This window comes from Convolutriloba macropyga, chromosome 1, assembly GCF_964194025.1.
Source record: "Convolutriloba macropyga chromosome 1, txConMacr16.3, whole genome shotgun sequence".
In the NCBI taxonomy this organism is placed as follows: Eukaryota; Metazoa; Xenacoelomorpha; order Acoela; family Convolutidae; genus Convolutriloba; species Convolutriloba macropyga.
This window is the reverse complement of record NC_134468.1, coordinates 10,279,569-10,348,653: the sequence shown is the minus strand read 5'-3', so window position 1 is coordinate 10,348,653 and position 69,085 is coordinate 10,279,569. Positions and strand designations below refer to the sequence as shown.

At 33.3% G+C, this 69,085-nt stretch overlaps 1 protein-coding gene across 1 annotated transcript; it reads right to left on the bottom strand.

Annotated features, from left to right (window-relative positions):
- Nucleotides 1–22,346: 22,346 nt before the first annotated feature.
- On the bottom strand, nucleotides 22,347–34,082 carry LOC142335298 (uncharacterized). The gene is made up of 5 exons (XM_075384109.1): nucleotides 34,075–34,082; nucleotides 30,496–30,694; nucleotides 26,467–26,638; nucleotides 25,998–26,167; nucleotides 22,347–22,568 (listed from the first exon to the last, which is right to left on the bottom strand). Exons 1-5 carry the CDS (start codon nucleotides 34,080–34,082, stop codon nucleotides 22,347–22,349), a joined length of 771 nt encoding a protein of 256 aa, XP_075240224.1.
- Nucleotides 34,083–69,085: the final 35,003 nt, after the last annotated feature.

Below are 69,085 nucleotides of genomic sequence, written 5' to 3'. Positions count from 1 at the left end.
GATAACCCCTCACTTCAAATAATTTCGACCCAGACGAAAGAATTTTTGATACCACTTTGAAACTTTCTATGATTAAATAATTCTACGCCTTAATCAAATTGTAATATACCAATAAGGGCCTACGGCACTTTAAGATTTATAATTTTAGATTTATTTTATCACACACTTTCATCGGGAGGGCTGAAATCAAATATCACACTAATTTCAAAAAAGTATAATTTTGAAACCAGGAATTTTTAATTGCGAGTTGTCAAACTAAGCAGAATTCCCATTTTATGGATTTAATATCGACAGTTTTATTAGGGTATCCTATAGGGTACAGGATACGAGACAAAAAGTCAACTCAATTAGGTTATTTTAGTTTGTCTGAATTTATGTCGCGCCGTTTCCCACAATAAGTCCAAATATCTCATTATATTTTAAAATTTTCAACCTGTGACGAGAAAATAGCCGAAAAAACCAGCTAACAACGGTTCTGTGCTATTTTCCCTCAATTTTGGTAGTTTTGAAAACTAAACCGAACAGAAGGCTTATATTCGACTATTAAATTTGAGCTTTATTTACAAATGATCAGTCCAGCTTGATTTGATTTTTAAAATGATTTTTTATTGAGAAAAAAATGCACATTTTTCACTAAAAAATATGAATTAGTTATACTTTTAATAGTGCAATAAAAATTGTAAGTACTCTGAATACTGTAGAAAAACCACAACGTTTAAGGTTAATTTCGTGTTCTTTTTCAATGTCTGTCATTTCCAAAAACAGCAACACACTGTTTTAAATTAGATTTTTAGCACTCATCATCGAAAACTATTGAGTGTTAAGAAATCCAAATTATAAATCTGGCTTTAATTGAGTAATAAAGCAAAAAAAATTAGAATTTGAAAAGGTGCATATGAAAGAATAAACAAACTTTTTTGAAAGAATAAATTTGTTTATTCAATCAAGTTCAAAATTTCATCCGTAACCAACAGTTTCCGTGGGAAAATGTTTGCATCGACGCCAACGAAAACTGAAAATGTTCTCTTGACTGGTTAATTGTCAGTAATTTTTTTGTGAGTTTTATGAGTTTTATTTATGACATGATTAAATCTTTATGTCATTTTGTTTTCATGATCAGTGGCAGTGTTCACTAACGGCATCAACTAACGGCAATTTTAACATTACTGTTGTTTTTTGTTTTCTTTTAATTGGTGGCTGTGTTCAATTGTTTTTTGCCTTCTTGAAAATCTTCCAGTCAAAGTTGCATATTGTGATTAATTCAGATTAAGTTGTTGCATTTTTAGTTAAACGGTGTTACTTTCAAATACTCGGACAAAATTTTAAAACGTGTTTTTTGTTTTTCTTAATATGCAAACTCGGGAAGGAGTTAGTTCACTTAACATGAGTTTTCGAAATGAATTGTTTTCTTTGCACGGTAAATATTTTCATTTCAGAGGTTTCCTTTTACTTTCAATTCCCGGGTTTCGTTTTAGTTTCACTTCTCTGCCTAAAGCATCATAGTAAAAATCAGACTATGAGCACTCAAAACCCTGTGTGCCTGAAGCGCGCTCGAAGCTGTCTCCGAACAGACCTTTCCAGACAGAAACGACTTTTGATGAGACTAAAATCAGAGCATTGTCCAGATTTATGTGCGACCCTTGTCAAGACGTTTGTGTTTGTGCGCTTGAAATGACCTCTGATCAGACCCATAACGCCATTAATAAGATCGTTTTCCAAACATGTTTATACTCGAAACTCAGATTTTTCCCAAGCAATTGGCCAGATATTTGTGTGCTCCAATTTTCCTCTGATCAAACCATCCTTAGATCATTTTATTTCTAAGTGATGGTGATTGGAGGGGAACGACATGGTTGCAAGGAGATTTATTTGTGAGCAATATTAAAATCCAAGACTACATGGAATCTAAACCAGACTACTAGACTTGATACTGTGAAGCATCAAGAATGGTACTCCTTGTTTTCATATATTGGTATTTCACTTGAAAAATTTTAGTTGTCGCTCTCTCGCCTATTTTAATTTTAAAAATACAAACATTGTAGTGTCAAGTAGTTGTCCAAAGTGAAACGAATTCTTATCCCGGAATACCAGTAGGATGTAGACTGTAAAACAAAGAGATTGGCCAGCCTAATGTTCTTTAAAAAGAAGGTATGTCACTAGGAAATATCCGCTTTTTTGTTCACTTTATATTCTGAAATACAGTATTTTTGCAAGGCTTTACACTTCTGAGCGCTCAAATTTGTAGCTGCTGTTATAAATGTCGAGATTGTGGAAACTGTGTAAACTGAAGAAAAAAGTTAGCAACCAGAATTTTCAGTTTGCGAACCATAGAACGCCTAGAGGTATAAAGATTTTTTGAGCAAACAAGCAAACAATATTTTAAAAACACACATTGAGTTGCAAAGGCTTGAGCTGCAAAAAATTGATTAAAAAAGAAAATCATTTTCACGGTGCAATGGATTCATCTTTAGTGGCCCAGAAGAATTATTTACGTTTTTTTACGTTTTTTAAAAAACTGTAAAGTCTTTATAAGTTTAGGAGGGATAACTGTTTGAATCAGTTTCATAAATACAGCTCAAGTAATATGTAAAAAATTCTCATCCTCTCATATACTAAGGCATCGAGCTTATATCGAACATATGTTTTTAAAATTGGTATCTGCTCAAAGAAGTTTTTTTAAAAATGCCATTACTTTGCACGGAAAAGAATAAAGCGTAAGTTTACATTTTCTTTACAGCTCATCAACATTCAAATTTTGGAACTTTTGCAATTTAATATACGATTTTTTCATCGAAGTCTTCCATTTAGCTCAAATTCTAACCATCTCATATTTACCAAAAAATTTTCCCAAAAACTTTTCTAACCATTTGATATTTATCAAAAAACTTTCAAAAAGTTTCCTTCTACATAGAAGTTCATTTTTTGAAAAATGTTTTAAGAGTTTAATATTCTGTTATCAATTAATTTAATTGAAAGTTTCTGTTTTCTTTTAATTGGTGGCAGTGTTCAATGGTAATTTGCTTTCTTCAAAAAGTTTCAGTCAAAAATGCCAAGCTATTTAGTTCAAAGTAATTAGATGCTTTTTTAGTTAAACGGTGTTACTTTCAATAACTCGGACAAAATTTTAAAGAGTTTTTTTTGTTTTTCTTAAAAAGCAAACTCGGGAAGGAGTTAGTTCACTTAACATGAGTTTTCGAAATGAATTGTTTTCTTTGCACGGTAAATATTTTCATTTCAGAGGTTTGCTTTTGCTTTCTATTCCCAGGTTTCGTTTTAGTTTCACTTCTCTGCCTAAAGCATCATAGTAAAAATCAGACTTTGAGCACTCATAACCCTGTGTGCCTAAAACACGCTCGGAGTTGTCTCCGAACAGAACTTTCCAGACAGAAACGATCTTTGATGAGACTAAAATCAGAGCATTGTCCAGATTTTTATGCGACCCTTGTCAAGACGTTTGCGTTTGTGCGCGTGAAATGACTTTTGATCAGACCCATAATACCATTAATAAGATCGTTTTCCAAGTGTGCTTGTACTCGAAAATCAGATTTTTCCCAAACGATTGGCCAGACGTTTGTGCGCTCCAATTTCCTTTTGATCAGACCATTCCTGGATCATTTTATTTCTAAGTGATGGTGATTGGAGGGGATCGACACGGTTGCAAGGAGGTTTATATGTGAGCAATACTAAAATCCAAGACTACATGGAATCTAAACCAGACTACTAGACTTGATACTGTGAAGCATCAAGAATGGCACTCCTGGTTTTCATAAATTGTTTTTTCACTTGAAAATTTTTAGTTGTCGCTCTCTCACCTATTTTAATTTCGAAGACAGATATTTTGTCGTGTCAAGTAGTTGTCCAAAGTGAACCAAATTTATATCCCAGAAAACCAGTAGGATGTAGATTGTAAAACAAAGAAATTGACCAGCCTAATGTTCCTTAAAAAGAAGGTATGTCACTAGGAATTATCCGCTTTTTTGTTCACTTTATTTTCTCAAACAAAAAAATTTCAGCATTACACTTCTGAGCGCTCAATTTTGTAGCTGCTGTTATAATTGTCGAGATTGTGGAAACAAAAGAAAATTGTAGCAACCAGTTTTTTCATTTGCGAACCATAAAACGCCTTGAGGTTTTAAAGATTTTTTTGAGCAAACAAGCAAAAAACGTTTTAAAAACACATTTTGAGTTGCAAAGTCTTGAGCTGCAAATAATTGATTAAAAGACAAAATTATTTTCACGTTGCAATGGTTTCATTTTCAGTGGCGCAGAAGAATTGTTTACGTTTTTTAAAAAACTGTAAAGTCTTTATAAGTTTAGGAAGGATAGCTGTTTGAATCAGTTTCATAGAAACGGCTCAAGTAATATGTAAAAAATTCTCATCCTCTCATATACTAAGGCATCGAGCTTATATCGAACATATGTTTTTAAAATTGGTATCTGCTCAAAGAAGTTTTTTTTAAAAATGCCATTACTTTGCACGGAAAAGAATAAAGCGTAAGTTTACATTTTCTTTACAGCTCATCAACTTTCAAATTTTGGAACTTTTGCAATTTAATATACGATTTTTTTATTGAAGTCTTCCATATAGCTCAAATTCTAACTATCTCATATTTACCAAAAATTGTTCCCAAAAACCTTTCTAACCATTTGATTTTTATCAAAAAACTTTCAAAAAGTTTCTGTGTACATAGAAGTTCAATTTTTTTTGAAAAAGTGTTTTAAGAGTTTAATGTTCTGTTATCGATTAAGTTATTTGTAATTTAAATAAAAATTTACAAAAAGAAACAAAAGATTCTATTCTTCAAAATTATCAAAATTATTATCGCCAATAAGTTTAGTCATTGAAATAAAATGAATTCTTGAACTCGAAGCCTTAAAAAGACTAGGGTACGCCATCAGAATTTGGTCTTTTTCCGATAACTTCTGCTGTGTGAGCTATAAATTGTAAAAAGTCAAAAAAAAGATGTGAAGTAAAAAACAAAAAGCGCTCTTTTATTATTTTATGCGCTTCAGAGGGCAATAAGGTGCTATCAATGAATAAATTGAAAGTTTTAACTGTTTTTGCTTGTATTTTTCTCGCTTTAGTTGTTAATGGAATTATGAGCATTGCACTTGGAGGATTATTAAGCTACTACGAGAAAACCAGAAGTCTAATTGAGATTAAAATTTATTATGGTAAAATATAGTGACGCATACAATGTTCACTTAAGTAAAATGGGGTAATTTTTTTCACTGCCTTTTAAAAAACCATCTCACAAATGAGTGAGTCTGAATAAAGCAAATTATGTGACAGGAAATATGATACCGAATTCAACTCAATGGGAATTGAACTGATACTACCATTTGAAAGATTAAGACCGGATTAGGCTAATTGTTCTTACCCCGAGAAGTAATAAAAACTAGATTGAAAACATTCCTTTTCTCAAGCTCTGCTTCGTCATGCTCTTCAATCGCTTCAAAAGCATAAGGTTTGTCTTTCTGTACATATTTCATTCGAAAGGACACCAATGAGACATTCTTTTCTCATTTTTGATTTCCTTTTCTCGTCGCTGCTAAAATGTATTGATCAGGCAAAAAATAAAAAATGAAGGAGAATTTCAAATTTTTTACAATAATGATAGCGTGTCATATTGAATTTTTTTAAAAAAAAGATCGTCTTACTCAATTCATTCAGAGATGAAAAATTTGGAAAGAATTATGATTTTTATTAGCCTACATTAAGGAATCAAATTAGTCATGGAACATTTTGCCCAGAAGGTCTTTCAATGACCAATTTTAAAACAAGAAGAAGAATTATCTATACTCTATTTTTTTTCTCTGAACATCTGAACATACGATTGCAACCCAATACCAGATAAAAAATTGAAAGGGTAACTTCTTAAACAAAAAAAAACACGATTTGTTGTCTATTTAGTAACCATGAGACCGCGTGGGTATTTTTAAAAAAAAATTGAGAGTTAATTTCTGTTCGATGACAATTGATGTTTAATTCATTCGCTTCAGAATTTTGCACTTATTAATAACTGAAAAGAACAAATTCAAAAAATTCGTTTAAAAATTATGCAAATACCGATTATCTGCAAATGGCGGCCTTTCATTTGTTATGTATTTCAATTGATATTAATCTGACAATACTGAATTGACTATCACTTTGTTTGCCGTGCTGAAGTTAAAGTTAAGCTTCGCGATGAAATCAATAATTCTGCACTTGATAAATGTGTGTCAATTTATAAATGAAAAGAGACGAAATTTCAGTTGAATGAAGCACTTTCAATCCAGACAATAATTTTTAAAAATCTCAGGTTCAAACCTTCTTTTAATTATTTTTTTCTAGCTTGCAATGCACTGGTAGTTCTTGGGAAAAAGTCATGGGAAAAAGTCTTTCATCTGGGGAGCTAAAATGCAACAACTACAGGGGTGTGAAATTTGCTATTTATTGAACCTCATCTGATACGATTTTATAAGGAATTTTATATGTCTGTACTGCCAATAAAGTTGGTCAAAGTGGGCTAATGCAGCATATTCGTTGCCATTTTTCAAGAAACACGAATACAAAAGATGAAACTTCAAATGTTCAACAAAAAGTTTAATCAAAAGGTTGGTTCAAACAATCCAGCAGCTGTTTTTTTAAACGTAAAAACATTAATACATTCGCAAACAAGTTTTTCATTATTTTTAGCAAAAATGGTCAAAACGTGAACAAAAGTTACAAAACATGTGAACAAAACATTGGAAATCGAGCTAATACTCACAAATTGTGAAACCTCCATAACTCCTCAGAAAAAGCGAAGTTCAAATAAAACATCTTTTTAAGTTGATATTCTACACTTGGTAAGCTTTCTAATAATACCACTGACAACGCAGTACGATAAATATATCGATTGGCGAAAACTGACCCCCACCCCCTATAGAGGTGGTCGGAACCATAAACATGCTCTAATGTTCGCAGCGGCAGTTTTTTGCACTAGTCAAAAGAACTAAAATTTTTCCAAAAATGACCGTTCTGCAAAAGCTAGCCTCTTAAATGTTTTGTCTATCCATTACATGTTAATCTATCGTTTTTGTTTATCTTACTTTCTTTGTTCATGAAGAAATATTTCTCCACTCTATGAATAGGCGTCAATTTATAATTGCAAATAACTTGTTTTCAGTTGTCACATTTTCAACCCAGACTACAATTTCTTAAACTCATAGGTTCTTAAGAAGTTTCTTTAATTAAATTATTCTCACCTGCAATACACTGATAAAATTGAGAAGAATTTCGAGGTGAAAAAAGCTCAATGAACACTTCTATCTGGGAGGATAAAATTCAACGCCTACAGGACTACAAAAATTTGCACCAAATTTTTTGTCTCGGATAATTTAAGATAATTGATGCTCTTATTGTGGATCTGTAGTTTTACTGATACAGAGAAAGTTAAACTTGATTTTTTTTCACTTTTGAAACAATGTTCTCCGAATATCTAACGGAGATTTTCGGAAGATTACCAGAAAAATGTAGACAAATTATGAATGAAGCGAAGGAACTAGGAGTTTTCACAGTGACCAACAATGCTGAGGTACAAGTAATATGACCAGGAGCGAACGGAAAGTCAATTTTTCGTCCAGTGCATAATTTCAACGAACTCTATAATCTGAAAGACGTTGCAAAAAAAATTCTTCATCAGTCGGAAACAAAAAACCTTTAAAGAGAAGGCCGACAAACTCAACTGGGTTTTCAACAGATTCATAAAATGCATCTATTGATTTGAATGGTCGTGAAAATGAATATAAGGTTGGTGCAAGTTAAAAAATGTTATCTGGCTCTTGGTTGTTTCTAATTTTATAACAATTTTTAAAAATTTTTCTACTTAAATCTTTGAGTGAATTTTCTCCAATTACTATGAAACAATTGGAGATTTTTTGTTTGAATATTCGTTCAATAAACGAAAACTTGTCAAAACTTTTGAACTTTTTTGAATATCTAAAAATTTAACCCGAGGTTATAATTTTAACTGAAACATGGCAAAAACAATCTTCAGTTTTCAAAAAAAATCGAAGGTTAATAGAAATTTTTCACTAAACAAAAAAAATAAAGCAAGTGGGGTGGTAATTTTTGTTGCAAACTCTATGTCTAGTTTAGAAATCAAAATGCCTCTAAACCTCTGTTTTGATAACCTATTGATAGAAATTTTTCTGGGCGTTTTGAAAGTTTAGACTTATTGCTGTGTATAACTCGCCGAACAATCAGTTAAACAAGTTTATCGACGATCTTGATTCACTATTTGATTTTAATAAAAGTTTTCTTTCAGCATGTTATTTTGTAGGGGATTTTAATATAAGTATTTCGGAAAAAATTCAACGACCAATGATTACATGAACATCTCAGCCTTCTTCAAGTATCAAATTCTAAACCCACATAGACCTACAAGAATTTCTAGGAATAAAGAAACTTGCACCGACCACATTATGTGTAATCGGTCAATAGTTTCAAGAAATACTACATTAATTGATTGCGCAGTAACATATCATATAAGTATTTTGCATACAACTGATTTAATGTTTCATATAAATAACACAACAGAAACTTTCCGGTGTGACATTGGAAAATACCGTAATAATGATTATCACTGCAGGGCACTTTTCCGTTTTTTTGTCTGACCTGAAAAAATTTGAAGACGAGGAAACTAAAGGAAAACTTCAGGAGCAATTCCTAAAATTCCATGATTGTCTTGTTGATTGTATTAATAAAATTTGTTTTCAACCTGGAGACAAAAGAAAAAAATTGACACCTGAGTTCAAGTAGAAAAATTCAACAATTAGGACGTTGAAAAAATCAGGACGTCAAAAAATTCAACAATTACCTTGCAGATATGGGAGAAACAATTAATTTAAAATTACCAAACTGTGCCCGGCCATCATCTTGTTTCTGCTCGGACAAATCAAAATTTTTATCTCCAATGGATGGAAACGAAACATATTCACTCATTGCCAACCTAAACTCCTCAAAAGGCTGTGGATTCGACGGAATAACTAACGAACTCCTCCAAATGTTCAGCCCTGTTGTTTCGCCTTTTTTCGCAAAATTACAAAACAAAAGTTTGTACTCCGATATCTTTCCAAACAGTTTGAAGATAGCTAAAATTACTCCACTCTATAAAGAAGGTTGTATGCAAAATACTTCATCATATCGTCCCATTTCATTGCTCTCTTCGCTCTGCAAAATTTTTGAAAAAGTCTTATATAGTCACTTAAGTTCTCTTTTTGAGAAAAAGTTAATTTTGTTTTCTCCCTGCCGATACGGTTTTAGGAGATTTAGGAATACTATAAAGGCTGTCATGAAGCTTACTGAACTTGCCAGAGAAAATCTTAGCAAAAAAGAAAAGATTGCAAGCCTTTTCTTAAATTTTTCAGAAGCATTTGACACTGTAGATCACAACATTTTTCTAGACAAGTTAAATGATAACGAAATCCGTGGCGTTGCAAATGACCTGATAAGTTCTTATCTGAGTAACCGAACTCAAATTGTGAAAATTGATAGAAATCGATCTTCAAAGGAAGTCCAGATTGGTGTACCTCAGGGTTCAATACTGGGACCCCTTTTGTTTTTAATTCATATCAATGACTTGGAACAAGCGGAAGTAAAGAACAATATCGATTTGACCCTGTTTGCTGATGACAGCACTTTCACTGCATATGAAAAATTTGATGCTCTGAACGTACCCAGAAACGAAATACCAGATATAAAGAAATGGTGTGAGACAAATCGGCTTCAATTGAATTCAAACAAATCAAAAACTCATTGAATAATGAGTTTCCTTTTATTTGTTATGAAAGTACAAAAATTTTAGGAGTGATTGTAGATAATAGGTTGAATTTCAAAGACCATGTATCCTATGTTTGTCGAAAACTGTCAAAATGTTTTGGTTTCTTGATATACACTAAAAAACGTCTGAACCATGAGCTTAGAATAATGTTTTATAATTACTCTATTAAACCAATGATTCAGTATGGCCTGATTATTTATGGGTCCACTACAAAAAGTACCTTAGAACCCATATTGAGAACCCATGTTACAGAAAAAAATTTAAGGAATTTTTTTCAATAAATCAAAATCACTTCGAACAAAAACTCATTTCCAAAACAGTGAAATTATGACGGTTTTTGAGCTGTGCGTAAGTGAATTACTAAAGTATGGTTTGTGCAATTTTCAAACATTAAAGAAAAAAATTCGGGGGATTTTGATGGAAGAACTTTGCGGAAAAACAAATGCTTTTACTTCAGGCTAAAGCTTTAAAACAGATATCTACGTGAATCAACCGAAGCACGATGTTTACGACTCCTAAATAAGTTATGCGAACTCGAGATTTCAAATGATAGAAAAACCAGACTTAACGATTACGAAGTTATTAAAATTGTTAAGAACATTTCGACAATCTTTTTCATGGGTAACGATCAAGCATGGGACTATTTCAGGTAAACTTTGCTGAGCTCGTTATAGTTTGTCTCTCCTCTTCTTTTATAAGGTACATTTCATCATTTTTCGCAATTCCGAAACCATGATAATTCCTGATGAATGAAGAATATTAGCAGTTCTTGCTAGGCTGTATGTTGTTGACCATAGATAACTCACTTGGAAAAATTCATTTGTCTGGCAATTTTTGTAAATTAATCTTCAATAAACCTGTTCTTCATCTTCTTCTCTTTCTTGTTCTCAGTTCAGTATAGAGTCACAATTTGGGGTGAAGGTAGTGACATTCTTTCCATTTATGCCTCACCTCAGTATTTTCTGCACAGCTCAGTTATATAGCACGTATCATGCAAAGAAAATCATTATGTAAAAATGTAAATGTGGTCTGTGCTGTGGGGGGGGGACACATGCCACATTGAAAAAAACATTAAGGCCGAATTCGGCCAATTGTTCTAGCACGAGGATAAAAACAAAAAAGCGAAAGAAATAAAGCTTGTCTCAAGAAGCTCTTGGTTAGATTTTTATCTTAAGGCTCCACAATTGTTGATGTTTTAATTTTATATCAAATTACTTATAGGACAAAAGGGGATTTAAAAACCACTACTTTAAATGAATTACTCAAAGTACCAAGAAAGCTTCATATCTATGTTTAGGATTTTATAAAGAGTAACATAATAAAACGAAAACAAGTTTTAAAAAAGTAAAACACAGATACGATATTAATCGAGATAACTGATTTTCAAACTATTCATTTCGTGGATCACGGCGTCAAGAAACTAACTACCACTATAGAGGTCTCAAGGTTTATGATTTTAAGCGAAATTCTTGACAAAATTTAATTGCTTAGCGTTCGGTGCTCAACTGAACTATTGGCAATTCAATTTTCATACATAAAAAATTTTGATGTTCGATATTTTTTAAAAAAAGAGTTTTGGAGTCTATACAAGTTTTGGTATAAAAGTTTTTTTTTAATGTATGAATGGTTTTCTACGATAACATTTCTCTGAATTTCGTCGTTGCTACGAAAAACTAATTGGCTTCAAGTTTTAAATGCAAAATTGATAGAACGGAAACACAGTTTGTAAAGACATTTGTATATCAAATGTATGGATGCGAGGGACCTTTGAAATTAGGCCTTTTTTGTTGTTTGTTCTATAAAATTTAAAAAAAATAATGAAAAGCGATTCTTCAACTAAACTTTTGTCAGAGAAAGAGAGAGAGAAAAAGATTTGAGATACATACATACATATATAGACAGATAGAGAGAGAGAGAGAGAGAGAGAGAGAGAGAGAGAGAGAGCGATTTGAGAGAGAGAGAGAGAAAGAGAGAACAGGAGTGGGTCTAGTTATAATCTCTCCTTCCCTTGTAATGCCATCAAAAGTAAAGGTCAGGCATATGAAGCTCAAACAGGTTGGTCAATCCGTTAAAAAATTGAAGTACAGGACATATAGATTGAGTGCTGCAGTTTTGAAGAGTTTTCGGTGCCAGTTTTAAGATACATAATCCTGTCTTCAAAATTGTCCAACATTATAACATGATGGGTTACTTTATCGAAAGTAAATACCAATTGAAAGAGGCCTTCTTTGAACAAAAATTTGCGTCAAAAATTTTTGGTGTATTTTTCTAAAAAAAACAGACCATTTCACAGAACTCTAATTGATTTTTCTAAAACCTAAAACTTTGTCTGTTTTCACTTTTTTCTGCAATGTTATGCATTTTTGTTTGTTGTTTGCTGCAAAATCAACATTTTTTAGGCATACATAATTTTCGATTGGTTTAGTTATTTTTTGGATCTCCGCTGCTTTTTCGATTCATTTAGCGAACCATTGTTTTTCAAACTACTTTTTGGCTAATATTGTGTATAATTGGGACTTTTGTGGGTATTGTAACTAAGAAGAGTTCCAGTTTTTTTGTTTTTTTTTCTTATTTTCTATGAAAAAATTTATGAATTGTAGTTCAAGGGGTAATAATGGTCACGCTGATGAACGGAATGGTAACAAAGAAATCTCAGATCTGATTTTCGATTTAAACTTCGCATTTCAAATGGTGAAAAAAAACTTAGTTGAAACAAAATTTGCCTATCAGAGAGCAGTTCCTTCCGATCAGCCTGCTTCTGCTTGATCAATAGGACGTCTTCATAATTTTAACAATTTTTTAACTTCTTGTGTGGCTGTTACGATTTTTTTCTTGGATGATTTTTTGACATTTAAACTATCGTGTGGTGAAAAAAATTACCTGTACACGATTGCCAGCTTGCTGCTCTTTAGAGATTATGTCTTGTTATTCAACAATCTGAATATGAGTTTATATTTACAAAAATAAAAATTGGATTGTGGAACGAAGAATATCTCCCTGGCGCGTTTTTGATTAAATTTGTGTCTTAAGTTTTCATTCGCATAATTCCTTTATTGCAGCATCAAAGTTGGCATAGAAATTAGTATCAAGGTATCGTAACAATTTAATCGTTATTAGAAAGCTTGTGAATATAATAATTTGGAGTGATCACGATTGCAATTATAACTAAGCTTGAAATCTCTTTTTTTTTACCTTCTGACACATAACTAAATTGAATTCTTTGTAGCCGTCTCATATGGCCTCGTTGTTATTGTTGGTGGTCTGTTTTTACGAATATAAAAAAATGTTTTGAGTTCAATAATGGAAATTTTTGCATTTATTTTGATCATTTGATTTGGTCGCTGTTAAGCTCAAAATAACTCTGACCTTTTAAATAGTACGATTTTTCTGTCTTGCTGTAAACAAAACTGTTTGCGTCCAATTTTACTATAAAAGCGGTCTAAACAGGCTTCAAAATCTTATTTCAAATTTTGACTCGTCTTAAGATGTATTTCAGCATCATCCGTTCTAAAATGTTTTGAACTTATCTATAAATATTGACAAAAATGTATTTGAGACTTATAATGAAAAATGAAATTAGAAAAAAAACTCAAATCAATTTGCAAAAAACGAAAAGATTACACATCTTTTACAAACGTAAGAACAGGAACTTTGAATAACTGGAAGAACTGTTACAATTATACTGGAGGCAGGGTTTGATCGTTGTTAATTTTCAATATAAACCATCCAAAAGTAGTTTGATTGTTTATGCGATTAATTGAAGTTTTTTTGCAAATTGACAGACATAAAATCTAAAAAAGAATCAGTGAAAAATAGAAAGAATTCCTTCATCACATCGATTATTTCAGGTAAACCTGAAGTCACCTAAAAATCAGTTTCAATAACAATTTATGTAGACTTGACTTTCAATTTCTGACAAAAGCATTTGTTTGAAAAACTGTTTTCATTACTATTCTTATGGAACTAATCTCCGCTTTTTTGTTGATAAAAATTGCTATTGGTCCAACTAAAGCCAATAGATGGCCATTTTCGGTCATGTGTGCAGCGAAAATGATACAGCATGCTAATTTGCATTGGAGATGAAACGCTCCTATAGAAAACTTTACTCCATTTTTGGTCGAACGATCTTTCAATCTTCCAGGGAGGGCATCACCTTATAACAACTAATTGATATTTCAAGTAACAATAAGACCGTCTTCTACGGTGATCCAAGAAACTAGTGGTTTTTGTAAATGACTGATCCCTAAAATCGGATCAAGAGATGAAAAAGTTTCTTTAGAACACAATTTCAAAAGTTGAAAAATGAACAAATTTTTTTATACCAGGACCTTATTTGTTAAATCGTTTTTACTTCAGATTAAAACAATGTATTTCATTTCCATTTTCTCTCCTTATATTTGAGCTTGGACTCAAAATTGATCAGGTTTTTTCTTTTTCGTTGATGAAAACAATATGCTCTGCTTCATTACCAATTATTTTGAGAGAGCCTAATTTAATATTTTGCAGGACTTTGTCAATTAAACATGTTTTAAGGTTGCAAAGTTATGATTATACTCAACAATTACAGTATAATCAGTATATTGTATATATTCCTATTTTTGATACTCTAAATAGTTTAGGTACACTTAAACCAGATATAGACAAGGCACTTAACCTCGCGAAACTTCTTAAAATAATTTAATCCAATCAGATGTTTCAGCATTTATAAATACAATTTGCACTCAGTCTGTGAGAGCACTCGACATAATGTTGACTGATGTGAAAAATAAAACCAAACACTCAAGTCTTTTGAGTAGCAGGTTTCGTTTTTGTTATGTAAAAGCTTTTAATAGATCAAAAAAATACTATTGTAAACTTTGTGTTTGTTTAATGTTTTTTGCTAATACACTCGTTCAGACAGAACTAAAGAGTCGGTTGTCAAATATATATATATTACGAAATCCAAGTTTTTTAAGTTTGTTTAAGAAATTTATTGAAAGTTGGCATTCCAAAATTTGAGGCTGTTTTAATTTATCAAACAATCTGGAGCGAGAGAGCTTGATATGGGCCAACATATGGGTCTTTGACATCGCCTTTCTCTATACAAGACCAAGATTATTAGTATTTTTTGTTCTTTTACAGATAAAACATAAAAAATGTAATTTTTTATGGCTTCAGGTGGCCGAAAATTTTTAATGCCTCGTGCCTATTTAATAAATACAATGAAAAATAATTTTTACAGACATATTGAAATTACTTCGTGTAATAGGTAGCTTATTGAGCCCAATACTAAGTGTGCTACAATTTTAATCGAGAATATTTGCATTTTTGCGTTCGTAATTGACTCTTCCAATTACGTTTTCAAATAATTAATTTCTGTTGACGTCTCACGTTAGTTTCTGACTTTTTTTATTAGGTTCCACTTCAACCAGTATCTGGCTCTTGTCACAAAGATTTTGTTTTAAATAGAAAAAATGAAGAAATTCGCGCCAATTATCAAGCTAGATATTTAACTGATTGAGAGCTGTAGCGTTTACCGACAATTTCAAAGTGAACCTTTTTGTGAAATCATCCGTGTCGATGTGTCAACGATAAGAATTTGCAGAGCATTTTGCAAAAACAGATTTGAGAAAAGTGGCGAATGCTCCCGAAAAACTTGCTCCAGAAAATTAATTGATAACGTTGACAGAAACTAGTAGAACTACTTTTGTAATTGGCTCTTCTAATTGACGTAATTGACTCTTCTAATTAAGTTTTCATTTATTTAGTTTCCGTTGACATTTCACGCTAATTTCTGATCTTATTTATCGGGTTCAACTTCAACGAGCAACTTGCTGTTTTGTTTATCAAAGTTTGTTCAAAAAGCCGAAAGAAATGAAGAAATTGTTGCCATTTTTCATGCTAGATATTTAACTGATACAAACTAAACATTTGTTTCTCCTAGAAATCAGTTCTCGTGTAGAAACGAGTTCAAACTTCTGTGCCGCTGAGTAACGTGGTTTCTCGTTTCTAACGAGATTTTTTCCCAAAAGCAGATATTTCGATAAAAATGTGTTGTTTTTATTTAATGTAATCATCTTTGTTACTGAAATTTTATGCCTCAAAAAAGATTGTTGAGCTAAATTTTTGCTTTCAATCAAGAATCAAATTTAAATGTGGCTTTCATTTTTTTGTGTAGATTGGTCATTAGAAGGTCAATCGGTTTGGGTGCTGTAACGTAGGTGGGGAGTTAATTAGGATTTTAGTCTCCATCAAAACGAGGCTTGGCTGTGACAGCCCGTCAAATCTGAACGCCGATTTTGCAAGAAATTAATATATTTAATGTTTCAAGGTACAATAGGCAATGGTTACTCCGATGTGACTATAGACTTAAACAAAGAGGCTCGGTAATGTGCGTTTGCACATAAGGTTGCGACCCCGCCCATCCACACTTTTGGCATAAATGTCTACCAAATTAGGAACAGATAGAAAACCCCAAAAATTCAAGTATTTTTCAAAAAAAAGATGTGTAGGAAAGAAGATAGCCTCCAACGCAAATAACTCAGTCGATTAAAAACATGTCGCAGTAGATTGATGAGGTCATTCATTATTAGAAAAGCAAGTCAAGACGAACAATAAAATCAAACAACAATAACAACAAAAATTAATTACATCCAAAATTTTATGTCCATTATAGAAAAAATTTACTTAAAAGCTCAAACAAGCTGACAAGCTCAAACAAGCTTAAATAATTGATATTTCACTAGAAAAGATATGAGACCACTCTAAAGAAAAACTCGGTAAAAATTAGACAAAAATGAACAAAATAACAGCAAAGATAAAAAATTTGCCTTATATTTTTAATAACAATCAATTTCAAAGTAAGGAAAACCATTAGATAGCAATATGTTTATCCTATAAGATTATGATCACATGCACCTCCAACAGATGGCATTAAGACCTGTCATTTGTCATTTTTTATGCTGTTTCAAAAAATCAACAAATAGAGACAACAAAAAAATTCAATTGAAACTTGCGAGAAAACGCCGTCGAAGCCGTAAAACCATATTTGGCCCCTCAAAATATTTTCAATTGCATTTTCGTTAAACACCGATAATGTGGTATAGGCTTTCTCATTAATGAGAATAGGTAACAAGCATACCAAAAAAGAAAAAGGCAAATTTATTTAAAACTTTCTTTTTTCGAAAACAATTATTTTCGATGTCATGAAAACCATTAGCTACAAAATGGAAAAAATAGATAGGTTTGTCTTTTTGTCCAAAAGAAGCGCTTGAGGTCTGTAAATACTCGCAATATGTCTTACGTCTACAAGAAGGGAAATAAAAAGACAAATTAAAAAATTAGTTTACTTTTTGTGCCAAAAACCCTTATATAGTTCATAACGGTTTCTTTGAATGAACATTAAATTTGGTACACTTGCACCTTCCCTCAACACAAGTTAAAATGTGACTTTTAATTAACGAGAATAGGTAACAAATAGACAAAAAAGACCAAAAATGAGATGTTAAACAACGTTAAAAAGTTTCTTTTTTAAAAACAATTGATTTCAAAGTCACGAAAGCCATCAGCAACCTTATCAAATCAAAACAAAGGCTCAATTAATTCCTCATGAACTGCCTCTGAGACCTGTCATTATCCAGGTAATCTCATACGACTAAAAAGACAAAATAAAATCAACAGTTAAAGACAATTGTAAAAAAAAATCAAATTCTTCGAGAAAGGGATGTCGAAGCCGTTAAGACCATAATCTTGGCCTACAGGAATTTATATGATCAATTGTGTCTGACATTGAACACCAATATAGTAGCAATTGAACTGTCAATAAAGTGATAATGTGACAAAACGAGAAAAAAAAACGTTAAAAAGGGGCCAGCAAAAAAAAATTTAAAAAAATTGTGACCTCAAGTAGTATCAAAGCCTGAAATCCATAACTTGACGCCTAAAAGCGCAAAAAAATTAAATTTTTTTTTCGATTGAAAAACAAGGAAGAAGATACATTCTTTCTTTGCTGAGACTAAGCTACAATTGACCATATTAAGAGAAAAATAGTGCCAAAGTTCAATAAGCCATTGTTTATTTAAAAAGCAAAGATTTTTAAAACTCAAAGCGACCAAAATCCTTCGAGTAGAGAAAATGAATACAATAATTTGGAACTTTTTAGTAAGCTATTTGGACATATCAACACTGAGCTCTGATGTGAATTGTTCTGTTCTTTAGTTAACATAAAAAAGCTCGAATTTTTACAATGCCCATTTTTTTAATGTAACAGTCAAAAATTGGACCAAAATCATCTCCGCTTTCGCTGATCATCCATTTAGAACTCTCAGTTGTTTCAATTGCTTTATATCTGGATAATTTGAGAGTTAAAAGATCAAAATGTGTGCTGCTATTTTAATAATCGAAGAGTAAAATTAGACAAAAACAGCAAAGTTTAGATTCTAAACTACTCTCAATGGAAGTCAAAGTAAAACTGGCTCCCTTTGTAGTTTACAAAGAGTGTTTTTGTTCTTTGCGGGATGTTTACTGTCAGCAAATTTAATCAAGGAGGACAAAAAAGCTAATTTCTAGCCCTTTTTGATGAAAAAAAATCGATTTTTGATTTATTTAGCCAAAATTTTAGCCAGAAAAAATAAATCAAAATAGATCAAAAAACTTTTTTCGTTTCGAAAAATAAATTTAAAAGTACTAATGATAACAATTTCTTAATTTTTTAGCAAAATTGACGCAAATTTAGGCGAAATTCCGGAAAATGTGAATAAAAACAACGGAAATCCGTCTATTTTTCACTAAAGTTCGAACCTCGATAACTCCCTGTAAAATACGAAATTCGAAAAAATCTTTTTAATTCCATATTCTACGCTGGAGTGGTTTTTTATTGATACCATCCACAACTCTGTACGACGAATATATCTATCGGTCAAAATTGTCGGAACAAAAAAAACCTGTTTGAGTGTATAGTTCCTACCCCCTCAAGAAGGGTCGGAACAGATCTTTTTACTCCAAACTCCATTTTTATTTGACTAAAGGTACACTTTTTTGGCTGTTCTTCCAATTTTTCAACGCACTTTAATTTCTCTATGGAACTGATCTTTCCTAGATTTTCATCCGAACAAGTGAAAAATCTTTTTATATGGGAAAATCAATCGAAAAAAATATTGTTTTGTGTAGTCAACAATTGATTCTGTATTAATTTTTTTCATCGGGTCTCCCGAGTCGAGGTGTCACCGCTAAAAATCGCTAAAAGATGTAAGATTCGCGGTGAATTTGAGTAAAAGTGTAAGATTTGCGTTCAATGCGATGAATGCGGTGAAAAAAAACTTTTAAGCGGTAAAATTTTTTTTCAGCGCTTAAGCGGTGAAATAAAATTTTTCTCCGCTACCAGCAGAATGAGGTGAAAAAAAATTCACCGCTAAAATCGCAAATCGTACAAATATTCACCGCGCTAATTTCAACGCTTATCTTATATTCACAGGAAATATCATTGGCGTACGTGACAGATGGCGCAGTGGATTACGAAGTTGGTGAGACGCATGAGGAAGAGGTTCGAACCCTTGAACGTCAGTTTAGTTTTTGTAAAAATTCCGGTGAATGCGGTGAAAAAAAATTTCGCCGCAAAATTCAACGCAATTCTTACAAAAATTCACCGCTTTCAGCGCATTCAACGCTAAAAGATGCGGGCGCTTTGCTGTGAAAAAAGTTACCGCTAATCTTACATTATTTTTTGTCAAAACCTCGACCCAGGCTAATTATCAGTTCTGTTCTAAACATGTTTATGATTGCCGCACTTCTTTCTACTTGTCAAGTCTTTTTCCTGAGGAGAACAATTAATTGCTTCCATACCAGTTGTCACCATCCTGAAGGAAGGCAAACTGTAGCGTATTTTCCAAAGTTGGTTCAATTTATAACCTAACATAAGGTAACTAACCTAAAGCTGGCCCGATAAATAATTGTATTTTTAAAAGGTTTCCTCGCTTAGTAGTTAAAAAAGATACGCTTAATCCTTTGTTGTTCGTCCGATCTTCAGAAAGCACTTTAAATACTCTATGGATTTGATCTTTTCTAAAATTTTAGTCTGCAGTTGCGACATCAACAATTGATTTTGTCTTTTCTATTTTGATCGGGTCCATCAGCCCTGTTTTAGAAGTATTTAATTGCCGGTACGTGAAGCGCTTCTTCCAAAATTTTTCAACTCTTTTTTTGGAATCAGTATTTTGCGCGGCTTTAACATTCGTTTGAAAATATTGGTGTCTGTTGTTTTTCTGTCAATTCTGTCAATATTTCAGCAGAAAAGTTCAAATGAAGACGCTGCAATCGTTTCGAACTCCTTAATTGCCATCGAATACTGAATAACATTCAGATAAACAATGTCACCTTTGATAACTATAATTGAAAAAGAAAGAACGAAGGAGTGTCGTACTAGTTATCAATAGAAAGCAATTTAGATATTATGGCACATATTATGTGCACCCCCCCCCCCCTCATTTTTACATATGATTTACAATGTAATTGCACGTGCTCTATAACTGGGGGTGCATGAAATACTGGGGGGGGGGGGGGTCACAAGCGGAAAAGATCACAAAAATGTTCCCTCAATTAGCACCCTCTTACAGATTTTCAGATAATTGCTTCACCCCGACGCCCGTGTTATATTTTCGCATAATGATTTATAATGCGGGGGAGGGGGTTGCATAACGAACTTGGGGGGGGGGGGGGGGGCACAAACCGAAAAGAGCCCTAGACAAATGCCTACGTGCGAAATCATTGCTAAGTGAAGCCAAATAATCTAGATATTTTAAACACGCGGCTTTGAAAAAGCTAAGCAATGAATGCGATCGATATTTCCCACGATAGATGAATGATGATTACCTCACACTTGAAAAAAAACTGCAAATAAACCAGTAGATGTTTAGATAACTTGACTGTATGTGACGTCATTAAGAACCTGCAGCGTTTACAGACAATTTCAAAGTGAATTCCAATGTTGAATCAGTGTAACAAATTAATGTCCGGCTATTTTTGTAGAAATTTTTGGGAGGATAAGCACAGCAGAGGGTTGGCCTTTTAAAACCAGCGCTGGTTGGCATTTTCACTCATTTTGTCACAAACTAGCGCCAAAAAAGTTTGCGCCCAAAAATTTGTTCAAAACCTCACGTGAATTTAAAGCTCTACAATCAATTGGCTCAGTTTTCAATGTGTGGTTTTAAAAAGGCAAAAAAATATTGGATTTTATTCCTGTGTCACCCATAATACTTCATTCTTTCGGGTTCATACTAGGTCAAATATGATAATTAGTCATGATACAAGGCCGTATACCTTGTGTGATTTCTTAGTAGTCTTACATATATTTCTTACATATATGATTTCCTGGTAATCATACGTGAATACATAAAAAATTGAGAGTGGAATAAGGGTAAAAGTAAAAAAATAATTCTTGAAAGCCATACAAAGGCATATATGACATATAAAACGTTGACTGAGGCCCAAAATTCTAATTTTTTTATATGCATCCCTAAACCAAATTGCACATTATATATAAAAAAGTTTTGACTGCCCCTTTTTAATTAGACAACAATATTTAGGCATAAGAAATTCAGAGTTTTTCGGCGGATCTTAAAGTTATGACGTTGTACCACAGGAGTGATGTTTAGTAGATAGATAATTAAAAACCGAAATGGAAGGAAAAATGATGTCTGAATTTTGGTAATTATACAAGGAGCATATATGATGTCTTGGTATTTTTATAGGCATTATACATGATTTCTTTGGTTTTATACTAGGAGCGTACCAAAAAATCAAAGAGTAGCAGTACGAAATCATATAATATTGTTGCATGAAATAAAAAAAAATGAACCCGAGTTCTCATTAGGGACCATTGTAATATATGAATAGGCACAATTAATATTCGAAAAAAAGTTATTTGAATTAATAAAACAAAATGCGCTTTATATCAGGTTACAAAGTTTCAAAATATATTTGCCATGCGCTTTGACTGTAGCAGCTTTTGACTATTTATTACCATATAAGCCATACAAGGGGTGCTTTAATAATGGGTTTCCGAGAGGTAGAAGAAATAATGCAATTAAAAGGTTATGAAAAAACAATTTCTTGAAACCCTTTCGATACCCTTGAATGTGGCGATTCCTGCATAGCAACAGACCTGAATGTGCTAATATTACAACTATTCCTATAATTCTCACTTTTTGTTTTTTTTGTCAGAAATACAAAAGATACAAGCAAGAAACTTTTCAGCCCAAGATAGGAATACAATCCGTACATGTCTGGTGTAGACTCACACACAAAGACTCACACACCAGACACTAACTTTGAATAGGAAATTAATAAATGGCCCTTTATTGGTGTTATAATAAAGTCGAGATCTTTGTTAGAGAACTTTCTTACAAAAATTAACGTTTTTCCAGACAATGAGCTATTGTTTTAACTATGTACGTGTACGTGTAGTTTAATATTTTTTTTCTGTATATTTTTGGTAGGTTGAGAGAGTATATATGGGAGAGATTGGGCAATTCGAAACCTCAGGTGAAAATAAAATTCTGATTGCTATTATTTTGGTGCTTCCTTCCGCAACATAGATCTTTTGAATTGTTGAAAGGTTGCGATTATTGGATCTTGAAACGGTTTGATCATCACAATCAGCAAAACTGAGTTGACAAAGCCAAAACTTAATTTCAGACACCTCAGTGGGGCTTCAATTCGCCAGAGGATTGCATTTCTCCTATATAGTCTCAGGACATCAGTCACAAAGTATTCGCGGGCCCGAGGGTTCTGAAACAACAATGCTGCAGACACTTCATTGATAGAAATTTTGATTGCAAAGACACTTCATCGATTGCAAAGACCTCAACTATGCCAGGGTGTGAGTCTGTGTGTGTGTGTGTGTGTGTGTGTGTGTGTGTGTGTGTGTTTGTGTGTGTGTGTGTGTGTGTGTGTGTGTGATTGTGTGTCTGTTGTGTGTGTGTTTGTGTGCACGCGCGTGTGTGTGTTTGTGTGTGTGTGTGTTTGTGCTTGTGCGAGTGTGTGTGTCTGTGTGAGTGTGTGTATGTTTGTGTGTGAGTGTGTGTGTGTGTTTGTGTGTGTGTGTGTTTGTGTGTGTGTGTGTGTGTGATTGTGTGTGTGTGTGTGTGTGTGTGTGTGTGTGTGTTTGTGTGCACGTGTGTGTGTGTTTGTGTGTGTGTGCTTGTGTGAGTGTGTGTGCTTGTTTGGGCTTGTGTGTGTATGTTTGTGTGTGATTGTGTTTGTGTGTGTGTTTGTGTTTGTGTGTGTGTTTGTGTTTGTGTTTGTTTGTGTGTGCTTGTGTGAGTGTGTGTGATTGTGTGTGTTGTGTGTGTGTGTGTGTGAGTTTGTTTGTTTGTGTGCACGTGTGTGTGTGTGTGTTTGTGCTTGTGTGTGTGTGTTTGTGGATGTGTGAGTGTGTGTGTTTCTGTTTCTGTGTGTGTGTGTTTTTGTGTAAGTGTGTATGTGAGTGTGTGTGTGTGTGTGTGTGTTTGTGTTTGTGTTTGAGTGTGTGTGTGTGTGTGTATGTGTGTGTGTGTGTGTTTGTGTTTGTGTGTGTGTGAATAAGTTTTACAGTGGTTATTCACAACACATACTTGAATGGGGTCTCTACTAACATTTCTTTATCAAAGCTACGGTCTTTTTAACGCTCACTCTTTAAAATAAAAAAAAAATTTTCTAATGTTAACTAATATTTCTGATTTGGTTTTCTTTGATGTGAATTATGACTGGGATGATAAGAAGGCAGTTGAAAATTCTTTATTATGTTGGAAAACTCAATTAGAAGATAATTTCACCAAAAGCTCTTTTTTTGTCTTTTTTTAAATCCATTTATCTTTTATCTTGTGCGGAGTAGGATTAGAAATGTAGACAAAAAGTCCCAATTTGTTTAAAAAGAACCAATTTTTTGTCTCATATTTTGTAGCTTTTTTGAATTGGTTCAGAAAAAATCCAATTCAGACCAATAGAGAAACAGCGTGTTTTTTCAAAACTATTTGCTGATTTTGGTTGGGTTACTCTTGAGCAAAACATGACTTTGACAGTCAACTTTCAGCTGAGTGATTTTTTTTCACATCCAAAAATTTTTGTAGATAAGACTTATTTCAATTTAGCATGCTGATTTTTTTGGTAACCTTAGAATTAAACTTGACTTTATTGTGAAATCCCTCGCTTTTCAAGCTCGTTAAAAATATGATTTTTTAAACATTTTTTCTGAGCAGAGCCGTTTTCAGTAATTTTTATAACAACTGATACTGGTTTGCAAGCTACAGATAACGTGGCTAAAATTACAATCAGTATAATTTTCGCTAAATCTTGGCATTTAAAAGCTAGAATTGTGCGCAAACTATGTAAAAAGATTTCTTTAATTTTGATTATTGTGCAAAGAAACTCAAAAATGTACATTAAAAAGTAAACTGTTGAAACTGTGCAGAAAAGTGTAAGTTTATGTAGAAAATATTCAAAAAATATGTCTTAAAGTCAGAAAGATAAGTGAAAAGGAGCTGAAAAAAGCATGCAAGCAGTTAGCGTACTCCTACAAATCTATTCGCTATATATTTCCATAAAACGTCAATTTCATAAAAATTGCGCTGGCAGCCGCTAGAATGCGCGCTGTAAAAATAATTAAACGTATTTGAATAATTATTTGGGATTTTTTGCTGGATTTTTCAATGCTTGTAAGTCGAACTAGTTTCTAACATAGCTTTTGGCAAAAATTCTCTAGCTCTGACGCAAAATTTGACTTTCCAACTCACTGGTTTGCGTAATATTAGGGCAGATGAAGCTGTATTAACCACTCATTTTATGTCTGTAAATATCAATCTTAACTCCTAATATTGATCTTAAATTTCACATATTGCTGAAATTGCTCTTATTTCTCACCAAACATACTCATTACCAAAAAATTCTTTGTACACTTCTCGTCATTATTCTAAAAAAAGAACACATCAGTCAACAGGTCAGCTATATATATATATATATATATATATATATATATATCCTCCATTGAATAGATTGAATAAAAAAGTTGACTCAGAAATTAATTGGTAGTTCTGGAGTAAAGTAAGCAATAAAGTAAGCAAATTCAAATTTAGCTTAAAAGTACCCTTAAAACAAGTTTCCATAGGTCCTTCGAACATGTTGTTAACATTGATCTTAGATCCTAATCCTCAAGACGGAATTCTCCCTAAGTGTTGAGTTTTAATGTAACCTAAGCAATCTTTATTTTTTGTTGAGTGGATACTTTCCAATCTTGTCATAAATATGTTTGTGTTTAATTATCTGATTTAATGACAAATAAAATTGCAGAAAAAAATATTGTTCATTTAATAAGAAGTTCTGTTTCCACATTTTTATGTCACTTTGAGCAATATAAATTTGTCTGTATATATATTCGCACGCGTCGTATATATATATATATATATATATATATATATATATATATATATATAATATATAATATATATATATATATATATATATATATATATATATATATATATCCTCCATTGAATAGATTGAATAAAAAAGTTGACTCAGAAATTAATTGGTAGTTCTGGAGTAAAGTAAGCAATAAAGTAAGCAAATTCAAATTTAGCTTAAAAGTACCCTTAAAACAAGTTTCCATAGGTCCTTCGAACATGTTGTTAACATTGATCTTAGATCCTAATCCTCAAGACGGAATTCTCCTTAAGTGTTGAATTTTAATGTAACCTAAGCAATCTTTATTTTTTGTTGAATGGATACTTTCCAATCTTGTCATAAATATGTTTGTGTTTAATTATCTGATTTAATGACAAATAAAATTGCAGAAAAAAAAATATTGTTCATTTAATAAGAAGTTCTGTTTCCACATTTTTATGTCACTTTGAGCAATATAAATTTGTCTGTATATATATTCGCACGCGTCGTATATTTTCATATATATATATATATATATATATATATATATATATATATATAATATATAATATATATATATATATATATATATATATATATATATATACTACACGCGTCATATGTGTTTGCCAAAACATGATTAAATAATTCCAGTATTAAAATTTGCTTAGATGACCAAGAAACGAGCTGAGACCAAGAAAGATCGTTGATGAATAAAATGAAATCGCATGACGAAGCTCAAAAACACCATCAAAGGGGGTGAGGCACAAACAGAAAACATTCATCTTTTTTACAACTCACTGTACTATTTTTGATTTGCCGTTCGACGTACATCGTCTCGTAATGTGCATGCATGAATGTCCCGATAGAAAACAATCTGCCTTTCAGGAAGTAGTCTTGGAATACTGCATGTGGAGTCACCATAACAAACCACGAAATCAACAGAATGCAGAAAGCACGCGTAAGTAGATCTGAAAGGAACACGTAAAAAAATCAACGCTTGACCGAGTTTGCAATTTTTCCGTAACTGAAAAAATCTTTCTAATCACTTCCCGGTTTGTGAAGTCAGCAATAAAAAGAGCAAAAGAAACATAAAAGAATTAGAGCATTGCATATATACCTTGCGTATTGAATACAATGAATGATAATAATAAAAGAAGGCGAACTTAAGTAAATTTTTGTCAGTATTACTCCCTTCTCATTTCGATCCATTCAAGTTAAAGTGAACTTTGACAATGTTTGCTGTATATTAAGAAATAAAATAACTGACTTTTGCGAGTTATTTGCTTGGAGTTCTTGAGATGAGCGATGCATCGGTAGTAGGCGAGAGTCGATGTTAACACAGCAGGAAAGTGAACAAAAGGAATCCGCCCAAAATTCTCAATAGGGAGAGATTCCTGTCGAAAACAGTCCCAGCAGTCTATCCGCCATTCTCGTGTACCCTGTAAGCGAAATAAAACAGATATACACTTATTCTCGAATTTTAAGTCTAAAATCGTAACCCTAACTCTGAACCCTTCACAGGTTTTATAATAATCAGAGTTTAATTTAGTAGCCCGAACCTTATTATTCACACAAGTCAACTGTAAAGGGATTATTGGAAAGATCTTTGTTTGACTTCTGTGAAAATTTCCTCTTAAAACCTCTAGTATCCTGAGAGCTGATCATCTCATTACGCCGCATAAGTACACCCCAAATTTTCTCCTAAGAAGAAATCGCTCTGAAATTACATACATAAAATCCGCAAAATTAGGAGTCAGGTCTGGTGGGTTTTTTTTGCAAAATTGGTTGCACCAATTTTTGCGGAATTCAGATGCTTTATGTTGCAAATTAGGTGACAAATTCTGTATTACTTTATCGCTCAATTTAGGTAACAGATTTCGCACTGAATCTATCTATAATCAGCAATTGTGCCTAATATAATGCAGGCTTTTCAGCGTATAAATCTGCTTAAAGCTTTTTTAGTCGAGCATATAAAAGTGGTTTCAAAATTTTTAAAATGAGCAGGTAGAGTGGTTCGAAGCTTTATTAAAGCAAGTTCAAGTGGTTTGAAGTTTGATTAAAGAACATACATACCATACAGAATTGAGCTGATTATTTTGTGACTACCCGTCAAACCAACCAGTAAGAGAGAGAGAGAGAGCGAGAGAGAGATAGATAGAGAGAGAGAGAGAGAGAGAGAGAGAGAGAGAGAGAGAGATAAAACCAAGAAAACTCAGGAGTAAAAAAAAGCATAAAAACTCGTGTAAAAATTAAAAAAAAACATAGCTTATTATTTACTTTGTACCCATTCTTGCATTTTTTTCTCAAAAAATTCGACAGTTAGTTGTACAGAAATAGTTATTCCTTACAATATGCCTATCATTCATATCACCAAAAACAAAATTTAATCTTTTTGAATTCAATGTTTTTGAAGAGCTGCGAACTCTTTTCTGGTCCAAAAATTCTTCTCAGAAGAATTTTTCATTATAAAGTCAACAGACACCAGTTCGAAAAAAACTCAAATTCGTAAATTTTCCAAACATTCTGCCAAAGAATCATCACCTTAGACATGGTAAAAATTCTTACTTTAAGGTATTCCGAGGAGTGCAAAGGTGTCAATAATCGGTTAGGATGAATAAAGCTGTTTTTCATTAAGAAATCTATAAAGAGCAGTAAGTGTACGCCTTAAATAGACGATTGTAAGGGTACCCAGGAAAAAAATATTCAATCAACTCAATTGAAAATTATCTTTTGCTGAATTCAATTGGAAATCACTCATTAGTTAAAATAAGACGAAAAAGCAGAAATCATTTCATATACTATTTTTTACCAAAAAGTTGCTCTATTTTATCTTAGTGTTCATCTGTCAAAGAATTCGGTTGGAAACCACTCATTAATCGAAATTTGCAAGAAAAAATAGTAATCAGTTCATATGTGATTTTTCGCCGAACAATTCCTTATTCATACCTAATGATTTTGGACGAACAAAAGGAGTTACAAAATTGCTACAGAAACAACCTTCATTTTATGGATGGAAAATTTTAACTAAATGTTAGTATTAATGACGAGACCCACACATGAAATTAATTACTTTCAGTTTTTAAAGAATTAAATCATTTTTGCATGCTCAATTGCGCGCATTTAATTAGGCACAGTTGCGGATTATTGATACGTTTATTGTGGATCAGAGATACATTCAGTCAGGAATACAATTACGCTCAGTGCAGAAATGAGATAAGATACCTAAATTGAGCAGGAAAGTTTTACAAGGCGCATGAAAATTAGGATACAAACATTGGATCTCAATTCCGCCTTAAAAAACCGACACTTTGCGAACACGGGTTGCGCAGTTCACTTCAATTTCGGTCGTTTTTGCTAAATTATCTATATTTTGAAATATTGTTACAATTTCAATGTGTTAACATAGGAAAAACAAAAAATATGTACACAGGTCGGTCAGATTTGCCCATGACGATTTGGGTATGCCTCAACGGCTTAATGCTAACAGATATGCCTATCGTCTGTAAAATTTGGGTAAGGCGGGTAAACGGTGGTGAGAGCTATCTCGGAGAACAGTGACAAGTTCAATTACACTTAAACTGTAAATTTTGCGGTGTTTTGACAGGGACTCTCTGTTCTTTTTTATTAACATGTCAAGTTGCTTCCCAGGTTGATGTGCCAATTTTAAAAAGCGCAAAAATGTAAGAAATGCAGTAAATGTGTCGAAAAGATGTAAGAATTGCAGTTTCCAGCCTTGAATGCAGTGATTGACGTGAAAAAAATTGCCGGTACAATTCGCAACTTTTGCAAAAAATTCATGGCTAAATTTAACAATTACCATTGATTTCACCACAGAAAATGGAACAAAACGTATAACAGAAAAGCCATGAAAGCGTTGGGAGCGCTAAAAAAAAAGCCACTTAAAACCGCAAATTGTATAAGCTTTTACCGCTAAGTTAGCTAACTTAGCACGAACTCCTATCTCATTGAACTTAAGTAAACTTTGAGGTGAATGCTTTGAAAGAAAGAAATCCTTTGACCAATTTAACCGCAAAACTTACAGAAAGAAGTACATAGATGCAGTAGTACTGGCGAAGATGTTATAAAAGAATGATTTTTAGTATACGATTTTGGTTTACTACTCTTAATTGAACAATTTTATCAATTATTGTTGTATAAGCTGGTAAACAATTTGAAACTCTTAGCTCTTGAAAAAAATTGTAAGAAACATTTTTGGTAAGAAATGGTATTTGGTTACAAACTGTGCATCAATTGGGGCAAAAACTCAAATTACAAATTGTTTTTTTTTTAACTTTGCTACCCAGAAATTAATAGCACGTATGCATGAGATTGTTGAATGCTGCACTGAAAGTTATTTAGTTGAGGTCTGAAGCACTGGGAGTTTTTGTTAGTGCCTATCTAGAATTGAAAAACATTTGTCTGTTCTTAATTGTCTATGAGCGTATATTATTTTGTCATAAATTTTTGTGGGGTGTATCGATTGGTTCAAAACAAACCCAGATCGTAATATATGCTTTTTCTCAATCAGGAGGCTGAATTGCCAAGAAAATGCAGTTTAATTTAAGAGTCTTTGCTGACAACTTGTTAATGGTTCGATATAGCTGCAAAGCTGTATGTTGTGCAGAGAAAAATTGCGGAGCTCCAAGTTCTAAATCACTGGAATAGGACTTATGTTGGAGCGTATTTTTTGTCGATAAATTTCTTGCACTTTTTTAAACAAGAAAATCCGCGCGTGAGTACTAGGTTGTTATCAAATGTTGATTTTTTCTTAAACTTTTCTTGGTATTTAAGCGTTTCGATTCGCTGTTCGGCGTTTCTTTGTTTTAATTGAAATTTTGTTTTCTTTTCAATCAAAGTTCGGCGGAATTGAACGTTTAGCTTTTCTTAACTTTCTTTCTGTTGCTATAACATTATGATAGGTGCACTTAATTTTTCATCACTTGTTTCTCTGTAAGATTTCTTTAAATTAATAGCTGGATTTTTTCTGACTGTTTTTTTGTTAATATCAATAAAAAGATGAATAAATACAAAGCGTAATTTTCTTTAAATGAAGTACAGTAATCAGAGACAATTGAGAACGATGCTCTACTTTTTCCCATCCAATTTTTTTCATTAGTTTGTAGACTTCAGTACTTTTAGTTAAAAATTACATTGGCAATGGTAAAGTTCATTTATCAAAAAAAAATTCTATTGGAGAATTACTTCCTAAATTCTTCAGATCATTGAGTTTAATTTAAACAATTATTTGAGCCTAAAGAGAATTGAGTATTGCAAATAATTTAAGAACAGTTTGAACCAGATAGATTTGCTTGTAGATGTGGTGCGTTAGAATTAAAACTGACGGCAGAAAACTGCTGATAACAGTGATAGAATAGAAGATGAGGCGATTCCGTCTAGTCAGCCATAAATCAGCTTTTTTTCCAAGACAGATTAGGACATATCTTTCCAAAGCTAACGCGACAGTTGAAGTGGCTGGTATCAAAAATATTACTGGCCTATTTTGAAATTAAAAAGATCACCGAATACTCCAAACCATGATTTAAATTCCATAGAAAGCTTGGTATTAAACAACCTTAGTCGGTGGTATCAGATATTATCTTGAAATATTCATGCAAAAAATGGTTATGTTACAAGATCTTGAAAGATGATAGTTATCCTGCAAGATCTTGCGAGGCAGATGGTTATCATTCAAGATTCTTGCAAGTTAGTTCCAGTCAAGCTCGGCTGATATTGGCCTGTGGCTATAATATACGCATTATTACTCATTTAGCGCAAAAGTTCCCAAAATACACTTCAGTGATCTCTGAGAGATAATTTGAAAAACAATTCCATCCGATATCTGTATTTTATTAAAATACAACAAAAGTTCAGTCAACTACGACTAAATTCTTAAGGATTCCTTGAACATAAGAAACGCATTTGACCAGCTCCTCAAAAACGTTTCAATTGTTCATTTGGATTATTTTGCAATTAGATATTTCAAATAAAATTAAAAAAACTTGCAAGATATCCCTTCAATGTCGGGTGGGGAAATGAGAAAGAGTTTTATTTCTAAAAAAATCAACTGAAACTTGCTGATGTTTTGTTTGTTACACATAATAGTTCGAGCCCTCTTGATGCCTAAAATTTCACTGAATAGTGTGGAGAGATCGTTGAATTTTCGAAAAATTCGAAATAAAAAGTACAATAAAAAATGCAGCAAAACGCTGAAAATTAGCTAGAAGTTTGTTGAAATTTTGAAAAGTTCAACTAGGAAACCCTAATTTATTCGGCAATAATGAGAATTGAGTGAATATCACGAATTTTAGATTTGTGTTATTGGCACATTTAAATAAATCAATATCTTAATTTTTGAGTTGATTTCCAATTTAGGGCAGTAGTTGCCTAATTCTCCCTATAGTGGGTAGATTTCATTTGAGAGGTCACCCTTAACTTGTTTTATTGCTCAATAAAAATTTTACTGAGTTTTGTGATTGAAAAATTTGTAATAGGCCAGAAAAAAGTTTGAAATCATGTGCCTTGGCACCAATACGGCACAATTTCAGTCAAAACTCGTGAAGTCATCAGAGTCTGTCTGAAGTCTGGCACTCTTCTCCAGTGGTCAATGCCTCCATAATCTTTGTAGTCATTCACACTGCGGAAAAGATGACGTGTTCCTCAATTTTTGTCCTTTAAACTTTTGTCCACTCTAATTTATTTGTTTCAATATATATCTGTAGCTGTGAGTGGGTCGATATGTGTTTGTGCGAGTGTTTGCTTCTGTATGTTTGAGTGTATGGGTGTGTGTGTATGTGCGCGTGTTTATGCGTATGTGTGTGTGTGTCTCTCTGTGTGTGAAGGTATTTGTTTGTGTGTGTGTGTTTGTGTGTCGCATTTTGTGTTTTTCGCTGTGAGTGCGTGGGTCCATATGTGTATGCGTATATTAGCGTGTTCGTGTGTTTGTGTTTGTGTGCATCTGTGTGTGTATGTGTTTGTTTGTGTGCATAGGTGTGTGTGTCATTTTGCAACTATATGATCTAAAGGCACTTGACCAAATTTTTGATGTTGATGTATTATGGCACCGCTCGTACGTGCAGTTTTTGCTTTATCTAATTGTCTTCTTGCTTCGTATCAACTGGGATTAGAAAAAGTATTAATGCAATTGGGATTAGGATTGCTAGTGTCGAGACAGATTTTTTCAGAAAAATATATCTTTTAAAATTTTCTATTCTATCACAGTCTGACGCCTGGACTACTCAGACTTGGGTCTCAGATCTTTTCAGCGCTGAACTAGCGTATTTCAAGAGTAAAAAAACTTAATTCAGTTCTAAAACAATGCATTTCCGGAATATTTTGAGTTTCTTTATGGGCAGTTTTTCTTCATTATCACTATGTTAACATCATATAGTTAGCCCAGACTAAGTTTGTCCTGTATAATCTGAAAAATACTCGCACTCCAAAATTAAGTCTGAGTAGAAAAATGGCAAACTCTTGTAGCTTAAAACTGGTATATATTAGACTAGTAGACACACTAATTAAAAATAAGTTAGTTTGTAGGCAATTACCACAAAACCCATTTAGTTTAGTGATCACGACTTGCTACTTAAATTAAATGTTGAAATTACGCTTGCGAAAGTTCGAATCGCATATGAAGCAAACCATGTTGGAGGGAGTTAAGCTGAACATATTGTTTTTCATGAAGTAAATTTTACTCAAAAATCAAGACTGGCCAGTGTAAGTTGTGACATGAACAGGGTGCTGTTCATCCTAAAAAATAGAATGACTTTAGGATGATCTAGCGGTGATTTGCTCTGCCGCCAACACCAGGGTATTGATTGTATTTTACGATGGTGGAACACACTAAAATTCGTCTCAAAAAGAAAGTTTGAAGGAACTAAAGAATTCCTGATAACTTTTTTCACTCTCTAAAGCATAGATTCAAATCATAAGTTGGCAGTCATTCATAATTGTTTCAGTTTTCCTTTTTACTGAATTTTGAGGTCTTGATCAACATTTTTCCTGCTGCATTAGTTGAGAAAACATATTATGCTAAATTCCTCCTGAAAATAAAAACATGCAACAAAGTTTTCATCCAAATCTAAAAATCAAGTTTTATCAATTTAGAGTTGTAAATTTTCAACTTTTGAGGGAAAGAGGTTTAGAATAGTTTATGCAACTAATGCTTTGGCGACAGAGTTTATCGAGACCTCCGACCGAGCCAGGAGGTTCAAATTTGAAAAACATAAAACGATGATGCGCTTTGTCTTATATTCAAACCTCTACTGCGTGATAATTTTTTGGAAAAGTTTTTTGCAAATACCGGCACCAGAAGCATTAGTGTTAAATAAATAGGCAAGGAACCATTAACCTCACAAAACGATCTCCTAAGTATAATGGGCTCATTAAAGTTTTATCAGAAGACAGAATCTTAAAACATGTACGATATGAATTTGGACAAGTTCTCATCATGCAACAAGTTTTGCAATCTTGGCAAACTATTCGTTGAAAATAAATGTTGTTGCCCGGCTCGAGGAAAAGCGGAAAAATATGTAAGATAAGTGGTGAATGTTGTTCTTTTCACCGCAAATATTTTACACAATTTTGCAATGATTAGCGGTGAAAGCGGTGAAAGCAGTGAAATTGTGTAATTTCATCGCTAAAGTAAGCAGTGAAAAAACAAAATTTCACCACAATTCACCGCTAAAATATTTAATTTCACCACCATCAACTGCTTATCTCGCATAAATTTGACATTTTTTTCTCTAAGCGGTGAAATTATGTAATTTCACAACTAAGTTAAGCGGTGAATTTATTTAATTTCACCACTAAGATAGCTGTGAATTTTTGTAATTTCACCGCTAAATTCAGCGGCCAAATTATGTATTATCAGTCTTACCAGGGCATAATTTTTATTCGCCGCATTCACCGCCAGATTTATGTAATTTCACCGCGTTCACCGCTTATCTTACAAAATTTTCCTCATTCACGGCTATTCTTGCATATGTTTTGCGTTGAATGACAGTGACCCTCGGGCCGGGTGAGCATATAGGACACTTAAACAACTTAGACATTTTTGACATCTAAACAATATTTGCTAATATGCTATTGTAATGCCTTTGTAATTTCTAAACAAGTTTCTATTTGTAATGGCTTTGAAATTTGTAATTTCTAGACAATTTTTCAGTGACAAAGAGTGTAATTGAGAAGCAAATTATCCTGAGTATAAAACTGGAGTTGCAAAATTGTTGCCATATCGGATACTCGTCAATGTTATCTCTTTTGGTCGAAATTGAAGTTGCTAAAAAACTTTTAAACAAGAACAATGGACAGTGCTGATTGTTTCGATGATAGCTGGTGAATGGTGTAAAATCGTTTCAAGTACATTAAAAATGACAACCAAGTCTCACATTATACAAGCCGGACTAGTGGAGGATGCGGGTAGATCCGATTGGGCGCAGCACAGAATGCCAAAAAATGAGATTTAGAACCAAATATTTTTCGTGGTCTGGTTGGTTGATCTTTAGCTGATCGTTCAACGAAGGTCTATCCATGATCGCTACCTCTTCCCCCCTCCCCATTCAATACATGACCACGGTCCCAATTCTCGTGTATATAAACTCAAATTTTTCATTTATATTCACGACCTATCTATTAAGATCGGAGTTTTATGTTTAAATAGAAATCATTTACAGTAAGCGAATTTAGGTCCAGTTTGTTTGGGGTAGCGTAGAATTTTATGCACAGTTTTTCGTAACTAAATTCTATGCCATATGTCACACTAAAGGGAACTTATTTTCACATCACCCTATCCCGCGATTACAGTGTTTAATTTGCACAATCTCAACGCCACCAAATTCCAGGATAAATTTGTCATTCGTTCATCCACGTCTTTACGAAATAATTTTCATGAGATTAATTAACTTTACATGGATACTCGAGCTGATAGTTTTTGTTGCCTAACTAGTTTATCTGTCTGGATTATAGACGATTATCAGAGACCTAAACAGAAAACTCCAAACTATCAAAAGAAGTGGGTGACAGGATGCGAATTGAATCCGATTCTGCTTCATTTAGTAATGACTTTGGTTCACTTTTTAAATCGATTTATCGGGTCGAATTGTCACCGCTAAAAATCGCCAAAAGATGTAAGATTTGCGGTGAATTTGAGTAAAAATGTAAGATTTGCGCTCAATGCGATGAATGCGGTGGCAAAAAATATTTAAGCGGTGAAAATTTTTTTCACCGCTTAAACGGTGAAAGAAAATTTTTTATCGCTACCAGCAGAATGCGGTGAAAAAAAATTTTCAGCGCTATCAGCAGAATGCGATGAAAAATAATTTTTGAACGCTACCATTTTTGAAAACATTCGGCAACCATTTTTTTGTCAGAACTCTTTTTAAATCAACTTTTTCTATCTTCCGATCCTATTTGAACGCTCATAAATGATCTTTGAATTTCAGCAGTCCAGGAGAAAAGAATATTAACTGCCAAAAATGGCATAGATGGCGGAAAGTCGGGAAATCTAAAAACTTTACGATATTCTTCAGAGCTTATCAAAGCAACACCTGGGTCTAAACAATTAGGAAACAAATTGAAAAGTAGATGATACCCTAGTAATGCTAATTCGACTTGATTAAAAAAATAGAGATTTTTGCGCGATATCTGGCAAGATACTTGCAATAGTCTTGCTAAATTTGAATTTTGTCCAATAATATGTCGTTTGAAGCCGTGTAAATGGTTTATGAGACTTACGAACAACTTTAAGATTTTGTTAAAAGTTTCAAAACTCCGAGAAATCTCAAAAATAACTTATCAAGGATTATCCAACAAAATTTCTGCACGATTTCGTTTTGTTTTAAGAACAGCTGTTTGTTCCTGAAGCTCGAAGATTCTAGGTTATAGAAAAAACAAGAAAATATTGGAACTTCAATTTTAATACGGTGTATAGTAATCGTTGTACCATTCGTGGAAACCACCATAGAGACAGAAGTTAAAAACAGCATACCAAATTTCGAGAAAGTAGTCCAGCATACCAACAATTCCTGTGAAAATCAAATCAATCGCACTTTGGTAACCGACCAGAAAGTAATCCAGGGAGCGTAGTTCTTTGTTCTTGAAGAGAACACACAGACAATAGATGTTGATCAACAGAACGGACAAAAAAATTGCGAACTAAAACAATCTCATTTTATTAACAGTTAACTGCTTTTAAAAACATTGAAGAGCTTTTAACTCCTGACCCAAGATGAAAGATGGTTGTAAATAATTTCAATAATTAGCATGGAACTGCTCAACATATGAAATTAAAATTCCAAAAAGACCAGTTGACGAAAAATTATCATAAAATTATTAGTGTTGACTTTTCTCTAGATAACAAGAATTATCAGAAAATCCAAATGATAGCTAATATTTGTTCAAATAAATAATCTATTTACTTTACTTTACTTTTCCTTAAGTAAATAGAGGGGCGAAAGTAAATAGATTATTTATTTGAACAATTATCTGCTATCATTTGGATTTCCTGATATTTTTTGTTATCTAGAGAACAATCAACACTAATAATCTTATAATAATTTTTCAAGTATTATGTAAATAACAGTCGTTGAATATGAACGCCATCAAGGTGAGTCACTAAAACATTGAGTATGATTCCTCGCCAGTAATTTTAAACAGCATTTCAGGCTTTTCTGTAATGGTAAACACGTCAGGGATTGGCTGTTTTCAATGCATTTCTGTCATGAAATCTCATGTCAAACAGTTTTTAATTTTCTGATCTGGGAACTATTCTGCCCCCCCCACCTCAACCGTGTTTTCATGCGTCCAGTATAGATCTCTCCCGTTTTGTTAGATCTTTTCCCTTTGCCCCAGTACGTTTCGCACCGCCCAGATACAGGGCACGTGTCGTTACAAAGTAAATCATTATGTAAAAAATATGGCACGTGCGTCTGGGGGTTGCAAATAATATGCATCCACTAAGATGGGGGGGAGCAAACGGAAAAAGATCCGTGTTGTTATATAGCATGTTACTTTGTAAAAATTAGCTCATGCGGCTGGGTGGGGGGGGGGTGTGCAAAAGTGATAAGCCCACTAAACTGGTGGGCCGAATGAGATTAGATCTCTGCTTTCTTGTCAAATATTTTTTTGTTTTTTGGAATTTTCGTCAATATATTTCACAGTTTGCCGTGCAAGTTAACGCTAGACGTAAAATAATTAAATAAATGTATATTAGAAGAGCATAACTCAAAATTTTCCACATACCATTGGAAGTTCAGAAAATATCTTGAATCGCAGAATTCCAATGTAATCATGGGGTTCTGGGTCCCTGAAAATTGGGAACGTCCGAAAGCTTGTTGTGGTACTGAGCGAAGTATTTGAAGTATTTGCTGTGAGTGTCGAAGTTGATGTTGTGCTTGTCTGGGATGTCGAAACTAAATTTAAATAAGATTCTTTTTCTTTAATTTTTGCGAAGAAATCGAAATGACATGTTTTTTCCAGTTAATGTTCAAAAAGTGGCTCTTTCTCCACCCCAAAAAATAAATTATTTGAACACAAAAATTGAGATCACTGCTCCTCGTTAATACAAAAGCGTTAATAAAAGAATTATAAGCAACACAAATTTAAAAACTGTCGTTCACAATCAAATAAATCGGGAAAAAAAGTTGATGAAAGCCATCAAGTTAAAAGGAAAAGGTATATTGAAAATTTGTGAATAAGCACTTAGCACCTCTACCTCATAAATGTTTTCTCTTATATTAAAAGCCAGTTTGTGAAAAAAATTTTCTAGTTAGAACAGAAAATACTGTTTTGAAGGATAGAGAGTTGGTATTGTGAGTACCGAGTAATGTAAAAAAAACATAGCCGGAAGAACTCCGGAAGCGACTCGAAGCGTCAAAACTTCACTAACAACACCGTAATTGCAAGGGAAGGCGCTACCTTTTGTATTAAACCATTAATTCACTACCTCTCCAGGTCTGCTAAAAATTTAAACCACTGTCACCAAGAAACAAAATGCAGCAAAATTTTATATGATTGAAAACGTTTGGTAACGTTAAAAAAACGAAATAATTCAGGCGGTCAAAAAAGTGATAGTCTGAAAAAGCTGACAAGTTTATCAATTGCCCTCAATTAATTCATGATTCTAATCTGAAAAAGATCGCGAAAGCAAACGGCAGATAATAATCTTAGAAACTAAGTTAAATCTTTTCAAAACAGAAAGCTCAAATTTAAGAATCATAAAACACCTATAATTACACTTCTAATCACTGCAATTAAGACAAAGAACAACATACACCTGTTCCTTGTTGTACACAAGCTAGACAACATGATTTCATACTAATTCAAAAATTAAATTGATCATAGAAAAGACATAGGCAGCAGAAGAATATTCAAAGGCAAAAAATCGTTTAAATTAATACCAAGGCCGGAAAAAAGTTGCAGTAAGTAGTCATAGGTAGAAATTTTGGAAAAAAAACTTGCAATCGAACTCTCAGTACTGCCTAATGTTGAATGAAATCAATTGCAAACCAAAGAAATGACGAAAATCTAAGAAAAAGCTGAAATCATTCTATTTAAACAACTAAAAAAATCAATATACCGGAAATAAATGTAGGTGCCAGGACAAAGATAGAATGATACTAACTAGAATGTTAAGAATATGCGCACAATGTAAGGAAAACCGTAATAAAAAGACAATCTTGATTTTTGAAAATTAAAAATCCTTTTAAAAAATTCAAGAAAAACAAATACATTTCATTGTTCAGCATTCAAGACATAGAAAAGATAACTAGTCATCCGATACAAAGATCTATCCTCCTGAAAAGAACAAAAAAATAGGAAAAAACAGAATTCATAAATACGAAACATTGAAACATTTTGCAAAAAAAATGGTCAAAAAAATTTTAAGACAGCATTTATGAAAAAGTTTCAACTGTGTGGTACGGTTGAACCATATTAAGTTCATGTTTAGTAATTTGTACTAAATCATTTTATGTTTGCCCTTGTCAGGCTATAAGTCATAGGTCACCTACAAGTAATTTACCTCAGACTATAAAGTCAATATTTCAGATTGTTCACATCTCCCACTTTTGATTAGTTATTCATTCCCTTGAATCTTGTTTCTGAACTCAGTTGCATTCAATCTAGTCTGTTTTGCCCTAGTCAAAATCCTATTGGATTTGAGGAGGAATTCCACTCTCACTAATTTTGTCTGCAATCGCAACACGATTGTAGCTAAGTCTAAAAGTGGTAATCCAATAATTCAGTAAAAGTTGGATTCGCACCTCGAATCCATTCACCTAACTTCAAGTGGATTTGTGGCACGAATTGTATTTCTGCAGTCAGGAATATCACATGGCGCAGTCAGCAACTAAAGAACGTGCACTTTTGGGAATCGAGCCCTTTTGGGATAAACCAACACTTGAACCTCCATTGCGATGGGATAGATGGCAGATCATGCTAAAATTGGCTATCATGGCTAAAGAAGGAATTTCAATTGACACTCTCCTTGACGACCCTCCGGACAAGGTCACTCTACCCCCAGAACCTATTTACGAGGATGATGTCGAAAATAGCACAGCTCAAAGTGAACGAGATCGACGTACCAGAAACGAACAGCTCAAAAATTCGTGGCTCAACAGATGTCAAAAAATAGAACTTGTTGGCATACTGTGTGGAGAAAAATCTTGGAAGTACTGTGATAGCAAAGCAGTCTCTCTAACATACCTCAGCTTGGGAATGGAAGGGAGACGAATATTTGGTTCGCAAGAACCGGGCATCCAGATCGATAGAGTGACAACAAAAGTTCTTTGGGATTGCCTTGATAGGGTGTTCACTAAGCAAAAAAATATTACATTTGATCGAAACACATTTCTCACTCAAAAACAAATGAAAGGAGAACCTGTGGAAAAGTTCTACGGGTGTCTTCGAGAGTTGTCTCTAAACTGTGATCTGGGAAGTCACGAGGAGTCGATCATTCGGGATGTCTTCATTGCTAATATGCAGGATGGTGAAATCCAAAGGGAGCTACTCAAAGAAACACGGACGGCTAAAAAAGCTCTTGAGGTTGCAATGAACATTGAAATGGGAATACAAAACCAATTGAAAATTTCTGGAACTCCAACTCCCAACACCACAAATGAAATTTCAAGTCAATCGATAAATAGTGTTCAAGGATCGTGGAATAGAACCCGAGCACCGACAAACCAGTTTGTCAAACCTACGATTTGCCCAAATTGTGGCTATGGCTGGACTCTTTCTCATAGACAAAATTGCCCTGCTCGTGGAAAATCTTGTAAAAACTGTGGAATCGCTAATCACTTTGCAAAAGTTTGTCGCAAATCAAAACAATCTAGTAAACCAAAACCTAGAGTAAACTATATAGATGACTCGGTTTCTGAGGCGGCTACAGTAGGTACTTCAACAACGGCAGCGGAACAAGTTAACAATATCAGCAAGCTTCTACAGCAGAAAAGCATTTACGATGCCAACTACGACTCCGATTACGATGGTTATAACGATAACTGTGTAGCTGCAATTTCCATCAAAACCGACACTCGTGAGGTATAACCCGTAAACTTAGTCATTTGTGTTGGAAATACATGCAAAAAAGCATTGGTGGATTCGGGAAGCGTATGCACTATTGTAAACAAAAGCCTGGCGGACACTGTGGTGTCCGAATGCAAAGAAAGTTATTGGGTACAGTCATCCAAAATACATGATCTGAAAACTTTTTCCAATGATATAATCAAGATTTTTGGTGTAATCAATACATCAAGAAAGTGTAATGACTGGATAGCCACGGGCGTTGATGTAATTGTCGTGGAAGACGGTCACCGACCTATCACTGGACGAGATCTCTTTCCGAAGCTAGGCTTTTCTGTAATTCAATTGAAACAAGTTGCAAATATTGATCAAAATCAATGTCCAATCAAGAGGCAGATCTCTTTTGATTTTCCAGATCTCATCACCCCTGTCGGTAAATCGTTAAAACATTCAGTAAAGTCAACATTCCAAAATGAATTTACACCTACACATCAAAAAGTACGACGAGTTCCAATTAACTTACAATCACTAGTTAATATAGAAATTAAAAAACTACTTGACGAAAAACACATCATAAAATTAAACAGTTGTTTAGATAAAAATTTTATTTCACCTATAGTCATTACAGTTAAAAGAGATAAAGCAATTAAATTAGCTTTAGATTCCAAAATCTTAAATAAATCTATTCATAAAAACAAATATCAAATGCCAAATATTGACAATTTGATTGACACAATTCAACAGAATTTGAATACATCCGCATCACAAGAAACAGCATATTATTCAACACTGGATTTGAAGTACGCATACAGTCAACTTAAATTTGATCCGGAAACGGCTCAACACTGTAACTTTAATATTATTAGCGGTGAGAGAACTGGAACATACCGTTTTATTACAGGTTTTTACGGTTTAACTGATATGCCAGCAGCTATATACTCCAAAAAGTGATGGAGTATACTTTAGTCGGACTTCAAAATACCTATTGTTTTCTGGATGACATTATAGTAGTTAGTCGTGGTTCTAAAGAAGACCACTTAAAACTTGTCTACAAATGTTTAAAGAAATTAGACGAGGATAATTTACGGATTAATTTACCTAAATGTCATTTTGCAAAAACTGAAATTGAATGGTTGGGACATAAGTTTAGTCAATCGGGAATAGCTCCACTTGAATCAAAAACAGCCGCAATCGCTTCCCTATCAGCACCTAAAAACTTAAAACAACTTCGATCTTTCTTAGGTTCTGTTCATTATTTAGGAAAATTTATCCCTAATTTGTCTCAATTGTGCCATCTCCTTCGTCCATTATTTAAAAAGAACACAAAGTTCACTTGAAACACTGAACATGACACACACTTTCAAGCAATTAAAAATAAAGTAGCGAACGCCACAGAAAACACACATTACAATCCTCACTTGGAAACGCGGATCAAATGCTATGCTTCAAGAGCGGGTTTAGGAGCAGCATTAGAACAACGTTCGCCTACGGGCTGGCATACAGTTGCATTTGCATCTCGTTTCCTCAATTCTAATGAGGAACGCTATAGCATTAATGAACTAGAATTGTTAGGTGTAGTGTGGTCTGTAGAATATTTTAAATATTATTTATTTGTTAAATCATTCACAATTATCACAGATCATCGAGCATTACTTTCAATTATGAAAGAACACAGGTCGAATAAATCTTATAATAGTAGATTAACACGCTGGATCGATCGTCTTTTACCTTTTGATTTTAATATCGAACATATTCCTGGTGCAAAAATGGGGCTGGTAGACTATATTTCAAGCCAACCAAATCAAAAAGCAAAAGTTACAAACAAATACGATGAGGAATTTGCGGTAGCAACAATTATCCGCATTCGCGACGCTATTGCTGCAATTTATGTAAATACCACACCACAAACCTGTCAATCACAGCACTTTAACAGCGTCACTCACACACATTCCACACGTGCCTCGCATCCTCGCTCAACAAACTATTCCAAATTGCTTTCTGCCATTAATTGTAACACAACTCAGTTGCTTCTTGAAAATTCTGCAATCGCAGCACAAATCCAGTCTCCTTCTACTAGTAGTTCAACACCAATTCAAATCCACTCACATCTCAATCCTCACTCAAACATATCTCATATCCACTCAATTGAAAATCACACAATGAGCAGCTCTGCATCTAACCCGCAAATTCCCCCTACACACAGCCGGGTCACATTCCAGTCTACCCCTAATTCCGGAATGAATACAACCAGATCATCTAATGAAGGCCAAACTTCCCCAAACTTGGATCTATCAAAAGAAGAGGTCTTTGAGAACAACCTCACACAACTCTTCACGAAGGGCTTCTTGGCAGTCCTCACCAGTAAGGATGCAGTCCTGAAGGAAGTACGTGACTGCATTCTTCAAAACGGTGCAAGGAAGTGAATCCTTGTCTGTTCTCCTACTGGAGAGACCTGCATGTCCGCTCAGGCTGTGTCTGCGTGGACGAAAGAGTAGCAATTCCGCACTCCATTCAGGACGCTGTTTTGGAAAGCCTCCACTTGACACATCCGGGAAGTTGGGGCATGATACCGCTTGGGCAATACGCGTTCTCGCCGTATATGCACCGAGAAATATTAAACAAAGCGGCTTAGTGCAAGCCTTGTACTGATATTGGTAAGAACCTTAAGCCTGTTATTCCGGCGTCTAAATGGAAACCTTTACTACCATGTACAGAGCCCAATGACGAAATACAAATTGACTTTGGAATTCCCATCACAAATGAAAAAGATCAAGATACTTATTTCCTTGCATGTGTTGATCGTTTTTCTAAATATCCCTCTGTAGAAGTATTTGACAAAGCTAATGGACCAAATGTTCTTAAATTTTTAGACGAATACATACAAATCCACGGTGTCCCCCGAAATATTAGATTAGATCAAGCACGTTGTCTAATAGGTTATAAAGTTAAAAATTTTTGTAAACAACATAATATTAACATACTCACTGCTCCCGCAAACGATCATAGAGCCATAGGATTAGTGGAGCGTTTGATACAAACTCTTAAACGACGCCTAAGCTGCATGAAATTACACAATAGAAATAAAACATTCACAATTAAAGAAGCAATAAAGTCAATTGTATATCAATTACGTATCTGTAATCAAAAGACAACAATCGTAACACCTTTCCAGGCACATTTTGGAAGAAAACGAAATACACCACTAAGTAATATAAGTACACTACCCAAACCATCCAATTTATCATATGAAAACATTCTTCACCACTATTTAGATGCCGATACCGTCCCTGTCGAAGACTACTTAGATGAAAATGGATGGGTGACGGGGGATCGAAGCGATATTTTGATTGAGGAGGCGATGCAAAAAGCACAGGTAGACGCGGGACGCCGCTATAATGGAGATCACAATAAATCTATCTCCCGTTTCATCATGCATCCCAAATTGAACAACCCTATCCCACGGACAGAGCAATCACTGGACCTCAAATCGGCTAGAAAAGCAACAAAGCGTTCAAAACGGGATCTTCGCGGACTCTGGGAAACCCTGGCCCCAGGCAGTACGGTTGTCCGTACTTCTGATACTACTACGGTTATTAAGGAACCAGGAGTACCCGAAGTCTGTGTCAGAAATTGTGATATTGCCAAATTAGGCATCCGTGCAGAACGAAATACAGACCTCTGGGAATACGCTAAACGAAGACCTCTGCCATATGAGAAAACTACGGAGGAGAAGATTTCTCAACACACTAAGGAATTAAAGAAAAAGTTCCGCGGAGAGATTAAAATCCGCCATCGTCGAACTCAATCGGATGCAGCATCGGGGGTCTCCTCAGCGAACAGCAACATTTCTAAAGCATTGGCGTCTCGAAAACGTCGAAAGCCCCAAGCAGGAGGAAAGCGTTCTCGAAATACGTCTACTACTTTGAACACTTCCAATGCCTCGTCTGTTGCTGCCTCCTCAGTGACATCATCCGTTGCCTCTCCCTCAACCTCTCGCAATAAACGCACTCGCCGCGCTCCCGATTACTTCGGATTTGAGAGTTCGGTGTGCTCCATCAGTGATGATTCAGCTGCTCCTGTTCCTAAGAAACAAAAACCCTCGAATCCCGTTATAGAGACTATCATTCAGAAAGAAGCAGCACAGCCTCCTGTTCTTGATACCCATTACGAGCTTAAAGTAGTGACCCCTTTTGCACCTCCTCCAGTGGGAACATGGTCTCCTGAGAGCTACGAATATGAGGATTATGCACTGGAAATTAGTATGAGCGTCTTTGACGCAGAAAACCAGATTTGAATTAAAACTTTCAGACTATCATCGTTAATTGTTAAATTGTTCAAATTTGATTTATGTAATTGTTCATTTAAATATGGATTAGTATCACTTTTCCATTCGTTTCGTGTTTGTGTTCATTAAAAAACTGTGTTCGTGTTAGATATACTTTAGTTAAAATTGATGTTGCTCATGTAACCATATTTCTGTGTTATTATCTTTGCGGGATTTGCATCGCGATTGTTCCTTAATTTATATTGCATGCATATATTTTACCGTACATGTTGAAAGTTCACCCTAATTTCGTTTCCTCCTGCATTTGAACCACCTTTCCACTTTTCATTCGTCACTCCTCTGTTGCTCCTCACAATTCTTATTATTTATACTAACCAGTACATATGTTCATATTATCATAAATTTCACACTGTTACAGTGTAAAATTTTGCTCAGCCCAGGATATGTGGTACGGTTGTACCATATTAAGTTCATGTTTAGTAATTTGTACTAAATCAGTTTATGTTTGCCCTTGTCAGGCTATAAGTCATAGTTCACCTACAAGTAATTTACCGCAGACTATAAAGTCAATATTTCAGATTGTTCACATCTCCCACTTTTGATTAATTATTCTTTCTCTTGAATCTTGTTTCTGAATTCAGTTGCATTCAATCTAGTCTGTTTTGCACTAGTCAAGATCTTATTGGATTTGAGGAGCAATTCCACTCTCACTAATTTTGTCTGCAATCGCAACACGATTGTAGCTAAGTCTAAAAGTGGTAATCCAATAACTCAGTAAAAGTTGGATTCGCACCTTGAATCCATTCACCTACCTTTAAGTGGATTTGTGGCACGAATTGTATTTCTACAATCAGGAATATCACAAACTGTTTTCAAAAACTTAACGCCAAAAAATGATTGAATTTCTATTGAAACAAATTAAATTCACTCGTGTTGCACAAAAAGACTATTTCTAGCAATTAAAACCAAAATACAAACAAAAGCAGACGAAAATTTGAAAAAACTACCAAAATCGGATCAGCATATGTACAAATTTATAAAACAAAAATTATATCGAGGGAGAAAGAGGCGTTGAGTATACGAATTATCAATGAGAAGTTGCCATATTAACTGATTTTTGACAAAAAGACGGTTTAAAGATCTAAAAATGAAGAAATTGATAGAAAAAAAGCCAAAAATTAACTGAAGAATCAAGAAATATGTGCCAATTTTTAACTTGAATCGTATTTTTAGGCTCCGCAAAACACAGTGGCATCAATTTCCGAGGTCGACATTTCAATATAGTATCGAATAAACTTTATTTCTACAAAAAAACCAAATTAAAAACAAAAAAAATTGGGCCACTTAGACGAAAAAACGGCTAAAAACGGTTATCTATATGTGCCATTCAGTCAAAAACTACTTTCCAAAGTCAAAAAGTCATTCACTAAACGCAGCGCATGATCAAAAAAACTTCTGTTGCTTAGCGAAAATCTGTTCACCAAGGCAACTTTTCTCACTTTCGCTTTTAGGTCAAAATGCCGCGTGAATAAATCTACTTCCTGTAAAAAAAAGACCGAGAGAAAACCAATACTCCTCTTCGAGTCGTAAAAACAACAGATAAGTGAACATTCCCAAATGTCCTTCGTTTCTCTTTTCCTTCTTCTACTGTTTTCGAAAACGTATACAGTTTGAGAGTTGACTTTTTAATTCTATCATAAAACTGAAGATACTAGTCACTAAAAAAATATCAATGAACAACTAGGAACATTAGAATGGCTATATTTCTTGCTCTTTTTGTAAATAATGGAAATGAAATATTGCCAGATAAGTTGCAACAGACTTTTGAAAAAGGCGCTTCTTTTAGATATTGAACTTAAACACTGCCCAGACTGCCACATCATTTTCCCAACTTTTTAAAACAAACAAGGAAGCTCGGTAATGTGCGTACGCACATAATGTTCCGATCCCGTTTATTCACATTCTTGACTTAATTGGCTACCAAATGATGAACAGATAGAAAAATTTCAAAAACCTACATATCGCTCAATAAAGCATTAATGAAATACAATAAGACCACGCTAGGGGGCCGATAAAAATTGTTGTTAATAGGGCTACGGGAAAAGAAAATAATAAAAAATAAACAACAAACATTAATTACAACCAAAACTCGATGTCTATACTTCTAAGAAAATATAACAAAATCAACCTTTCATCAGATAAAACCTAAACAATACAAAATAACCCAAATTTCAATAGAAAAGATATGTGACCTCTTCTCAATGCGACTAGGTAACAGGTCGACAAACAGAGCAAAAAGATACGAAGTTCAGAAATACGTTTCTAATTTTGCAGAACAATTAATTTCAAAACTTACTATTACCATTAGATATTAAGTTAAATCACTATAAGTTTTATTTATACTTCCAGAGGAAGCAATTGAGACCAGTCTTTTTCCAGTGTACGTCTTATGACTACAAAAAACAGAACAAATATCGGCAATAATAAATTTTGCATGAAATGGAAGTGAAAACGTTAAATGCGTTGAAACGATAAACTTTTCGCTAAACGCAACAACAATGCTCAATTGCACAATAATTAAAAGCCAATGGGACCGACCATTAGCGTTATGATTTTAAAAGAAAACAAAAGTCCTTTAAAACATACAAATAGGTAAAAATCTCAAACATGTTATAAAATTTTGTAGTAACAGTTGTAACAAAACCGAGAAACAATTGGTTTGAACTAAAACGGTTATTAATTGAATTATAACTCACTAGAAACGGGTTGTGACCTGCTTTTTCAGATACGAAGCTACAAATCAACATAAAAAAACAATTTAAAAAATTTTTGAAGTTCAGAAACCCAAATGTTTTTCAAATATTTGAAACCTTTAATGTTTTTTCCAAATTTTATAACAGACGACAGATTTACACGAAAAGAGATCAATTAAAATTCAACGCCTCAGAAAGCCAACTGGAACTGCCCTTAATGAGACTAAGTCACGAGACTACAAAAAAAACAAAAACAGGCAGAAGACAAAACTTCACAAAAATTTTACCCCACAGTTTTCAAGGCACTACTTTTATAAGATGCTATGGTCAAGAGCGGTATATCATCAATTGGTTGTCATCCGAATATTGATGGGGTTTTCTCTACCAAAGGACTACATAAAAATGACAACCAAAAGAAACCCGAAAATTGAACAGTAGAGAAACCTCGAAAACTTTTTATGAAAATAAATGGTCCAAGCAATCAGTCAAAACATGTAACCAACCCCGAAAAAAACTTGAGTTGACAAAAGAGATTGAGGCTTCTTATTAGTGACATTGAGTTACATGGTGACAAAAATCAGAGCAGAAAAGAACCAGTTTAAAACATTTAGTTTGAAATTTAAAGTTGGTCTGAAAGTCACTAAAACAAACACCTACACACTGAAAAGTTTAAATAGGTTGTTATACGTTCTGAGGAAGCAAATGAGAACTATGGTTATCAGGTATATTTCCTAAAACAACCAAAAGAAAGACAAGCATACGAAAAAAAATCAGTAAATTTTGCGAGAGAACAGTGTTTCAGACCAAAAGCGCAAAATACTCAATGAAAACATTTAACATATTCAGATACGCCTTTTTTCAAAGCTGTTCTTTTTTTCAACTAAACATATATCTTCAACTGGATCTGTCAAAAATGTGATAACTCGACAACGAAACAAAATGACTTCAAAAAATCTGCAATTATGCTTTAAAAAATTGAACACTCGTAGTCTCAAAATAGAGAATCCATTAGTTATAAATCAAAGTGTTACACGTTTTAGTTTATTAGCTAACATGAATGAGTTATCGTTTGTTTTTACAGTGACTACGCTCGAAGCTGACAGAAATAAGAGAAAATAATGGCAGACTTCAAAAGTTCGATAGCATTTTCCTAAAACAAATGCTTTCAAATTTGTAAAAGACATTAGTTAGCAACTGAAAGCATTGTCTGATTCACCTATAACTCCTAAGAAGCCACTTGGATCATAGATTGCGGTGGTTAATTAATTGAACTACAAAAAGTATAAAAAAGAATGCAAAACAAAAGAAATCCTAACAACTTTATGAAAGCAATTGGTCAGAGCACTAAAAACACGAGCATTACTCTGAGACCCTAAAGTATGGCCTTTGGTTCTCATTTTTTGTCAATATTATCTCTCAATAAAAGAGCCCTTATTTGAAATTCTTATCAGTACTAAGCAAAAAAAAATTTATGCAAAAATATTTTTTTTAAAAATGGACGTGCCCCATTGAAATCTCAAAATTTGTTTACCGTAAGAATCCAAGGAGCCCTGATACTGCTGCACGGCTACAAAATACAGAGTTGTTCAAATTGTTGCAAAATAGATCAATTTTTAAACAAAAAGTTTTCAGTATATTAAAAATAAATTTTGCATTTCGCTTAATTATCTAAGGTAAATTTGAGAAAATCTGGCAAAACTATAATCTCTGGGACTCTTAAAACCAGCGGGAGTGCAATATTTTTCAAGCATTCGACGATTATGGCTGCAGTTTTAAGGTGTCTACTTCCAGCAAATTCAGTGAAAGCGGTTGAAAAAAGCATCTTTTTGTCCTATTTTTTTGACGAAAACATTTGAAAAATTTAGCATAAATTTTAGCCAAGAAGCTTAGATCGAACAATTCAGCCACCCCCTTTATCTTTTAAAATAAGAGCAATAACACTAGTATGAATATTTTTATCATATTTTAGCAAAATTATCGAAAATATGGTCATAAATTGCAAAAAATGTGAACAAAAACAACGGAATTCACTCTACTTTTCTTAAAAGTTTAAACCTCGGTAACTCCCTCTAAGAACCCAAAATAAAAAAAAATATTTTTGATTTCATATTCTCCGCTGGACGGGCTTTCTAATGATACCACGCACAACTCTCTGCGATGATTATATCGATCTGCCAAAATTGTCTGAATAAAAAAAAACCAGTTGAGTATATAGTTCCTCCCCCCACTAAAATTGGGATCAGAACAATGACTCTTCATGAGCTGCGAAAATTAAAACGGATATAGTTTTTAATAAAGTATAATCATGGAAATTAAAAGTTTCGCAAATGTGAAATTTTTGTTATAATAGATTATAACAAAACATAAGAAAAGAAGTGTTCATTATTGGAAACATTATCGAATTTTTGGACTAGTGTGATCCAATCTCTCATAATCTACGCATAGAGAAAACAAATTTTTGCAAATATCTTTAACAAATTGACAGTAGCAATGCCAGAAAAATAGAAAATGAATTTTTTTGAAAAAACGATTTGTTATTTTGATTGCAAACTGTTGGGGTTTTTTAGACATTTTTTATAGACAATTTTGTTTCCCCATAAAAATGAAGATACTCTTTATTCTAGCTTCATCAAAAGAGTGGAAATTTTTGTTGACTTGTTTCAGAACTTCGAACAATCAAAAAAGCGCTGCAGTGGTTTAAAAGAGGCAATATCTTAAGCATGCGCTCCGATTGCTTCCGAAAATGTGGACTTTTAGGAATATTCACATTCTATTTATACTCTATTTTGTTCCATCTATAAATTGCGTGAGTGCTCACTTTCTTTGCCCATTTTAAGGAGATTGGAACACTAAAATGTTTATTTCAAAAATTTTTCTGTACGCCTAATTATGCTACAAGAAAAAATGATTTCTCAGTTTAATTATTCTCAAGCAGGAAAGTAATTGCTTAATCACATCTTTTAAGTTTCTATAATTGAAGGTATTTCTTTGAGTTTGCAAGGCATCCATTCGTTGCTAGCTTGAAAGCTCAAATAACAAAAATTAATTAGAGATAATATAAAGGTAAGATTAAACAATTGGTGACTGGATTGCAATTAATTTGAAGATTAATTGAGAAATCAGAAATCAGTTTCTTTGATTCCACATGTATCAAATAAACACCACAAAATTGTTTAAAAAATACATTAGCCACTGGCATTTTAAATTTGTTGAAAACGCATGGCATGGTGTTCTTCCGGGGCAGCTTAAGCGTAGCACGAAATTGTATTAATAATTTTGCAAATAATTTGTAGCATCAATTAATTTAATTTTGAACAACTACATACAAATGCCCAAAATTTGGTATAGATTTTCTTTTCTTCTCATCAGAACAACTGTAGCATTTGTTTTTCTTCTTGAAAACTAACCGAAAACACTTTTTAAGTTTTTTGAGAAACAAGATTTTTGGCTGCCGTCGAATTTTCTATAGATATTGACGAGCTTCAAAAAATATTTTTAAAAATTGATAATTGCGACAACAATTCAAACTTTTAAGCTATATACATATGTAAGCTATATATGAACGTATGTAATGTTACCTTTCAAGTTAGAAAAAAATATAAAAGTTTGGTTGCATAGGTATGATTTTAACTACAGCATTAACAAATTTCATTATTTTCGCCGTTTGTCTTCGAGAATAAACAATGTTTTCTTCAATTTGACGTCAAATTAAAAATGCAAAAACTTTGGCTTTCACCGAAGCGGTTTTAACTAAGTTTTGTTAAACCCAGAACTTGTAGAACTTGTGGTTGGAGTCTTTTGTCTACGTCATTTCTTTTTTCCTACAACAAGAAACATTGAGACAAAAAAGCGGGCATTGATAGGGTTTTGTAGTTACGAGTCACTCAGCTTCTGCTGTATAAGCAAGATTATAGTGAAGCAAAAAACTCTGGTTGTGATTCTAGTTTGAAGAGTTTTTAGATTTGAAATGTTTGTTTGTTTATCATACGACGGGTCGGAACGTTATGTGTGATTGCACGTTAACAATCATTCCTGTTCCATTTTTTATTCACATCTTTTTTCTTGAATGTCAATGTTTCAAATTGTATATTTAAAAATTTATTACTACCAATTCTTGTTGAGCCTGAGAAAATGGGACGCACTAAAAGTGCAGTATCCCCAGTTTGAGGTCCGCGACCCAATTTAGCTCTTATCGGTCGGACCAACTTGTGTCGCGCACGGGGGGGGGGGCGCTACGTTAGGTCTGTAAAGTCTGATCAGAGCCCGGTTCAGAGTCTGGATTGTCAGATCAGAATATGATCTAAAGTATCGATAGACTGGTTTTACAGTCTGCACAGTCTGAACAGAGCTCTTCCCAGATTCTGTACGGTCTCACTAAAATCACGAATATGGCTCCTTTCCGCAGGCTGAAATACTTTAAAAATGCGATAAAGTAAAAGGTTGTTTTTTTCCCTCGACAAATCTGACTGTCGTTTATTTACAATGCAATAAACCTAAACGAAAATGTTTTATTTTTGGCTTTGGTATATTTTAAAGCAAAGCTCGCGAACTTATGTGTTATCCCAAAGGCATTTTAACGCAAACCTTTTCTACTAAGAGTTCAATAAAATTCTGTCAGAAAGAACAAATATTGGGAACAAATTCCATGGAAAAAACTGCAGTTGCTGACTATTAGTCGGTACGGATATAGTGGGTGAAAAGTGCTTGCACAATTATATTTTTACTCGAAATAGCAACATTCATAACTCACTCACTATTTGTGGGTAAACAAATGTACACATTATTGTGAAATTAAAATTGTGGTAGTTTTTGATTTGAGTCATAAAATTTAATTCAATGTTTAGTTCTGCACATACCCTCTTTTATACACTAATGCCAAACTAAAGCGAAGATTTAATAAATTATTGTATATTACCTTTTTTGCAAATCAATTCATACTAACACTTTTTGTCTTATTTGAGGCAGTGGTTAATTGGCGCGCAGATTCACCAAATCTTGTTTAGCTGCTTCTTTTGCAGCAGACGGAAGATTTGGGGTTCCTTCCTCAGTACCTCCAGTGAACGTACCCCTATCAGCGAAAATTCCTGGTCAGCATTTTGTGAAAACAATGCTAACTTTTGTGACAAAAAAAAACAATCGAGTTAGTTGAAAACAGTGCGATTGGTTCAAAATCAAAAAAGAAAATCTGAGGCCTTAGAAAGTTGAAAGATGTAGTTAAAGCAATTCTGAGTCCGTTGGAAAAACTGTGATCAGTTCAAACTACAAACTGATTCTAAGGCTTAAAAAAGTTTAAAGATCAAAGTTACATTTTTTTTCTTCTGTTTAGGATTAAGGGCAATGGATACTCCATAGAAATTACTTATCACTTTGATTAAAAGTTAGTATAAAATCCTCATTCTAATTAAACTGTTAATCATCACATGTCTAAATTAAAGATTGATATGTTTATCAAAATATATCAATAACTATTAAAAAATTTAAAAGATAGGAATCAATCTGGTTAAATTGTTCAAAATAAAGATTCAAGTGCAAATAAAAAAAACATTACTATGAATAAAATATAATCATCATTTTTACATAAAATATCTTTACAAAAAATTTGAATCTGAATTTTGATGAGTTAGTCGAAAGTACAAACAACACTATGGATAATTAATACTTAAAAATTCAAAAAAAATAATCTGGGTACGTTTCTAATGATCACTATGTTTAAAACTTTCAAACTGATGTCTTTTCAGTGAAACATCTTTTTTGAGAAATATTTACTACTTCTGAATCTAATCTGGGTCCTCTTCGTATACCCAATTTACGAGAGGCCGTATTCCCGATGGTAGGTAAAACCAAGAAATTCAAAAAAATTGGTGGTCGGAATCATTTTAAAAGTGAGGGTTTACAGGATAATAAAAAGTATAAATAACAATCCGAATGTTAATCACCATCATTATTAAGTGAGGATTGCCAAGATAATCAAAACCGATTAGAGTGCAACGTAAGTAACGCTGACACGATAAATATAAAAATGGTCTATTTATAAAATTTTATATATCATCATTTAAAAAATAATCATTAGAATTAGGTTAGTCTTATGAATAAAATAAATATTGAAATATTTAAAAAAATTGGATTGATGTGTTAATTTTATTGATTCTATTTTTTCAAGTTTTTTTCTCAAATTATCTGATTATCCATTCCAGTTAATACTCATTTAGAACGTAGTAAACTACTTTTTACTGAAACTTACTTCCTATCCTTTCGCGATTGGCTCACTCATTTCTATCTGCGAAAAAACCTTGCTCGAGGCAAGCTAGGCATGGTTTGTTCACATTCTTCCGACTCTTCTCAGATAGGTTTAACTATTTGCGTTGATTTAATCATTTGTCCACGAAGCTGAGTCCTCTTGTGACTTTTGCCCAATTACCATTTTAAAACAAACATAATATGAAATTTTTTTGTCAGATAGACAATTTTTAAAATCAGTCTGAACCTTGAAAAAAATTTCATTTAGAATCTATATACGCGTACGTCAATAGTTATCATCGAGGCACCCGCTATGCAGATCAATATTTTGCATCAAAATACTAGTCGAAATTTTCCGCCCACAGAAATGTAAGAGTGGGGCTGCAATAGAGGACTTTTAGTAAAATGCAACTCAAAACTGTTACATTTAAAAGGGGTCAAATGATGTAAGAGTTTGTTGCTAATGCAGAAATTACTCTCAGACTTACATCATCCGACACTCCTTGGCCCAAAAATACAAACATGTAAGAGTGAGGGGTTATTTTATTTTCTACTCCTCACTCATACATCATTTTACACCCCCACCCCCATTGGCAGCCTGTTGCAGACCACAAAGATGTGAGAGTTCTGAGCTGCTTTTTTCCTTTAAAAATCCTGCGCATGCAGCCCAACTCTTATATCATTATTACCACTTGGCACAGCCCTCTTACAAAGTTTTACCCCCTCATAACAATTGCCCCCTCACTCATACACCCAATTCTTAACCCGTTTTCCTTGCTCTACACAAATTACCCCTACACTCTTACATCATTTTAACCCCTTTGAGAGACCGACCCAACCTTGCATCATTTTAATTCTTCACTCACATTGCTACCTCACAATTACATCATTTGCCCCCAACCAAATTACCCCCCCCCCACTTTTATATCAATTTACTCCCATAGAAAAACTACTCCACCCTCCAGAAAAAAATGGGAAGACTTTTGGGAGGACGTTCGACCCTGGAACTGTTGAACAACTTTAATGATCTACAAAACAAGTTGCCTACTTAACAACGCTACATTTATGCTGATTGACGGTGCCGCATTGGGGCTCAGGAAATGAACCAGACTCCTTCGAAGACTAAAGATGCACTAATTTTATTTTACCACTCAGTGGAACTTCATGATTGGGACATCCTGGATTACATTTCAATCTTTTCTGACGACATTTATTTCGTACACAAAAAATTTACAATGCACATCACATGCAAACATTGAATTTACCTTAACGATTGCTAAAAAAAGATGCAACATACAAGGAGGCTCAGTACTGTGCGTTAGCCCATAAGGTTCCTCCCTGCATATCAATAAGTGTGGCTTAAATGTCTACCAAATGAGGAAAAGATAGAAAACTTTCAAAAAATCTCATATATTGATCAAAAATAATTGGTTGATGAATAAAAACTTACCTCTGACACAAAATCAGTTAGACAAATAAAAGATGCCACTATAGCGACCAGTTTTTATCAAAACTATGCAACAAGAAAAACAAAAAAAATCAAATAGCACCAAAAACAACTACGTTCTAAACTCAATGTCTTTTCTTTTTTGAAAAAATTTTCTTTCTCCTTTGAATATCAACAAAGTCACAATAGCCTCAAATACATCCTAAAATAAACAAACTAGTATGTTCTTCACTGGAAAATATTATGGGACCAGTCTTTGATGAGAATCGGCAACACGCAAACAAAAAAGAACAAAGACGACAAAAATTTTTTTAAAAAAAAACACACGTTTATGTTTCCTCGAAAACAAATATTTTTAATGGAAGTCATTAGATATCAATGGAAATCTTTAAACAGGTTTACGTTCATTCAAACCTTAATATGAAGACATTGAGACATGCCAAAATTCAAAATATGTTGTAGTTCTACAAAAATAAACGGCGACAAATTCAGACGAAGAACAACAATATCATTAGATTTTGCCAAAAAACGGAGTCCAAGCCTTTAAAACCATAATCTACTCCGTGAAAATTAAAACATTATCAACTTCGTCGTCCTTGAAAACCGATAATAAGATATGCAAACGCTTGATAATGAGTTTAGTGATCAAACTTTAAAAAAAATACAAAAAAGGGAAATGTTTAAAAAAACATTTGGTTTTTATTATCGAATACAATTTATGTTGAAGACATCAAAACATTAGAAAGCAACTGCAACCACTAATTAAGGTTCTAATTTCTCAGAGGAAAGCCATTGAATTCTGCCTACAATCGAATATGCCATAAGTCTAAAAAAAAAGAATTTTATGAAGATTAAAATCAAACACTAAACATATATTTTGCGAAAAAACAGTTTTCAAAGCTGTAAAAAACATTAAAAATTGCAACCAAAAAAAATAAAACGGACTAGGTATGAAAAAGACAAAAAACCCGCAAAATGCGTGTTTATAAGATCCATCTTTATGTTGTTTTTTAAACATTTGATTCCAAAAATGCCTATTTTCAATTGAAATCAGCAAATTGTTTCGTTTATTCTTACAAAGCATGCCACTAAAAACTGAAAACTATGCAATATTTCTCATTCAACTACAGTAAAAACAACAAACAAAGACATTAATCAAGAAATAAAACCTTTTGCCAAAACCGGGATCGAGGCCGTTAAAACAATAAGCCGTGCACCAAAAACATTCCATATGACAAATGGTGCCTTTCTTGTGACACCAATAATTGAAATGTAATTTAAAAAATACATCTATATACTTCGTTAAAAACTTTTAATTTCTAAGATTGAAAAACTTTAGCTGTCAATCGAAATCAGCACATAGGTTCCCCTGCTCATCCATATGAAGACGTTAAGATATGCTATTATACAGAAATCGTCAATCAATTACAAAAAAAATACATGTAACGATAAAACTTAATCAAATCCATTAAGTTCTTCTACATGACACTGGGAAAAGCTTAAAAACAACCCAAATGAATGAAAAATGTCCAAAAATCAAAATTTTTGTTACAAAAACTTGTAGCATCAAGGCAGAAAAATCTTTATTATAAACGTAAAACCGATAAAAGTAACAATGTCAAATCCAGTGGAAAACCGATAAGACCTGTCTTGGCTGACCTAAGCTAGAACCAAAAAAGAGAAGAAAGTCCCAACACTTAAAAAATCCATAGTTTATCTAAAAAAAAACATTTTAAAATCAAAACTACAATGAGGTTTCGACTAAAAACGAATTAAGTTTCCTTGAAACTCCCCAAAAAGCTTATTGGACAAATCATTGGTGCAGTTTGCTTTTAATTGTTCTTTACTGTAATTAACGTAAAAAAATGTGAAACGCAAAAAATCACATAAAGCATCGACTGTTTACAATTCAATATATCTGGAATTTAGGAAACAACGATTTGACCAAAATTAGCTTTGTTATTGTCGTTAATCTTTTAAATACACTTTTGTTTTGTCGCTAATATTATGGATATGGTTTAAATGACGAAAAAGTCAATATATTGAGCATAAATGACACGTTTTGCATAATTATTGAGTCAAATTAGCAAAATTCCGCTGATTGTTTAATTCGAAAGGGCTCTCGAAGAATCCACAATTAAAACTAGCTTGTTTTGGGGTAACTGTGTTAGCAATGATTTTTCGAGGAGTCTTTAGGTGGGATAATTGTTTAACAAAGTGGACTACAGGAGATATTTCTTGGAATTATAGTTTTAGAGGTAAATCCAACAACACTACTTTTACCAAACTTAATGTACTATTTTAAAATAAAAGAATACAACAAAAACGAAAAAATGTGAACAGAAGCAACAAAAACTTGTCAAACCTTCACAAAAATTTTGACCTTGACACCTTTCTGCGAACAAAAAATCTTTTAAAAAAATTATTTTTATAATCTACTCTGAACGGGCTTTCTTATAAAAACAGTCACAACCCTCTACAATGAATATATGGATCGGCAAAAATTGAACTGAATAAAAAATTGTTTGAGTATTTAGTTATCCCCCACTGAATTGGGTCTAAACAAAAAAGTCAGGTTTTTGTCATTACATTTAAGAAGACAAAGCAGTCAGCTATTATTATTCGGTAAACAATTATATCATGATTAATCTGCATTAATTAACGCTTCAATTTCAGCACAAAGAAATTGTGATTAAAAAGGTTTGGACAAAAATTGTCAAGAATATTTGATAACTTATCCATCAACACACATTTCTCTGTTTTTCAATTGTTTTGTTTTGTATTATAATCATTGCTCCGACAGACTTTGGGAAGGAACTATATACTCAAATGAATTTTTTTTCAGTCAATTTTCACCGATTGATATAATAATCGTACAAGATTGTGAACGTTATCATTTGACAGCTTGTCAGGCGTAGAAATAAATACATTAATTTTACTTTTTCCGAGGAGTTACGGCGATGTTTAAAGAACTGTGAACTTGAGCCCTAACCTCCGTTGTTTTGCTCAATTTTTTCGTGTTTTTGTCTATAAGTTTGACAAACTTTTTTAAACATATGATCCAATTGTAAACGATGGTGTCTTTGGTTTAAGAATAAAAATAGTTGATGAATAGTCTGCACCAAATGTTTTGGAAATTATTTCAGCTAAATTTTTGAGTAAAGCTCATGGTTTTTATAGCTCGACAAAATGTTTTTCTATATTCTACATGATTTTAGTTTTGAGGGTGTTTGATATGCTTCTTTTTAGTCTTATGGGAGAGTCTAATTTATTAAACCTCTGATGTGGCATTGCAAGAGCTATAAGAAAACAATCTACCGATGTCAGTTTTTATGTAATGGTTTTTTGGTAATATAACTCAATAAGGATCCAAAAATCAACATCTATGTTTGTTATATCGCTTTTTTTTGCTGCATTGGACAAAATTTTTGGCTGTATTGGAGAAGCAACGAAAGTAGGGCCGGCTTTGGACTTTTATAGTTCAATAATCAGTCGGATTCTAGAGGCTTTCTATCGGATACTTTTAGAGAACTTTTGCCTTTTTTGCGTTTTACATTAGCTACAGTACAGAAACATTGATAATTTGTTTAACAAAGTGGACTACAGGAGCTAATTCTTGAAATTATACTTTTAGAGGTAAAACCAACAACACTACTTTTTACCAAACTTAATGTATTATTTTAAAAAAAAAACAACAAAAACGAAAAAATGTGAACAGAATCAACAAAAATTTGTCAAAACTTCACAGAAATTTCGACCTTGACACCTCTCTGAAAAAAAAGCTTTATAAAAAATTATTTTTATAATCTACTCTGAACGGGCTTTCTTATAAAAACAGTCACAACCCTCTACAATGAATATATGGATCGGCAAAAAATGAACTCAATAAAAAATTGTTTGAGTATTTAGTTAACGCCCTCTGAATTGGGTCTAAACAAAAAAGTCAGGTTCTTGTCATTAAATTTAGAAAGACAAAACAGTCAGCTATGATTATTCGGTAAACAATTATATCGCGATTAATCTGCATTAATTAACGCTTCAATTTCAGCACAAAGAAATTGTGATTAAAAAGGTTCGGACAAATGTTGTCAAGAATATTTGATAACTTATCCATCAACACATATTTCATCGTTTTTCAATTGTTTTGTTTTGCATCATAACCATTGCTCCGACCCACTTTGGTAAGGAACTATAAACTCAAATGAATTTTTTGTTCAGTCAATTTTCACCGATTGATATAATAATCGTACAAGATTGTGAACGGTATCATTTGACAGCTTGTCAGGCGTAGAAATAAATACATTTTTTTACTTTTTCCGAGGGGTTACGGTGATGTTTAAAGAACTGTGAACTTGAGCCCTAACCTCCGTTGTTTTGTTCAAATTTTTCGTATTTTTTTCTTTAAGTTTGACAAATTTTTTTAAACATGATCCAATTGTAAACGATGGTGTCATTGGTTTAAAAACAGAAATAGTTGATGAATAGTCTGAACCAAATGTTTTGGCAATTATTTCAACTAAATTTATGAATAAATTTCATGGTTTTTATGGCTCGACAAAATGTTTTTCTATATTCTACATGATTTTAGTTTTGAGGGTGTTTGGTATGCTTTTTTTAGTCTTATGGGAGAGTCTAATTTATTAAACCGCTGATGTGGCATTGCAAGAGCTATAAGAAAACAATCTACTGATGTTCAATTTTTATGTAATGGTTTTTTGGTAATATAACTCAATAAGTATCCAAAAATCAACATCTCTGTTTGTTATATCGTTTTTTTTGCTGCATTGGACAAATTTTTTGGCTGTATTGGAGAAGCAACGAGAGTAGGGCCGGCTGTGGACTTTTATAGTTCAAAATTCAGTCGGATTCTAAAGGCTATCTATCAAATACTTTTAGAGAACTTTTGCCTTTTTTGCGTTTTACATTAGCTACAGTACAGAAACATTGATAATTTGTTTAACAAAGTGGACTACAGGAGCTATTTCGTGGAATTATACTTTTAGAGGTAAAACCAACAACACTACTGCTACCAACATTAAGGTATTATTTTACAATAAAAAATGCAACAAAAACGAAAAAATGTGAACAGAAGCAACAAAAATTTGTCAAATCTTCACAGAAATTTCGACCTCGACACCTCTGTGCGAAAAAAAATCTTTGAAAAAATTTATTTTTATAAGCTACTCTGAACGGGTTTTCTTATAAAAACGGTCACAACTCTCTGCAATGAATATATGGATCGGCAAAAGTTGAACTGAATAAAAAATTGTTTGAGTATTTGGTTATCCCCCACTGAATTGGGTCTAAACAAAAGAAGTCAGGTTTTTGTCATTACATTTAGAAAGACAAAGCAGTCAGCTATTTTTATTCGGTAAACAATTAAATCATGATTAATCTGCATTAATTAACGCTTCAATTTCAGCACAAAGAAATTGTGATATAAAAAGGTTTGGACAAATGTTGTCAAGAATATTTGATAACTTATCCATCAACACATATTTCTCTGTTTTTCAATTGTTTTGTTTTCCATTATAATCATTGCTCCGACCCACTTTGGGGAGGAACTATATACTCAAATAAGTTTTTTTTTCAAACAATTTTCACCAATCGATATAATAATCGTACTTGATTGTGAACGGTATCATTTGACAGCTTGTCAGGCGTAGAAATAAATACATTTTTTTTACATTTTCCGAGGAGTTATGGCGATGTTTAAAGAACTGTGAACTTGAGCCCTAACCTCCGTTGTTTTGTTCAATTTTTTCGTATTTTTGTCTATAAGTTTGACAAACTTTTTTAAACATATGATCCAATTGTGAACGATGGTGTCATTGGTTTAAAAATAGAAATAGTTGTTGACTAGTCTGAACCAAATGTTTTGGCAATTATTTCGGCTAAATTTATGAGTAAAGCTCATGGTTTTTATGGCTCAAAAAATGTTTTTCTATATTCTACATGATTTTAGTTTTGAGGGTGTTTGATATGCTTCTTTAGTCTTATGGGAGAGTCTAGTTTATTAAACCTCTGATGTGGCATTGCAAGAGCTATAAGAAAACAATCTACTGATGTTCAGTTTTTTTGTAATGGTTTTTTGGTTATATAACTCAAAAAATATCCAAAAATCAACATCTATGTTTGTTATATCGTTTTTTTGCTGCATTGGACAAAAATTTTGTTGGGCTGTATTGGAGAAACAACGAGAGTAGGGCCTGCTTTGGACTTTTATAGTTCAATAATCAGTCGGATTCTAGAGGCTTTCTATCGGATACTTTTAGAGAACTTTTGCCTTTTTTGCGTTTTACATTAGCTACAGTACAGAAACATTGATAATTTTTTTAACAAAGTGGACTACAGGAGCTAATTCTTGAAATTACACTTTTAGAGGTAAAACCAACAACACTACTTTTTACCAAACTTAATGTATTATTTTAAAAAAAAATACAACAAAAACGAAAAAATGTGAACAGAATCAACAAAAATTTGTCAAAACTTCACAGAAATTTCGACCTTGACACCTCTCTGAAAAAAAAGCTTTATAAAAAATTATTTTTATAATCTACTCTGAACGGGCTTTCTTATAAAAACAGTCACAACCCTCTACAATGAATATATGGATCGGCAAAAATTGAACTGAATAAAAAATTGTTTGAGTATTTAGTTAACGCCCTCTGAATTGGGTCTAAACAAAATTCAGGTTCTTGTCATTAAATTTAGAAAGACAAAGCAGTCAGCTATGATTATTCGGTAAACAATTATATCGCGATTAATCTGCATTAATTAACGCTTCAATATCAGCACAAAGAAATTGTGATTAAAAAGGTTTGGACAATTATTGTCAAGAATATTTGATAACTTATCCATCAACACATATTTCATCGTTTTTCAATTGTTTTGTTTTGCATCATAATCATTGCTCCGACCCCCTTTGGTAAGGAACTATAAACTCAAATAAGTTTTTTTGTTCAGTCAATTTTCACCGATTGATATAATAATCGTACAAGATTGTGAACGGTATCATTTGACAGCTTGTCAGGCGTAGAAATAAATACATTTTTTTTTACTTTTTCCGAGGGGTTACGGTGATGTTTAAAGAACTGTGAACTTGAGCCCTAACCTCCGTTGTTTTGTTCAAATTTTTCGTATTTTTTTCTATAAGTTTGACAAACTTTTTTAAACATATGATCCAATTGTAAACGATGGTGTCATTGGTTTAAAAACAGAAATAGTTGATGAATAGTCTGAACCAAATGTTTTGGCAATTATTTCAGCTAAATTTATGAATAAAGTTCATGGTTTTTATGGCTCGACAAAATGTTTTTTGTATATTCTACATGATTTTAGTTTTGAGGGTGTTTGGTATGCTTTTTTTAGTCTTATGGGAGAGTCTAATTTATTAAACCGCTGATGTGGCATTGCAAGAGCTATAAGAAAACAATCTACTGATGTTCAATTTTTATGTAATGGTTTTTTGGTAATATAACTCAATAAGTATCCAAAAATCAACATCTATGTTTGTTATATCGTTTTTTTTTGCTGCATTGGACAAATTTTTTGGCTGTATTGGAGAAGCAACGAGAGTAGGGCCGGCTGTGGACTTTTATAGTTCAAAATTCAGTCGGATTCTGAAGGCTATCTATCGAATACTTTTAGAGAACTTTTGCCCTTTTTGCGTTTAACATTAGCTACAGTACAGAAACATTGATAATTTGTTTAACAAAGTGGACTACAGGAGCTAATTCGGGGAATTATACTTTTAGAGGTAAAACCAACAACACTACTGCTACCAACATTAAGGTATTATTTTACAATAAAAAATGCAACAAAAACGAAAAAATGTGAACAGAAGCAACAAAAATTTGTCAAATCTTCACAGAAATTTCGACCTCGACACCTCTGTGCGAAAAAAAATCTTTGAAAAAATTTATTTTTATAAGCTACTCTGAACGGGTTTTCTTATAAAAACGGTCACAACTCTCTGCAATGAATATATGGATCGGCAAAAGTTGAACTGAATAAAAAATTGTTTGAGTATTTGGTTATCCCCCACTGAATTGGGTCTAAACAAAAAAAGTCAGGTTTTTGTCATTACATTTAGAAAGACAAAGCAGTCAGCTATTTTTATTCGGTAAACAATTAAATCATGATTAATCTGCATTAATTAACGCTTCAATTTCAGCACAAAGAAATTGTGATATAAAAAGGTTTGGACAAATGTTGTCAAGAATATTTGATAACTTATCCATCAACACATATTTCTCTGTTTTTCAATTGTTTTGTTTTCCATTATAATCATTGCTCCGACCCACTTTGGGGAGGAACTATATACTCAAATAAATTTTTTGCAAACAATTTTCACCAATCGATATGGTAATCGTACATGATTGTGAACGGTATCATTTGACAGCTTGTCAGGCGTAGAAATAAATACATTTTTTTTTACATTTTCCGAGGAGTTACGGCGATGTTTAAAGAACTGTGAACTTGAGCCCTAACCTCCGTTGTTTTGCTCAATTTTTTCGTATTTTTGTCTATAAGTTTGACAAACTTTTTTAAACATATGATCCAATTGTGAACGATGGTGTCATTGGTTTAAAAATAGAAATAGTTGTTGACTAGTCTGAACCAAATGTTTTGGCAATTATTTCGGCTAAATTTATGAGTAAAGCTCATGGTTTTTATGGCTCAAAAAATGTTTTTCTATATTCTACATGATTTTAGTTTTGAGGGTGTTTGATATGCTTCTTTAGTCTTATGGGAGAGTCTAGTTTATTAAACCTCTGATGTGGCATTGCAAGAGCTATAAGAAAACAATCTACTGATGTTCAGTTTTTTTGTAATGGTTTTTTGGTTATATAACTCAATAAGTATCCAAAAATCAACATCTATGTTTGTTATATCGTTTTTTTGCTGCATTGGACAAAAATTTTGTTGGGCTGTATTGGAGAAACAACGAGAGTAGGGTCAGCTGTTGACTTTTATAGTTCAAAAATCAATGGGATTCTAATGGGCTATCTATCGAATACTTTTAGAATACTTTTGCCTTTTTGCATTTTACATTAGCTACAGTACAGAAACATTGAGAAACAAATCTCAAAAAATGAGTGGTGAAATTTACGTGCCAATGGGGTCAGTTAACAAGTTCAATAATTTCAGCTGAAAGCATATGCTTTTTTGACTTCAACACCATTTGCATTGCATAAAATTGTTCATGAAATTGTGAGTTCTGCCTGTATCCAGTGTTGATTAGTAGTTTTTTGACTTAGTCTTTCTGATAACATGTCAAATTGGCTTCATAAGCATTAAAATTTTGAACTTTTTACCAAATTTTAGCTGAAAGCTTACGGTTGTTATGTCTTATGCTTTTGATAAATTTGTTTAAAAAATTATGGTATTTTCAGGTCTATGTGTTTTCTAATGAAATGGAAGTCATATTGTCTAACTTAATTTTTATCAGATGCTAATTTTGACTTTTTCACTATAATTTTTTGGGAAAAATTGGATAGACAGTTTTTTTGTCTTAAGTAATGCTTGTTGTTTTCATTTGATTTTCTTTATTTGTGTTGTATCTTATTCTTCTTAATGGCAGGTACCATTGGCTCTATGATGAGCTATTGTTCATTTTGTATTATGGTTAGAGCTTAAAGAGATTTTTTTTAATTGTTCACACCGATTATTTTCAATTTATAAATGATTTTTTGACGATTTTCCATCTCTTCCTCATTTGTGGACAATTAAGTCAGAAACTTGGCTGAGCGGGGTCGAAACATTATGTGCGAACATACATTACCGAGTCTCCTTGATACATTGTAAACCAAATGCTATTTTTACTGTAGGGTTGATACCATTTTGTTTTTAGTATCAAATGATATTTCATATCTGCTTACTCTTGACGTGCAATTAACTTTTTCTGCTACACAAAATTTTCAATTCTTTTTATACCTGCTAAAAAAACTAGATCATCATTGATTTAGAGATATTGAATAGTGGCTGTGTTTCTTTCATAATCCTAATTTTGAATACCAATTCGGTTCTATAATTTGTTCAACATTTTGATCAATATTTTGTTCAGAGCTCTGATATTACACTCATCAATGTTTAAATCAATATTCTGATCAAATTTTGATCGGAGATTAGTGAGTGCGTTTTACTTGCACCCCCCCCCCCCCCCCTAAAAGCACGTGCAATATTTTTACATATTTATTTACTATGTAACGGTACGCCGTGCTCTGTAACTGGGGGGTTAACGTATTGGTGTTGGGTGCATAACGTTTTTTTTTTGGGGGGGGGGGGGGCACAAACGGAGAAGATCGGGTTTCAGATTGAGGTGAGCCCTCTGATCAGATCAATTTCAAACGCAAATATAGTGTCTGTGTTATCTCGAAAACGAACCAATTCTGAATAGCGACCTCATTAAGAATTGTTGTAGAGAATTAATGTGATCTTCCGTTTGTCCCCCCTCCCCCCTCCTCCAGATTAGTGGGCGAAAATTATTTGCATCCCCAGACGCACGTGCCATATTTTAACATGATGATTTACTTTGTAATGGCACGCGCTCTCTAACTGGGGGGCCCTAGCGTACCGGGGGGGGGGGGGGCACAAACGGAAAAGATCCGAGTTTTAAATATCAGTTGAATTTACCGGTAAGTGAGCCAGCCATTTTTTTGCTCTAGTTGTCAGAAGGATGTTGCCAAGATGATCCATGAAGAACAGAAACGTGAATTACACCAAATTCTGCTGGTTTTTAATGTTGATGTTTTTGGATATTTTTAAATCGGCCCGACAGTGCTTTTATGATCCACAGTAGCAAAGTTTTTGTTTGGATCTTTTCCGTTTGTGCCCCCCCCCCCCCCCCCAGTACGTTATGCTCCCCCCAGTGACAGAGCACGTGTCATTACATAGTAAATCATTATGTAAAAATATTGAACGTGCGTCTGGGGGTTGCAAATAATATGCACCCACTAAGCTGGGGGGGCACAAACGGAAAAGAACCTTTTGTTTTTACATTGTTTGTTATCAAAGAAGTTGCACGTGCGCGTTGGGAGCTAATTATTATATGACCGCTCAATTTGGGGTCGAAACACAGCCCGGGTCGAGAAATTTTCCGAAATTTATGTAAGAAATGGGCTGAAATGCGCTTATTTTTCAAAAAGTTCAGCGCAAAAACCTTATATAATAATGCGCTGAAATGTGTTGAAATGCGCTGAAACTTTATAAGAATTGCGATAAAAATTCAGCGCTTTCCGTACATAATTTCAGCGCATTCAGCGCACTTCTTATTTAAAAAATGCGCTGAAACAGCGCTGACACCTCGACTAAAATTTTTCTGCTTTGTTTTTTGAACACAAGTTGAAAACAAAAATTGGGAAAGAGGAGAAGGTTGAATTCAAAATCTCAGGGGAAAAATCATCAAATTGTGTTAGCTGTCATTTTTGTGGCTCCTTTCCTGATAAAGATTCTTGGATTCGCTTGAAACATGCCACTATTGGATCTTGGAAAGGTTTGATCATCACAATGAGGAGAACCGAGTTGACAAAGCCAAAACTCAGTTTCAGACACCTCAGTGGGGCTTCAATTCGCCACAGGATTGCATTTCTCCTGTGTAATTTGATTGCATCCGTAAAGAGATAATCATAAACCAAAGGGTCCTGAAATAAATAATAATAGTTACCTAAATAGGGCATTTTTCAGCTTTTTTACAGCACTCTGTTGTTTCTGTTATTCAATTTCTGAAAAAAAAAACAATTATTTGTTTCATCCCTGGAAATAATAATTGTGATTTTTTTTTGTTTTGTCTATTCGATTAGAAGTTTTCGAGCGTAAAATTGTGTAACAAATGCCCTGAAAACCTGGACTTCGAAAAAAGGTTTGCACTTCAAATGCATAAGTGGTCTAATTCTAATATGAACTACGTCAAAAAGTTGAGAAAGATTGGAAATGTTATCTAAAATTTAATTAGGTGATTAAAGTGTTGAGCACACTTTACTTAAAAATAATCTTAAACTTTTTCAGTTCATAAGGAAACAGTTTGATTTATGTAATAAATGTGCTCACAAATGCTGAGTGATTGTTAAACTCATCACAACGTGTCTTTCAGTTTTACAACTGGCTTGAAAGGTTTTAGGATACATCTGGCCCAATGAGCAGACATAAGACATGCTTCATTAAATAAATTTTTTACGGAGAATGACAGCAAATTCGATCTTCTCAGTCCAAATGCTACTTAAACTCTCCCAACACATTGCCAGTTGATTATTAAGCTTGATTCAATTGTTGAAATGCGAGTAATAGCTGCTATTTTTCTTACAATATAACAACGCTTCTTATACATATCTTGGATTTTTTTCAAAAAAAATTGGAAAAATATGCTTGTCGTAATCAGTGTGAAGGCTGAGCATAACTAATTTTTCTCAAACTATTACTTCATTAAATGAGCAAATCTAAAGACGGATTCAACGCAAAGCAGAGTTACTATATGTCAACATAATTCGTTCCTGAATATAATAACAGTTAGTACGCAATATCTGAACTTAGATTACTACGTCAATTCTACACCGAAATCCTTACGTGTGTTTGAAATATCCTATGGAATTTCGAAATGGTTAACCAACAACACATGACGTTAGTTTCGCATAGAAAAAAGACGTTTTAGAGTTTTGTCGACGTAGTTATGTTTTTCCAATCAACTTTTTGGAACTGACGTGAACCACGAAAATAGCACACAGTAAAAATAACTGGAAACAGCAATACGAGAAGAGCAGAAAACTAAAAGTTCAAGATGTTAAATTGATCTTAAATGCAGATTGAAGTAATTTCACTTGAGCAGTAACACTTTGTGTCTTGCTAATGTGAAACTTGTAATTTATTTTATCATCAATTGGTTTAAGTAACTTGAGAGAAGAAAAATCAAAGAATCAATGGTATCTAGAAACTAGTGTGACCTAATCAAACCTTTGTTTTGGCCAGAAGAGCAATTTATAATTGGTTCGCTAAACGTAATAAGCGGTGTAACATAGATTTACAGTTCACAGATTTGAGTTTTCTGAACAAAAATTGCTGTTGCTCCGTCGTTTCAATGACTTGGGTCCAGTAGCTAACAAAAGGGCTATTTTTTAACCCAAGGTACCAGTCCGCTCGTGCAAAAAATTAATTCTCGACAGTGAGTTAGGTTTTATTCTGAAACTGAATGGTCCCCTTAGATTGGTTTATGAGCATAAGCAGTGAACAATCAAGGAAAAGACTATTTGGTTTTGAATCACTCTAATTTGATTTATTGTTTGTGTTATTATCCAAAAGCTCAGAAAAATTAATTGTTTGGTTGAATGGAATTAAAAGAGGTGTCCCCAAATAGAAATTTTTTTCGGCAAAGCTGAACAATTAGTCAATTTTACTAATCATAAATGTTCAATGCAACGGTAACATGCAGTATAGTGGACATAAATTTACAAAAACAAATTGCACAACATAGTATCCCTTCAGTTTGTAAATTTCTAATGATGCAGTGAACGTTATAAAACTTTCCTTGTCCTGGATAAGAAAGCAGCCGTAACAATTGTTCAGCAGATCTTGACAGATGAAAACAATCTTGTCTATTCTTGCATGCTGTCTATTCCTAAACAAAACAAAAAGACTGCGAGACACATCTATT

What these genes read in the sequence shown, in the direction of transcription:
- LOC142335298 (XM_075384109.1), bottom strand. An exon ending in TCTACAAGCAAATCTATCTG is followed by an intron (nt 26,639 to 30,495) that starts GTTCAAACTGTT and finishes TTTCGCTTACAG; the next exon opens with GGTACACGAGAATGGCGGAT. An exon ending in CAAGCAAATAACTCGCAAAA is followed by an intron (nt 26,168 to 26,466) that starts GTCAGTTATTTT and finishes TGTTCCTTTCAG; the next exon opens with ATCTACTTACGCGTGCTTTC.